We start from the raw sequence: 72,089 nt of genomic DNA on the forward strand, positions 1-72,089 counted from the left end.
TATATATATATATATATATATATATATATATACATATATATATATATATATGTATATATATATACATACATATATATATATATATATATATATATATATATATATATATATATATATATATATGTGTGTGTGTGTGACTTTGGCGAAAGCCCTGGCCAGCCGGGGATCCCATTTCCAACAATATATATATATATATGTATGTATGTATATATATATATATATATATATATATATATGTGTATCACCATCCGCCCTCCAAAGCCATGGAAGGAAGGAGCCACACGCCGGGATTTAACAGGTGAGGTTCTTTTTTAATGGAAACTAAGGCAGCTGGGCATTATGCATTTCGGTAATGACACCTTCTTCAGACACCCCTCGCTGCCGCTCCTCACGTCCGTAGTGCCCTGTTGCAATGTTCGTGACTTAATGACAAGTCCATTTGTAGACGCCACCCCAATCATGTGATCAACCGCCGAGTTGCAGCCAATGTCAAACTCCAACTCCCAGAAGGCTATATGTCTGGAATGCGTGTTGTGGGAAACCAAAGCCGTTTCTTTTCGTTTATTGGCGTTTACAAATCCGGGCACACTTGATGAAGTGCTCTTCTTAATGCCTTGACCCCTCGAGTCCCCGCCAAACGTTCCAACCTTCAAAACGCCGGACCTCTGGGTTGTGAGTTGGCGAGATTGCACCAAACTCTCCCGTGAAGTCACGGGCTGCCTTTTTAGCAGTGTCCCTTGGCTTCAGCGCTGAGTAGGTGAGCTGCTTGTAAGCCCATACCTGAGCCAACTCCGTATCTGCGAACACAGAAGTGTACCAGGAAAACAGGCAGCCTCTTGACGGAACGGTGGCTCCTTAACGTGTCTCTGGCCGGCACGTAATATCACCATCCGCCCTCCAAAGCCATGGAAGGAAGGAGCCACACGCCGGGATATGTGTATATATATATATATATATCAAAGCTCGAAGGTGTCCACCTTTGAGTAGCACGCGAACAGCAGCTTGGTTTATGTATAGGTGAGGACGGGGATCCACTCGTAGACGCCGCTCCGTACGGGATCTGCCCGACGCGTTTCGAAGCTCCATATGCTTCTCTTCAGGGGCTTTATATATCAAAACGCAAATGCCCTTAGCATTCACCAAAGCACTCAACAGTTCTCTTGCCATCCAGCCTTAGTTAAGATGCATGCCTTTCTGCTTCACAGTTAATAGGTTGCCTGACGCGTTTCGGGGTCGGAACCCCGTCTTCAGTGGCTGCACAAAATGACACACAGGGATCGTTTCAATTGGCATTTCCGGTTGTTTTTTAATTACCAAGCCCCACAGTGGGCGTATGCTGAGTGCATCGTCACGCTGAAACTTGCTGGGACTTGTAGTCTATGAAACGATAATTATTATTCCTTTGAGTAAGTCCGTGTGCTCATTTCTAAAATCATTCTTTTTATTAGAATTCCTCAGTGGATCGTGTCACATTCAAGCATGCTGCATTCCTTAAAGAGCGCTGTGCCCTCGAGTCATGAAGGGTAGCTGACTCGGGCCTCGTACTGCTGGATTTCACTTCTCTCCCAGCAGGCGATGGTGCTTTTGGTCACGGCCGGGCCGCTGTGTAAAGTATCAAAACGCAAATGCCCTTAGCATTCACCAAAGCACTCAACAGTTCTCTTGCCATCCAGCCTTAGTTAAGACGCATGCCTTTCTGCTTCACAGTTAATAGGTTGCCTGACGCGTTTCGGGGTCGGAACCCCGTCTTCAGAGGCTGCACAAAATGACACACAGGGATCGTTTCAATTGGCATTTCCGGTTGTTTTTTAATTACCAAGCCCCACAGTGGGCGTATGCTGAGTGCATCGTCACGCTGAAACTTGCTGGGACTTGTAGTCTATGAAACGATAATTATTATTCCTTTGAGTAAGTCCGTGTGCTCATTTCTAAAACCATGCTTTTTATTAGAATTCCTCAGTGGATCGTGTCACATTCAAGCATGCTGCATTCCTTAAAGAGCGCTGTGCCCTCGAGTCACGAAGGGTAGCTGACTCGGGCCTCGTACTGCTGGATTTCACTTCTCTCCCAGCAGACGATGGTGCTTTTGGTCACGACCGGGCCGCCGTGTAAAGTATCAAAACGCAAACGCCCTTAGCATTCACCAAAGCACTCAACAGTTCTCTTGCCATCCAGCCTTAGTTAAGATGCATGCCTGTCTGCTTCACAGTTAATAGGTTGCCTGACGCGTTTCGGGGTCGGAACCCCGTCTTCAAAGGCTGCACAAAATGACACACAGGGATCGTTTCAATTGGCATTTCCAGTTGTTTTTTAATTACCAAGCCCCACAGTGGGCGTATGCTGAGTGCATCGTCACGCTGAAACTTGCTGGGACTTGTAGTCTATGAAACAATAATTATTATTCCTTTGAGTAAGTCCGTGTGCTCATTTCTAAAATCATGCTTTTTAATAGAATTCCTCAGTGGATCGTGTCACATTCAAGCATGCTGCATTCCTTAAAGAGAGCTGTGCCCTTGAGTCACGAAGGGTAGCTGACTCGGGCCTCGTACTGCTGGATTTCACTTCTCTCGCAGCAGGCGATGGTGCTTTTGGTCACGGCCGGGCCGCCGTGTAAAGTATCAAAACGCAAATGCCCTTAGCATTCACCAAAGCACTCAACAGTTCTCTTGCCATCCAGCCTTAGTTAAGATGCATGCCTTTCTGCTTCACAGTTAATAGGTTGCCTGACGCGTTTCGGGGTCGGAACCCCGTATATATATATATATATATATATATATATATACTCCCAAATTGCCTAAGCTTGCGAGAGGCACACAACAGGATTCTTCCCTCCGGGCTGTTAGGCTTTGCGTGACTCGTTGCTTCACCTTTCATCAATGTGCCCGACGCGTTTAGGGGAACCACCCCCTTCCTCATGGGCTGCAACAAAAAGCACACGAGATTTGCATCAATTTCATCTGGACTTAATTTTATTCATGACAAGCCCCTCTGTTGAAAATTGAATTGCATCAACGGACTACAAGTCCCATAATACGCTGTAAGCAAAATGCACTTAGCATACGCCCACAGAGGGGCTTGTCATGAATAAAATTAAGTCCAGATGAAATTGATGCAAATCTCGTGTGCTTTTTGTTGCAGCCCATGAGGAAGGGGGTGGTTCCCCGAAACGCGTCGGGCACATTGATGAAAGGTGAAGCAACGAGTCACGCAAAGCCTAACAGCCCGGAGGGAAGAATCCTGTTGTGTGCCTCTCGCAAGCTTAGGCAATTTGGGAGTATATGTTTTCACGGCAGCCTAGCCATGGAGAGAGCACCAGCGCTGGCTGCTTGAGAAACGACCATAGCGGCAAGGCGCGGCTTGGAATCCTGAACTATTGGGACCTAAAGAAGCACAGGAAACTGCTTATGACACAGCGTGACAGGTTTGCAACGCAGCCTACTCAAGGCAGGATAAAGACATGCACTATTTTACAAATGGACACATGAACTTACTTAAAGATTTGAAAATTGAATTGCATCAACGGACTACAAGTCCCATAATACGCTGTAAGCAAAATGCACTTAGCATACGCCCACAGAGGGGCTTGTCATGAATAAAATTAAGTCCAGATGAAATTGATGCAAATCTCGTGTGCTTTTTGTTGCAGCCCATGAGGAAGGGGGTGGTTCCCCGGAACGCGTCGGGCACATTGATGAAAGGTGAAGCAACGAGTCACGCAAAGCCTAACAGCCCGGAGGGAAGAATCCTGTTGTGTGCCTCTCGCAAGCTTAGGCAATTTGGGAGTATATATATATATATATATATATATATATATATATATATATATATATATATATATACAGTCCAACAAATGCCACAATACCTGCTGAACTCTTGGATGACGGGTGCCCTCGTCGTGCATTTGGTCTGCACGCATTAATTTCCAGACAACGGTCCCTTCCTCTTGGAAAAACCGCAGCACTCACGGGGTTAAAAACAGCGTTTATTCCAATCTGTATGTTAAAACATGCCACTTTGGTCACTCAGCATGACGCGTTTCGGCTATTCCAGCCTTTTTCAAATGCCCATCGTGACGTCAATCACTTTCATGCCTGTATTTGATTTGGATTGTCCAGCCTCCTGCACAATGGCCATCAAGAAAGGACGATCAGTTGGATACAGTTTCCTCAGCTCGCAAGGTCGCCATCTTAACATGTGATTGGAGAGCCTTGATCACATAGTCTTGCGCCACCTGCATGATGATAACACATTTTAGTAAAAAGGAGGTAGCGTATTTCCACAGAGTTTTTTTTAAAGTCCGTGGAAATACGCATAGAGGCAGTACGCCTGCTACGACCAGGGTTAGAATAATGCTGTTTTTAACCCAGTGAGTGCTCCGGATGTTCCTGGAGGAAGGGACCGTTGTTTGGTAACATTATATAATATATTCCTTGTTGAGGTACTTCATTGTGGAACAGGTACATACCGGCCCTAGAGGCGGTAACAGAGTTCTCAGATTGCCTAAACGTGAATCCAAATGGATATAGGAACTCAAAACTAAGTACACGGGGGACACAATCTTGATGAGGAATTAAGTACACACTTACTTGAGGAATGACAATGTGATATCTGTATTATCTGTATAATCCCTTTCGGGTTTTAGATCCATCCATTGCTATGTTGTTATTCTTAACTTTCCTGATACTATGAATAGTGTGTCGTAATAGTATTTTGGATTAATTTTAACCTTGCTTTCTTTTTTCTCACAGGAGGAAAGGAAGGGAGTAAGGGACCTGCCGCCTTTGGATGGTCACATTCGGCACGGGTTCCCTACCCTTTTCTTCCCCGCCTTCGGGTCCACACTTCACAGAGATAAGATTTCTCTTTTCTTATTCTAATTTTTCACATTGTTCTTCGGGAGACTTACTTACCGCCTGGAATTTGGGGTCAATCTGTGCATGAGTTTGTATCATTTTGAGTTTGCAGCTGGTCGTTTACTTAGTCATTGCCATCCCTGATCTACCTTGAGCAAATACATTCTTGTGTAGTACACCAATTTGGGGATTGGACTTTGTACAATAGGTGGAGCTCACATATCTGTAGACATGACAAGACTGGATTGCCTTTGCATCACCATTATGGTAACTGCAAATATACCACTAGGGTGCGTGACATTTGCATATATAGAAGCACACAGAAAAAGGTCAAGGCACCCTAGACCTGCACTGGTATTTTAGTGTATCTAGATAATTTAAATCTTCAGTGGTAGTGCGCGAGCTGGGAGCCTGACCTTCCTAGCACCCTTGATATTTTGGAAAACCACAATAGATACTAAATTCAGAAAGAAGCTCAGCACATACCCATATATTCAGAGTATCAAGAATCGTATGGTACATTCCTTTTTTTACAAATTAGAAACAGTGTCAATTTACAAGCATAATAATTATACTCCCAAAGAAAATCAGTTGACTGGAGACTTTTGATTATGTGAAAATCTTTCTTCTTTCTTTATTTTGATAGACAATATTTAAATTTAATTAAAATACATAATATCTATACAAAAAGATGGATTGATAAAACATTGAATGGTTACATTGGTTCCAGCAACTTCACGGGGAATATTAATGATGTGACTTTGTGCAATTCACTAGATATTTTTATGAGTATAAAACTGTATATCCAGGTCTCCAAATATGTCCTAAATCTCTTAGCTTATAACAAATAGTTGTCATAAATGAAAATTTGTTTATAGAACAATCTCCCTGTATAATATATGCTATGAAGTTGCTGGAACCAATGTAACCATTCAATGTTTTATCTATCCACCTTTTTGTATAGATACTATATAACATTAGTTTGTATTATTGAATATTTTTAAAGCCTTGAAGAAGTCTCATGGAGACGAAACGCGCTGCGTCGGCTATGATCATGTATTATGTCTTTTAATTAAATGAAAATATCGTCTATCAAAAAAAAGAAAGAAGAAAGTTTTTCACATAATCAAAAGTCTCCAGTCAACTGATTTTATTTGGGAGTATAATTATTATGCTTGTAAATTGACACTGTTTCTAATTTGTAAAATAAGGAATGTACCATATGATTCTTGATACTCTGAATATATGGGTATGTGCTGAGCTTCTTTCTACATTTGCATATATGCGAAGCATCCATGTCCGATTTGGATTGCACCAGTATCATCGTCACTATGAGTCTATTAACTGTATTATTGTGATATTTGGAAACTGGTAAAGAGTGCGCATTGCATTGAATTGGACTACTGCCGCACCAATAGGGTGCATGAGATGTGCGTATATGCATAGCTTCCATGTCTAATTTGCATTGAACCAATATCATCAGCACTATATGCCTATTAACTGTATTATTATGATATTTGGAAACTTGTAAATCATGCGCATCATTTTGAATCAAACTACTGCCACATTACCACTATGGTGACTGCTACTGAACAATTGGTACGCACATTATGTAAACGCTGTTCGAAGCCTCTCACTTCATTGGGGCAGCTCTTGCCTTATAACTTAGATGATTGTTATCACAAGTCCATCATATGCATGGTTCGTGTATCACTATGATGAGTGCCATTAGGAGCTTTTAAAACACTTTAGTTAACATATTACCACTTTGATTTATAATTACATGCATTTTCGCACTGAATATAAATGGCTACAATTTGTATTGTATTATGGTAACACAGCGTGTCTATGAACACTTAACTATGCTTTACAACAATGTGTAGACTTTTGGGAGACTTTTCTATCATGCCAAAATGGCCCCGCATTTACTGCCGACTACCACAGATTGTAATGTGGAGTCCATCAATTGTATTTACTTGCGGCTATGTAATGCCTCCTAACTTTATTGCTCACTGTATGAACAATACAGCTTAACTGTCGAAACGCGTTACCGAAAATAAACTGCGTTTAGATTAACTCCTGAGTGTGCGTTATACCTGCAACAAGCTCGAGTGGATAATATTGCCGGGTGGCTTTACCGGTGTCACGCACCACCTGCCAATGGGCCAGGATTCCGGACGGAGCAACATTCGGATTTGTATATAAGATCAATAGGTGACATGCTGGTGAAGAGCAGTCCAGAGGTAGTGAGTAATACCTGGCTGCAGACCAGCAAAGGTTTCATAAAATGCGCAAGTTGCAAGGCGTGCAGAATGGAAGAAAACAAAACAGCATATATGACCCCATTCAGTGAAATACCAGTACCGATCACCAAGAAGATCACATGTAAGTCTGAATTCGTCGTGTATGTGCTGGAGTGTGCGTGTGGCCTGCAATATGTGGGCAGTACCAAGTTGCAGGTCCACAAACGCATACTCCAGCACATGCGGGCGGTCAGCAATTGTGATGAGTCTTACCCGGTGGCGAGACACATCAACTCATGTCACAAAGGGGATCTGGGCTGTCTAAGCTATTTTGCCATAGATATGGCCCCACTGCTACGCCGAGGGGGAAACAGGGAGGCCCGCCTGAGAGTTCTAGAAACCAAGTACATCATAGAGCTTAATTCAAAGACACCGAATGGGTTATACGCCTCTGAAGACCTTTACACGTGCCTGTAAAATATTGAGCCAAACTGAGCAAACGCACGAGGCTCAAGTAATAAGAGATACAATTCTGAGAAAGAGAGTCACCGCAACATAAGGTTGTCCTTTAGAAATGAGGAATAGGAAACACAATTAAGTATTGTTTTTAAGTTTATTTTCACAGGGTGAAGGAAAAGAACGAATTTGGGTGTTCCCCCCATTTTTGTTTTCTTATTCCTATAATAGTGTATTAAGGGCTGACCATAACACAAAGGGCAGTGTAGACGCAGTTGTCTCAGCACAATATTCTAAATAAGCTCACTTGGGCAGAAGTACAACTATCACCTATAAACCCCCAACCTCTTGAAAACATCTGTATTTATCCGAATGCGAATTTTGCACATATAGAGCTGATTTGCACAAATAATGAATTGAATTTAATATATCAAACCAAGATTTTAAATTATTAGGTATAATGAATTGGTTTTATTGATATTTACATGTATATATTTATTTATTTGCGGATATTTGCACACTGACTGTTTCTTTGTATAGAGGAATCCGGCAGGAAAACGTATAATTTGTTTTCATGTGCAGGGGGGAGATAGCGGGTGATGAATATTCAACAACACAGTGTGGGTACATTATTAATGTGTCACCCATAAAAGTCATCGGTATTGAGACAAGGCAGTAGTATGTTTTTTATGTCTACAGGCCCTATGGTCAGATGACCTGTCTTTACACTACAAATTATGGTGATAGGTTAACCATGTCATGTGATCAAGGGCTCAAGGGCCCGAAACGCGTCATGGCGGAAAGAGAAGCGCACAAATAAAATCTGCAAATTTACATGAATGGGTCCGGTTCGTTTTTTATCCTGGTGGCAGCGGATGAAATAACGGAGTTCCTGGAATATATATATATATATATATATATATATATATATATTCTCCATTGTGACTCAAATTTCTGACACAAACAGGCGCCCTACGGTGGTGCATAAAAGGTACGGCAGAGTCAAGCCGTTTCATTTTGCCGCAAAGTATCCAACAGGAAATTCCTTTCGCACTCACCGATGGTAGAACAAATTCACTCCAATTTCATTCTGTTTCAGTGATTTTATTAACACAGAGTAGCCAGTACACCCAACACATTTCAGTCTCTACTAAGAACTTGATCCCAGGGAAAATTCAAACAGCTGCATTATCTTCTCATTATTTAGAGGTTTTAAAGCATGTTACATCACATCCTACTAATGCTGCGCCACGAATTGTGGATGTTGTAGTATGCCAATTTAAATTATTCCTGATTTAATTGCTAAAGGGAATTTTTCAAACACAAATTTATCAATACAGTGCGAAAAAATTAAAATCAAATGGTGTAAAACTGAAAAAATTCAATTCTTATGACATCAACATATGCCTCCATCTCATGCATTGTATCATCAGGCAAACCAACTTTTTTTTACGTCTTGTCAGAGGTAAATCCCTGCTGTTTCTCAATCTTACTAGTGGCAGTCAATATTGTAGCTGACAAAGGATATTGGGATCTTGTTACACATGGTCATGCCCTCCAGTGGGCTAATGTTACTGTGCAAATCACAATTTGTGTTGCATGTCAATACATTAACAATGATATTGTTAGAATCATGCCCTCTAGTGGGCACACATTGTTACCTTGGTCAACATTACTGCCTCCCTTTCATACATTTCACAATTACGGCAGGGATATGATAACAGTTTCTTGGTGTTACCAATTCACATTTGTTGGCTTGTCCCCTTGGTTTCTGCCATCCAAGATGTCACTTGTGTCATATAATGTCAGAAACAATTATCTTGAAGTGTTAAACAAATTATAAAGTTATATTAGTGCAACACAAACTGTGTGTATAAAGTGTCAATTACTGTATTTACAAGGGAAGATATTCCAAGGTGTGATTAATGTCCCAGCAATTTTTTGGGATTAATCAGTATATATTTTACAAGTGTGAATGTAATTCTACATCCTGATTCAGACCCTTAGGGGTTAATTCACAAGTTACTACTTGTGTAACGATATATCTGTAAGAGACATTAGTTAGTGATAGATTCCTTACCTTAGAATATTCACAGGCGTCAGACTGGATCCGGAAAGCTTTGCTAGCAGTACCTCTGCGCGGCAGTATGTGGCATCATGTTGCTCCAGATCCGTTGCTGGAGTCGTATGCGCCGAGATAATGTCACAGACTACTTAGGCGCCACACAGGTGCGCTGACATCAGTTCTGCACACGACTTTCCGTGCCAGGAACGCAGAACCATGCCAAAAACTGACCACTGGTGCCAAGAAACTAGGGCCCTGAAAGGGATGTCCTTAACCCTAGAAATCAGGTCGCAGAACGGGGAGGATGGGTGGGGCAATATGGAATTTATCACTAACTAATGTCTCTTACAGATATATCGTTACACAAGTAGTAACTTGTGCATCTGAAAGAGACATGTTAGTGATAAATTCCTTACCTTAGAATAGAGGCGACCAAGATCACACCAGAAAGTCACGGAGCACAGAACGGCCAAAAAAGCCGTCTCTCCGGTCTTGACTGTCAAGGAAGTAATGCTTGGTAAACGTATGCGGCGAGGCCCACGTAGCTGCCTGACAAAGGTCCTGCAAAGGAAGGCTGTCGTTGCCCCGTTAGAATGAGCACGCAGCCCCACAGGAGGCTCCTTCTTAGCCAACGTGTAACAGGCTTTGATGCAGAGAATGACCAACCAAGAGATGGTCCGTTTGTGCACAGCCTGACCTTTTTTGGCGCCCACGTAGCCAACAAAGAGCTGGTCATCCACCCAGAACTGTTGTATGTGCTTCAGATAGAACGAGAGCGCACATTTTGGGTCCAGACGGTGGAGCCTCTCTTCCTCTTTTGAAGGATGCGGAGGCAGAAAGGAGGTGGGCAAAGTGATGGTCTGCCCGATGTGGAAGGGCGTGACAACCTTTGGCAAGAAAGAAGGACGGATCCGCAAAACCACCTTGTCCGGATGAACAGAAAGGAAAGGAGGTTTGGAAGAAAGAGCCTGGAGCTCACTCACTCTTCTGGCAGAGGGGATAACTACCAGGAAAGCTGTCTTGAGAAAAGGAAGACGCAAAGGACAGTTATGAAGGGGCTCAAAGGGAGCGCACATCAGAAATGTGAAGACAAGGTTTAAGTCCGATTGAGGCATGATGAACGGCACAGGGGGAAATATGTGCGTAATGCCTTTCAAAAAACGGTTAACAACCAAGGACTTACAAAGAGACAGTGGCGGCTGGTGACATTTGGTTGTGGTGGGGGTTTAAAATTTGTGCTGGAGCATACTGAGGCGAGCGAGCATAGCGAGCGAGCGCGAAACAACCTGAGGAGGGTTCGGGGGGATTTCTCCCCGAGAAAATTTTTAAAAATGTGTGGGCAAATGGTGCATTTTCAAGTAAATTTGAGAACACACACACTTTATTCTTCACAGTCAAAAACGAAGTGAGGGTTGGCCTAAACTAATTAATAATTAGTCTAAGCCAATGCTCACCTCCTTTTTGACTGTGAAAAGTAAAGTGTATGTGGTTATGTAGATAGTTAAATACATACATCCCATCCTAGTCAGCCTAGTCTGACCATTTACCTCTACCTGCCCAGCACTCTAAAGACACCTTCCCTTTCTTTACCTGTGCCTCCATTAAGCTTACCTAACCCTTAAATTCTCTTTTTTCAAATGGCATAATATATATGTCATTAAAAAATACTATACTGTGTGGTAAAATACTGCCAGGTAAAGTACCAAAATGGGTCTGGTGGTTCTTTCCTATGTGTTGCTTTCCTGTGTGGTAATGCCTTGTGGCATAAAGATTGCATAGCCTCCCTCCTCGTCTCCATCCTGTGAACTCCTCCCTCTGCCACCACCTTTGTGCAGAGCTCCTTGTCTTTAGCTAGACTCGCAAACATCAAATTCACCACTGATAGCTGTTGTGCACTTATTAGAAAAAAGCATAACTCTCTATAAAGGCATTAAGGCATACATCTTCCTCCACGTCATTGCTGGTCAACTCAGAACATGAATGGGATACCATAAGAAATATCCTGGAATCCAGCTGACCCCCACCCCCTCTGGTCTCGCGCTATGTTCCTGGACCTGACCATCTGTCGTCGAGTGACATTGATGTAAGATGCTTCCACTGGTGCATAAAACCCCTATTGCGCCTTGTCTATCGCTTCTGAGCCCACTCGATTATGTCTTCACTTATAAGGACCCATCACCATGGAAAAGCTGCTCTGGACATGAAATAACTGGCTGGAGCTATCATTCCACTGACATCAAATCAATACTTAAAGGCGTGTGAAGTTTTCTTCTGCTGGTCTGCTGATAACTAGGCATAGTTTGCAATGCAAACCTTTTGCCTCTCGAGATTCAAGTGAAAATACACAAATAAGTCATGTGTGCCAAAACGATAGCTAAAGAGGTTGGAAAGTTGCTGCAGTGATGCGCACCTAACTTAAAGGTCACAGGTTCCAGTGAGAGCGTGCGCTGTAACCTGAAGGATCCGTCCTGTTAGGTATTTGAGAAATCACAAAATGAACTCCTTGGTGGGGAAGAAAGCTTTACAAAACAAGTCTATTATCATCAGCAATCCTAACGTGCTAAATATGGCATGGTCCTGCATAATGCATATAACAAAAAAAACTGTGTACAGAAACAAAAAGAATGAGATGATTTGGCGGGGTCCACAAGCCACCACTCAAACACTAGAATAATGCAAAAACAGTATTCATTTATATATTCATCCCAATAGCTAATCATCATTCAAGAATAGAAACATTAACATACAATTTCATTAGTACTCCCCAGTGTTATTGTTCTATCTATCTGGTTGAGAGGCTGCCTGTACTTTGTTTGAATAAGCCAATTATGGCCGCTGCACACCCTCTAAAGGTATGACATGTTGCAGTAACAGATGGCAGTAAGACCCCTACAAAAAAAAAACATCACCAGACCCCACCACCCTCACTAATCTACGACCCATTTCCCTGCTTCCCACTTTTTTCAAACTTACAGAAAAGGTAGTAAACCAACAGCTTACCACCTTCTTAGAGGCCAACAACATCTGGCACCCCAACCAGGCTGGTTTCAGAGCAAATCACTCAACAGAATCAGCTCTAATATTCTCTTTGGAAACACTCAGAGCAGCGCTGGACCAGGGCAAAAAAGCAGTCCTGATACTCTTAGACCTGTCCGCGGCTTTTGATACGGTGTCACATTCCATCTTGACAGACCGACTAGCCGCGGCAGGGATAACTGGAAAGGTACTGAGCTGGCTAAAAAACTTTTTAACAAACAGACGTCATGTGGTCACCCTGGGCCTGTTTAGATCAGAAGAGATCCCAATAAATTCAGGTGTACCGCAAGGCTCCTGCTTGAGCCCGACACTTTTTAATGTTTACTTGGCCCCCCTGATTTCCCTCATATCATCCTTCGGCATAGCCACCATCTCATACGCAGATGATACACAACTCATCCTAGTGATGGAGGATGAAACCAGTGAAGCAGAAACAAGACTCAAAAACTGCTTAAAAGCCACCTTTCACTGGATGAGGAGGAATCATCTTAAATGTAACACTGGGAAGACTGAGATCCTACCATTTGGGAAGGAAAACACTTTCAACCCAGGACTATGGTGGCCAGAAGATGCAACCGTTTCCCCCTAAGACAGCCAATGCAGTCCGAAATCTAGGGATAAAATTTGATCCATCCCTGAGCTTCCAACAACAAGCAGTAGCCATGGCAGGGCCCTGCTTCGGCATAATAAAAGGGCTCAGGAAATTTTTCAATCTAATCCCTTTCGACGCAAGAAAGACGGTGGCAGTAGCCCTCATTACATCTCGTATAGACTACTGCAACAGTATATACGCAGGAACTAACAGGACAGTCTGGCATAAACTACAAATGGTGCAGCATGCAGCGGCCAGACTAGTGCTGGGTTGGAAAAGAAGAACCTCAGCCACAATCGCCCTGAACACCCTGCACTGGCTGCCTATCCATAAAAGGGTGCTCTTTAAAATCTTGCTAATCACTTTTAGGGCAGTAAACAAAACAGGACCCAAATACATCAAAAGCATGTTCCAACGCTACTTTCCCTCCAGATGTCTGAGGTCCCAAGATGACAATCTCCTGACTATCCCCAAGTTCAGACTTAAAACCAGAGGAGGTAAAGCCCTGGCTGTCTTGGGGTCCAGAGCATGGAACTCATTACCACCCCTTTTCCGACAAATCTCCACAGAAACAATTTGTAGAAAAATCCTTAAGATCTGGATCTACACCTTACCCGATACAAAATGCAAAAATATGATCTAGCATTCTAACCCAAGGGCTCCACCACAAGAACAATTAAACCACCATGTTCTCTTACACTCTGAAGCGCTAAGATGCTCCCTGGAGTGTAACCCGCGCTATACAAAACACCAATTACATTACATTACATTACAAAGCAGCCTGCTTTGAAATACAATTCCTAACCACCCAACTCTTTCTAAAACATTGATTTTTTTGACATTTCAAAGCCAAGCCTGCAATTCCAAGGTACTTTGCGTACCTCATTGTTAATCATTATTTTCTTCAGGAGGCTTCCCTGCAATGACGTTCCAGTGCTCTCCCAGAGAAGCAAAAGCTTTCCATGCACCTCAGATAAATCCAGGTACGCTGGAACGATATGACTGAAAGCACATTTAAATGTGTGAATGTCATTTTGTATTTACTGTTTAGTGCAGTTTCACTATGCAGTACTCTACGTGCTATGCACTGTGTATGGTTGTAGGTTTAAAGGCACTCTCGTTGGTGTCTGGAAACTTCTTGTTGAGGGGGGGGGGGGGGGTGGGCCCTGTGTCACCAATGATAGGATAAGACGTGTGTCAGTCGGAGATGCTTTGCTCTGACCTTTCTTGAAATCTGCCCTGCACCAGAAGCTCACGCTGAGCGCCGCACAGGCTTTTGGGCATGTTCCTATACATCAAATGTTTTAGTAAGCTCACTATTAAAACGATGCCACGAGCAGAGTCTGTAGGGACCTTGGAGGGCATGCTCACACTGTAGGAATGCCCATTTGTGGTAGAAAGATAGACACACGCCGCGTATTGCAGGTCTGTGCTGAGCACGTGTTGTTCAGCTACCGGAAAAGGGCAGTTGTGAATTTGTGTCTTAAAATTTCCGGTAGTTCTGTGTAGATGTGTCAGCAAAGCGGAATGTGCATTGGTAATGCAGCCAGAAGAATTTGCTTCATATTGAATTGTGTGTCGTTCTCTTCCCTGGCATTGTTCCTGTCTCCTCACTGCTATTTAGTGTCGTGCTATCCAGCACCTGTGAGAATACTAAGGAAATGCCGTTTACATGTGTACAATTTGGACGCACATGCGCTCTACAAAGCAATTAGCATACACTCATCTGTCTGCCCCATTGCATAATTGCAGTTCCTTACCTTTTAAACTGCCTGCCTAGTTGCGCTGCCGACTCCTTCCCATATGGGGTCTTGCTCACAAGCTGCCAGCGATGCAGTAAATCATTCTTGTTTCCGACTGTGTGAACACTACCGAAATAAACAAAAAACCCATTTAAGTCATCTGTTTCTGCTGTCCTCCTAGGCCTCCCAGATGCAGAGATGTACGAGGCGCCTTGACTTGATCAGATGCAGAATGAATGACTTCTAATCTAGGCCAAATCAAACGAAATGCACAGAACAGTTTTTTCTATGAAATGCTGGCTGGAGTGAGGAATGGCTCGCTTTCTCCTTGGCACTTTCTTTAGCGCCGATTGGACTCCAGCATTTTGCGCTTGTGTTATGTGCTCCTTTTTGCCGCGTGTTTAATGTGTTATGAAAAGAATAACTTTATTTTTACTGAAAGACAGACATCTTGTCATTCGCCCACTGAACTGGGCTGCCCGTGTGCGCATGTAAGAATTAATCTTATGTCCTTCTGTGCAACCATGAACGAGCTGCACGCCTCTGCCTAATTAATCATGCCAGGCCCCATTTGAGCAATTCATTGGGGGGCACTAAGGACACATGCTGGGGTGAGGTGTATTAATGCAGCCCTCCGTGATAGCGCAGTATATGGTGGTTGCTGTGACCTCAGTCCCGGCCCCCGGGGCACAATTTTAGACAGGAGGCAGCATTATCATGTAAGTGCCAGAGCGCGCGAGCGGTAGCAAGGAGGGGGGAGTTGTGTGTCTATGGGCACGCACGCGCAATATGCACTTGTAGGTTACAAGGCCCACGGTCTTAAGGAAAGTGGCTAATAGCGTTAGACAACATTAGACTACAATTACAAGTAAATTACCGCGCATTCCGACTCTTATTCTCTTCCAACGCCACAATAAACAAGCTCGTTGTTATATACCTATGATTACTTTGTTCCTCCTTGTCCTCTCGTGCTTGCAAGCACAAGAGATTTCCACTGTGGTTCTAGAATCTCCACGTTCAGTTCTGAGGATTCCTTGAACGTCACTTTGGACGTTGGCTTCCTCAAGACTGGACGGCTCTGGTTGTGGGTGCTTTACCTGGCAATTATTCCTAGAATAAATACAGAGGCTACTGCTCCCGCTCTTTCCCTTTCTCCTTCAGATTATCTTCCTTCCACCTCTACTTTACCACAGACCTCTGTTCCTGCAAAGTTACCTGTATCACACGATTCGATTTCACAGGAAACTTCTGAAGTGGCAACAAAAAGGGCTTTTCGTTTAAAACAGTTATCATGCAGATTGAGAGACTATGTTTTAGAATAATATTGCTTAACTTTGCAATTGCTTTTCGTTTAAAGCAGTTATCCTGCAGATTGAGAGACTATGTTTTAGAATAATATTGCTTAACTTTGTAATTGCTCATGTTTGCTCTTATGAGTTTTCTTTGTTTCCCTTCTTAGTGAGGAAGATGTTATATACCTATGATTACTTTGTTCCTCCTTGTCCTCTCGTGCTTGCAAGCACGAGAGATTTCCACTGTGGTTCTAGAATCTCCACGTTCAGTTCTGAGGATTCCTTGAACGTCACTTTGGACGTTGGCTTCCTCAAGACTGGACGGCTCTGGTTGTGGGTGCTTTACCTGGCAATTATTCCTAGAATAAATACAAGATTGGACCTACGCAAGTCTCCGACTTCATAATTTAACACTCGTGTAGGAAGCGAATCTGTCTCACTCTCAGTCACACAGCAAGTCGTGTCTGCGCAGACTCGATTCCTGGTCTGCCTCTTTCCAGCTGCCACACCTTTTCCAATTTGTCATAGAGTATGGTCCCACCCACACCCTGTAACGAATTAGGGGAGGGAGGGGTGACAATGCTCTCACTCCCTGATTGACGTGGAAGCTTGGCAAAACCGGGCTTGTTTTTAAAACGCCCGGGGCCAAGTTTACCCACACGTCATCAGGGGGTGGAGACTGGGCCGGAATGCTAGGTCTTTGCCGAGCTGATGACCTCACAGGCCTCAGGGCGGAGAGGTCGTCAGCCGGCAAATACCCACCTGCCCAGGGCCAGGGGAGCAAGCCGTTAAAAGGCTGTCACGTGTCCGCATTGTGGAGCACAGCAACAACGCCGATGTCTGTGAGTAGGGCAGACAGTGTGCCCTCATTCTAGGAACTTCAAGGGGAAAATAGTTTTTAATGACAAAACATATTTTAACCATTGCTATGATTGCTTCATTTGTCTGTGAAAGTAAGGGGGGCGGAGCCCCGACGCCCGTGCACAGAAACCGCCACTGCAAAGAGAAGGCTGAGAGGAATCTGTAGTAAGGCAGAGATTGCAGAAAGATAACCTTTGATAGTGCCCAAAGCAGAGCCCTGCTGGGCCAAGGAAAGAAGGAACAGAAGAACTTCGGAAAGGGGGCAGAAAGGGAATCCACAAACTTAGCTGTGCACCATGCCACAAACTTGTTCCACCTGCAGGCGTATACCGTTTTCGTGGAGGGACACCTGGCTGCCAGAATGACATCACAGATTTCGGGAGGAAGATCGAAAGCTGTCAACTGTCGCCGCTCAATCTCCACACATGGAGGTGGAGGCTGGACAGGTTCGGGTGGAGGACCATCCCCTGCTGCTGCGACAGAAAATCCTCCCGAAGAGGCAGTCGGATCAGGGGATCGATCGCCATGTTGAGTAGCTAGGGATACCAGTATCTTCGTGCCCAATCCGGAGCCACAAGAATGACTTGGGCCCGGTTACGCCGAATCTTCTTCAGCACTCTGGGCAGAAGTGGTATAGGCGGAAAGGCATACAATAGACTGCAACTCCACTTGGGACGAAAAGCGTCGCCGAGCGAGTGCCGCCTTGGAAATTCCAACGTACAGAACTGATGACATTGCTCGTTCTCATCGGTGGCGAATAGATCTAACCAAGGCTCTCCCCACTGCTGAAAGAGACCTTGGGCGACGTCCGAGTTAAGACGCCAATCGTGATCCATCAAGCACCGGTGGCTGAGTTCGCCCGCCCTCGCGTTCGGAGAACCTGCCAGGTGTTGAACCACCAGTGTAATGTCTTGATGTTCCAGCCATGTCCAGAGGTGCAGAGCCTCCTGACATAGGGTCCAGGACCCCACTCCACCCTGTTTGTTGCTATACCACATGGCGGTGCTGTTGTCCGTGAACACCTGCACTACACTTCCCCAGACAGAGGGAAGGAATGCCTTCAGTGCAAGTCGGATCGCCCGAAGCTCCAAAAGATTGATGTGGAGCCGGGACTCCGCTGGAGACCAGAGGCCTCTGATCTCCGCCTCTCCTAGGTGGCCTCCCCATCCCAGGAGGGACTCGTCTGTTACCACTGTGTACTCCGGTTGGGGAAGGGAGAGGGATCTGCCATGGACCCAATCGCAATTCGTGAGCCACTACTGCAATTGTCATGCAGTGCCCTCCGAGATCATGTTATGTTATGTTACATGGGTATTTGTATAGCGCACGTACACCAACAGGTTTCTTGGCGCTGTGGAGTCTCAGGTGTGAACAATTAGGAAGTAAGCAGCTAGTTGTAGGCCAAGGTGAATAGCCAGGTCTTAAGTTGTTTTCTGAACCTAAGATAGTCACCCTCAAGCCTGAGGAAGGCAGGGAATGCGTTCCAGATCTTAGGACCTAAAAAAGAGAACCGAGTCCCGCCCATGCGGATTCTAGGCACAGTCAGAAGATTCTGATGCATAGATCTCAGAGTGCGCTTCGGTAGGTGTTTACTGATGAGCGAGACAATAAATCTGGGGCCTGTGTATCATGACGTGATCGGACAGGTTGCCCTGATGCTGCACCCACTGGAACTTCAGGTCCCACTGCAGAGCCCGCATATGCCATTTGGCATGTTGCACTAGCAGGATGCAGGAGGCCATCAGGCCCAGAAGCCAGAGGGTCATCCTGACTGAAACCCGGGATAGAGGCTGAAAGATCGGAATCATAGCCTGAATATGCTCGATGCTCGGGAGGAGGAACCCAAAACCAAGTCAAATCCGGATCGCTCCGATGAAGGGGAGCTTCTGAGAGGGACTCAGGTGCGACTTCAGCATGTTGTTGGAAAACCCCAGCTAATGCAGGAGGTCGGCCATAGTCTGAAGGTGGATGACAACTGCTTGGGGCAAGCCCGCCTTCAACAACCAGTCGTCGAGGTAGGGGAAGACTGACACCCCTGACCTGCGCAGGTGAGCTGCGACCACCGCCATCATTTTCATGAACACCCGAGGGGCACTGGAAAGGCCGAAAGGGAGCACAGAAAACTGAAAATGCTCCTGGCCTACCGTGAACCGCAGGCAACGCCGGTGGGCCGGCAGGACGGGGATGTGAGTCCAACACTACCATCCAGTCTCCAGGGTCGAGGGAAGCTAAGACCTGAGCCAGAGTCAACATCTTGAACTTCTCCTTCCGGAGGAAGATGGGGCACAAGCCCCCTTTGTCCTTCTTGGGGACCAGCAAGTAGTGGGAATAACAATCACTTCCTACTTCTGGCCCAGGAATGTGCTTGATGGCCCCTTTGGCCAAGAGGGCCATAACTTTCTGATGGAGAAGTGCAAAGTGATCCCCCGACATGCGGTGGAACTGAGGTGGCATGGCCGGGGGTAGACTCGAAGGGGAGGGAGTAGCCCCTCCGGACGAGTTGCAGCACCCACTTGTCGGAAGTGACAGAACACCAATGGGGGAGGTGATGCCGAATCCTGCCACCCACTGGCGTGGGGTGCGACCCAAAGCTCAGACTAGGAAGGCTTCGAGGTGGAAGTCGCGGGGGCGGAGGTGGACTGACCCTCACGCCAGCCTCGGGAGCCGCCACAGCGGCCTCCACGCCCATGGCCACGCTGAGTTTGGTTCTGCGCTGTCTTTTGACTGAACGAGCGGGCAGGGGCGCCCCTTCGATGGTCACGAAAAGAATGAAAAGTAGACGTGGCCGGGCGCGTGGTAGAAAGGCCCAAGGACTTGGTCGTAGCTCAAGAGTACTTAAAACGCTCCCGCGCACTGTCAGCCTTATCACCAAACAGGCGAGTGCCATCCAAGGGCATGTCCATGAGCGAGCCCTGGACGTCCGGGGAGAACCCGGTAGATCTCAACCAGACGTGGAGACGAAGCACCACAGTTGTGGTAATTGCCCTACGAGGGAGTCCGCGGTGTCCAAGCCACAACGAATGGCAAATTTAGCCGCGTCCTTACCCTCGACCACAGCCTAAGACAGCACAGCCTTGACCTCTTCCATGCACTGAGGTAACACCTGAGCAACGGTATCCCACACTGCATGGGAGTAGCGGCCCAACAGACATGCAGTGTTCACCGACCGCAGCCCTAAGCTGGCCGAAGAGAACAAACGCTTGCCGGTGGAGCCATGGGATAGGCACTCTGGGACGTCAAAGCTTGAATGACCAGACTCTTGGGCGTAGGGTGAGTGGTCAGAAAGACAGGGTCACCTGGCGACGTTCTTATCCACAGGTGCCCCTATGGCCGGCCGCGACCAAGTGCCCAACAAGACGTCAGTGAGAGCGTCATTAAAGGGCAGCAGTGGCTCCAATGAAGTGGACGCCGACTGAAGCGGACGCCGACAGAAGCACCTCAGTGAGGAGATTAGTCTTCAGGGCCACCGTGGGGAGATCAAGGTTAAGGACCTCAGCTGCCCGACGGAGCACCACCGTGTCCGAGGCACCTTTCTCCATAGTGAGCGGGGAGAGGCAAACCCCGGATCAGAAGAGACGTCAAGGCTGCCGGCCTCCTCCAAGTCGTCTGCCCAATCCTGCTCAGAGTCACACTGATGAGCAAGAGGGTCCTAAGACCCCTCCCAGTCATCCTCTACCTCCGCCGCATGTGACGCAGACCGCGGCGGCAGGGCAGGGACCGGGGGAGGAACAAACGGTGCCGGGAGGGATCGGCGCCCGCAGGGGCCGAACTGGCGCTGTGTCCTAATTCGGATCCCAGGTGGGGACAAAAATGTCCGGGAACCGGGACAGAGGCGGAACCAACGGCATCCACTGTGGTGTCACAGGTGGAGCCGAGGGTGGAGCTGGGCCTGAGCCGGCAGCGTGGGACCTCTTGGTGCCGTGGCCGGAGCCAACGGTGCAGGATCCTGTGGCGCCGTGGCCAGCGCCGCTGGCGGCGCCGGGGCTGGAGCCGCCGGTGGAGTCGACGGTCCAGCAAGATCCTGACACGGGACCGCGGGGCCCAAAGGCACACCGGCCGGAGCCCAAGGCCTAAACAGACGGTCCATAGCAGCAAGAAACTCTTGCACCTGAGTCGCCAACGGACCCGGGTAAGGTGGGTAGACGCTTCTTCGACTTCTTTTTGTGTCATCTCTTACCCGAATCCGAGGGTGAAGACTTGGAGCTCGAGGAGCGTGGTGGTGGCCCTGCGAGCGTTCCTGAGAACGGCCCCTGGACCACGAACGGCGCTGGGTCGAGTGCCGAATCTCAAGCAACTTCCGGCACCGCTCCCTCAAGGCCTTCAGGGCCATGGCCCGACAGTCCAGACAGGACCGGGAGTCGTGGTCGCGCTCCAGGCAGTAGAGACAGATGTCATGGGGGTCCGCCACGGACATATTGAGCCGGCAGGCCACACAGGACTTAAAACCAGGCATCCCTACGTGCACCAGAGAAGACCAACACGAGACAAAAGTCCCAAAAAGATAGTCAAAAAGTGGCTAAAGTACGTGTTCTAACCGGATCTGCGCTTACTGGCGTGGAAAAAGAAAGAACTGACGTCAACGCCCATGGGTGGTGCCTAAGTAGTCTTCATGATGTCATCTCGGCGCATACAACGCCAGCAATGGACGCTGAGCCGCACGACCCCACCTACTGCCGCGCAGAGGTACTGCTAGCAAAGCTTTCCGGATCCAGTCTGATGCCTGGGGATATTCTAAGGTAAGGAATCCATCACTAACGTGTCTCTTTCAGATGTCTGAAAATGTAAAATGTGTTGTGATTCCTTTTGTTTGAGGATCTTTTCTCTGTCTCCACCCTGTATATTTCTTTCCAGTGCTTCCACTGCATAGAATCTTAGTTAATTCCAATTGCCGCTGTGTTCTTTCTCCATATGTCTTGCACCTGCGTTACTTCTGTCTGTGTTTATTGTAGCTCTTACATGTTCGAGAATTCGCTTTTTAAGTTCACGTATTGTGCTGCCCACTTATTTTAGATGGCACGGGCACTCAATGATGTAAATAACGAATTGGCTCTTGCAAGTTATTAGTTGTTGTATTTTTCAGATCTTTTTGTTGGCCTTTGTAATTTCCTTTGTGTTTTTAACAATAACCCTTTAGGTTTTAACCAAGATTCTTGTTATTTTTTGTTCATGAAGTGGCTATGAACTAAATGATCTTTCAGATTTTTTGCTCTGCGGAAAGTTATACTGGGAAAGTCTCCCACTATTTTCGACACAGTGGGGTCCAAGTGTAATATATGCCAATTTTGTCGCAATATTTTTAGAATTAATTTGTTTTCCGTTGAGTATGTTGTGATTAGACAAATTTGATCATTAGTCTCATCCTTTGTATTAGCAGTTCTTTCTTTTATCAATGCATCTCTTTGAAGTTTATCTGTTTTTAGTTGGCAAGAAGTAACAACTTTTGCATTGTAATTACGTTTCTTAAATCTTGCAGTGGTTAGGAGGCTGTTTTTATGCCATTCATTTTCTTGAGTGCAAATTCTTCGAATTCTCAAAAATTCTCCATACGGAATGTTGTTAATTAAGCTTGGTTGATGAAAGCTACCCGCATGGAGCGTGGCATTTGTTGCCGTTTTATTGTGGTGCAGTGTTGTGTGTACTTCATTATTTTGGATATAAACTTCCGTATCCAGAAAGATTACTATGTCTTCACTGATGGCATATGTGAATTTCAAATTTGAATCTGTATTGTTGAGGATCTCAAAATATTGCGCAAATTCCTCATTGGAACCATCCCAGATTATAAGTAAATCATCAATGTATCTGAGCCACATCAATTTTGTTTAAATGGACATCATTTTTAGGGTTCCAAGCCAAATTGTTTTCCCACCATCCCATAGTCAGGCAGGCATAGCTAGGGCTAAATGAAAAACCCATCACGGTTCCTTTTACTTGGTGGTATATTTCTTCACCAAACATGAATACATTTTGTGTTAGGCACAATGTTATCACCTCACTGTCACGTCACTGGGTTGTCTACCATGAGAAACTGGTACTCTTCTTGCAATATCATACCTAACCCTCTCCATCTGGCCAGCTTCCTTTGGTCTATGTCTCTACCAAATTGCTGTTGGGTACTTTTTGATAGCATCTAGTATCCCTTAACTGTAGTCTGGCTTCCTCGTTGTACATATCAAGCTTCCACAGTACCACATTGCCCCCCCTTATCAGATTGACAGACTACTATATCCTTTCGTTTTTTTATCTTTTACATAGCCATAGCATAGCTTTTGTCATTCTGGCTGTTCCCTAGCAGGAATGCTTCACTTGCTCCAATAGACAATGTTTCAAATCTTTTACCACTAGGTCCGTAAACACATCTATTGAGTCTTTAGGTATACTGGGGACAAAGGTTGATTTGGGTTTGAATGGAGTTTTAGTGCTATTATAAATGTCTAGGCTCAACATTTCAGCAGTTTCTCTTACAGAGTCAGGTAGTCCCATTTTTTCAGATTCCCTCTCTAATTGATGTAGTTCATGTAAGAGGTTTAGATCTTCAGCTTCAAGGGAACTGGCTTCTCGCCGGTCTGGTTCTTTTTCTATTCGATTCTCTGTCCGGTTGTGGAAAAGGTTCCTCAATTTCAAATTCCTCATAAATTTGTAGAAATATGTCTGGGTGTAATTGAAATTAGTTCTTGTGCAGAAAGACAGTCCTAATGATAGTATGTTCTTTTCATCACCCGTGAGATCTAGATTTGACAAATTGATTACAGTTGCTGGATCATTTTCTACTTCCATTGGTATGAGTCCTTGACCTTCTCACCTGAGCGTAGTAACATGACCCCCCTTCGTTTCTTGCCTTTCCTTGTCGCTTTTTTCCTTTCCACTGAGGCCTCTGCTGAGTATTAAGAGTCCTGTTCAATCGTGAAAATGCAGTTCCCCGAAAACTGAGTGGGGGGTCTTGTGGTTCCATATTGTTGCCTGTGCTCCCAGCTCCATTCTCTTGTTCTGTATCAGGCTTTGAACTTACATTGGAGACGGCTTCCGAGCATTATTCCATAGTTGAATATATATAACACACAAAACGTGACCACATTGGGAAAGTGTTGTACTTTGGTGGAATTAAATTTACTTTTTCCTCTCCAAACTTTACCTTATTGGGGAAACTGTTGGATTTAAAGGGGGTTCAGATTTACTATTCCCACTTCAAACTTAACGACATTAGGGAGAGTGTTGGACTGTGCGGGGTTTGAGGGAGGTTCAGATGTACAATTCCACTCCAAACTCAACAACATTAGGGCTAGTGTTGGACTTTGGGAATTCAGATTTACACTCCAAATGTAACCGCACTGAGGAAAGTGTTGGACTTTGGGGGGAGCAATTTACTATTCCTATTTCAAAGTTAATCACACTGGGGAAAGCGTTTGACTTTGAAGAGTTCACATTTACTATCACCAGTCCAAATGTAACCACATTGGGGAAAATGTTGGACTGTGAAGGAATCAGATTTAATCTTCCCACTACCAACTTAACCACATTGTGAAAAGTGTTGAATTTTGAGGAGTTCAGATTCACTATTTCCATTCCAAACTTAAACAAACTTGGGAAACTGTTGGATTTTGGTGGGGAAGGGTACAATTTACTATTCTATTCCCACTGCAAACCTAGCTACAGTGGAGAAAGTGTTGGACTTTGGTGGGTTAAAAACCTACTAATCCCACTCCAATGTAACCACACTGGTGAAAGAGTTGGACTTTGAGAGTTCAGATTTACTATTACCCCTCCAAACATAACCATACTGAGAATAGTATTGGAATTAGAATGGTTTAGATTTACTATTCCACCCCAAAGCTAACTACACCGGGGAAAGCATTAGACTTTGGGGGAGAGAGGTGCATATTTACTATTTGAATCCAAACGTAATCACATTGGGAAAAGTGTTTGACTTTTGGAGGCTCAGATTTACTATTCCCACTCCAAACACTTAAACACATTGGTAAAATGATGGACTTTGGAGGTGGTGGGACCACCATTGACTATAACCACATGACTCTTAATCAAATTGGGGAAAGTGTTGACATTTGGGCAGGTGCAGGGCAAAGGTACAGTTTACTGTCCATTCCCACTCCAAACTTGGCTACACTGGGAAAGATGTTAGACTTTGGGGTGTTCAGATTTCCTACACTCACTCCAAACTTAACCATATAACCATATTGAGGAACGTCCTAGACTTTGGCTGGGGAACAGTGTACTTTCCCCACTCTAAACTTAAAAAAACAAACATATTTTATTGCCTTTTGTAGCCAACATTGTGCCTGTGGTTTCAAGAATACATGTAGATATTTCATATCATTTGTTTCCCACTCTAAACTTATCCACATTAGGGAAAGTGTTTGAGGTGGGTGAAGTTTACTATTCCCACTCCAACCTCAAAGACATTAAGGAAAATATTATACTTTTACAGGGCCTGATATAAAGTGTGAATTACAGTATTTAGTTGTTAGGCGATGGAGTAAAATCTCTGTTGCCCCAATGGAGGACCCGTACTCCACATTTAGAACATTGGCAGGACCCGCCATCATGGAAGTTCTTGTCAATGTGTTGAAAGTTTGCCAGATGGCTCCAAAAAAAGCTTTATAGCTGCCTATCAAACTTTTAAAACATTTGTGCTCTTTTCAAAATAAAGTTGGATTTTGCTTTTAAAAAATGAGAAAAATCGACTTTCCCCCCCTCCCCACAGACACACCATTGGATTTGTCTCATATGATGTGGGGGACATTTATTTGTTACTGTCCTTCACCGATGAACAGCGTAAAAAAACATATAACACCTTCCAATATAAATCGGGTGAACTGTGTTATATTTGAACCTCTAACAAGCTGTACTCTGTCAGGATAGGCTCTGTCACTGACATACTTAAAGTCTGCCCACCTGTAAATCTGGCGGGCTGATGAAGGTTTTGGCGGAGAGAGTACTCTGTCACACTTGTGACAGAATACCCTCTCTCCACCAAACTCTTAATTAGGCCCTTAATATTGGTGTGGCTTGTATATTCTCTGGACAGATGGAAGCGTGTGTCTTTGCCTCATCAGCTGCTTTCATTGTAGCCAAGAGACTGATCTGAGGGTTTGTCTCGAGATTTAGAAACAAACTCAAGAATGGAAGAGACAACAGAATTCCTTTTGTGTCTTTTGCAGTTCCGAAACTTTGAAGAGCTGTAGAGATCTGACAACATTTCCATTGTAAACCAAGTCTTCATGAAATATTCAGTGTTTAAATATAACACTGACACAATTGTAAAAGTCTCAAATATGTGAGTAAACAGGAGCTAGATGGCCAGATTCGCTACCATTAGCACAGTCACTGAGAAACAATCTAAACCATAAAACTAGATTGAGCCTATTCAAATATTTAGGGTATCATTCTCCCCTTCACCCTATCAATGTCTCCAGTTGTACTTGATTTGCACCTGTCTATTGATGTGACTCTAGAGTATTACAAACAACTAATTTGCTGTCTCAAAAGCTTTTGTTCTCAGATTTAAGCTCCAGTATTCGCTAGCCCTATCAACATCTGTCCTGATCCTCCGCCTGGCGAATGGATTTACATTAAGATCCACCAGCAAAAGATGACCATTCAAGTCCTGCTCATCACAGACACCAACATCAAGTCCTGAGGACTGCCAGCTTGGATCAATGCATCACATTGCAAGAAGAATACTCAGCCAAGAAGCAATGTACCTGCTGACAGAGGAACTTCTGCCTCCACAGGTGCACTAAAAGTCACAACAAGGTTACAGCTCCTTCTCCTGCCCATAGCTAATGCCTTGATCCCTTGGTTGGTCTGGCAGGTCATCTTCACAGCAAGTTTGTTTGCTTGGTTTTTTTGTGGCTGTATCAAGAGGGGGGACACAGTGAGCTGGGGAAATTCAACCACAGACAGCCTACTGCCTTCTTTAGACATAAGAAATTACTCTACAAATAGAAAATGTTCTTGCAGGTCCCTGACTAACATAAGCAGGACCTGAATCTTTGGTCATGGTGATGGTAATTAATGTTCCTACTGACTCCAATGAGAGTGTACCTATTATTCCAATTCCTTTGAATGGGAGGAATAATGTGGTGATCTGCACCTCCATGGGCACTTTATTCTTAAATAACAAATCACTTATCTTTGGTAACACCTTATCTGGTAGAGACTCTATCTGGCTGTAGATTCCTTAACTTAGGATATTCCCCAAGCATCAGACTGGATCCAGGATCCTTCGAGCAGTATCACTGTGTGCCAGTAGGTGGCATCTGTAAATAATAGAGTCTTTACCAGATAAGATGATTCCAAAGGTAAGTAACTTGTTCATCTGATAGAGACTTCTAGCTTCAGATTCCTAACTTTGGAAAAGATACCCAAGCAATACCTCCTTGGAGTTGGGCCGGTGAGTTGGGACTGAAAAGTCCTAAAGGACCGAGCAAGCAAAATGACTGCCACGATGGACCTGTTTGTCCAGGCAATTGAGCTTAGTAAATGTGTGTAGAGAGGCCCATATTACAGCCTGGCAGATGTCCAGGACAAAGACTCCATGAGCTAATGCAGTGGTAGCATCTTTTGCTCTGGTAGAATGAGCACGCAAGCCCTAAGAGGGTTCCTTTTGGGACAATGCGTAGCAGATTTTAGTGCAGAGCACAATCAATCATGGGATGGCCTGTTTCTGCATGACCTTTCCTTTCTTTGGTACAAAATACACCCTGAACTCTCTGGTACGATAAATGTAGAACAATCTTTTTGAATCCAGGCAAAGTAGTCTCTCATCTTCTTTGGAAGGAGGAGATGGAGCAAAGTCACCACCTTTGGAGGAAGGAGACACAAGTTCTCAACGCCAGTTTTTCTGGGTAGAACGCTGTATAAGGAGGGTGAGTGCTTGCAGTTCACTAACACCCCTGGTCAATGTAATGGGCACCAGAAAAGTTATTTTGATGGTTAATAAACATAGAGGGAAATTATGTAAGAACTCAAAGGGCACACACATCAGGAAAGTTAGAACCAAGTTCGGGTCCCATTGGGGCATGATGACAGATCTTGGAGGAAGCATGTTTTGGAGTCCCTTCGAAAAGCGAGTCACAACAGGTGACTTGAACAAGCATTTACAATGCAACGGTCTCACCTATGCAAAAGTTTGAGCTATTGGCGTTGTAAATGATAAAATTTTTATTTATGTGTTGGTTTTGAAAACAGATAAATAAATGGCTTTGTCATTTACAATGCCAATACTTAATCTCTCGCAAATGCGAGACCTATTGCATTTGCACACACACACAGAGCCACACACACACACACAGAGCCACACAAACACACAGAGCCACACACACACACACAGAGCCACACACACACACACACAGGGGCGTAAAGTAGCATTGTAAAAATGTTTAAACTGGCGTAATTTTAATTGCTGCTGTTATTAATGGTAACTTATTATGAATGTTAGAGCTTGTGTGTTGGTGTCTTTTTGTATTTCATTTGGAGGGAAACACTATGGAAATGTTACACACACAACATTTATTATTAAGCCAAACTAGCTTGACAAGTTATTTCAAGTGTAAATATATTTCATACCCCATATCTTTCTGCTGGGTTTTTGTATGAATTATACAAAAATACATCAGAAACAAATTCACACCAAGAACAACATTGAGCAAAATGTATGAGTCTAACATGCACTGGATACAATGAAGCACTCATTATTTATGTATAAAATCTTACCCTCAGATCTCCAAGTGACAAACTCTTAAAATGTCATGCATCGCAAAACCAGCTCCTGATAAAATACTGACACTATCATGCTTCGCAGTCAACTCTAGCAATCACACATTCTGCCAACCAAAAGTACAGATCATCATGTAATCCTTGCAGACAGTTTGAGCAGTAGGATGCCAAACTAGTGGCCATTGGGCTATGTAACTAAAATATCCAAAATACACAGGCCAAAAATGGGATGAAAATCATTCTTCCACATCAGTCCTAATGCAGGGACAGATCTACCAATACAGGTTAGGGGAAATGGAAATCCTATTAGGTTTTAAAAAAAGAGCAAGCTACGAATCGTTAAATTAACACCACCTATGCCCGTCACCAATATAGTAAAAAAAGTACTGAAAGACCCTGGCTCAGATATATTTACCACTTCCTAATGTAAACAAACAGTGCAAGCCCGTCCAAAAAGAGGCATCAAGAATCATGCTTGGTACAGTACATACAAGGAGATGAGCGCTGGTGGCTAATTTGTCCACTGATAAAGCAAGAAATGATAGTACTAATCAGAGCCTTCCTTTTTTGTCAAAATGTTGTAATCCTATTCAAATCACTTTCTCTTTTTTGGCCTCCATTAGCTACTAAATCTAGTAAGTTTTAGGGACAGGCTAAATCCGCAAATGAGCGAACAAAAAGTACCTCGAGCATTATTTTCCCAGGGAAACATCTACAGGCCGATCAAACCCAAAGTTGCACAGCATAGTTCTTCTCAAGCACTCCTGTGGTTCTAATGCACACCATCTTCTCCTGCAATTTTGCTCATGACGATCATCCATTCAACAAAGTCTAAAAATACCTTTTTAGTAGACTGTCCTATATTTGAGCAAATAATGACTACCACTTGGGAGTTTATTCCCTAGTGGTGATTTCAGTTTATACAATGTTTTCTACAGGATCTGTTTGTAGCGCATTGTTCACAGAACTAGAGGGTCATCTCTACAAACAGGTAAACGTCTACTGGTCAAATTAAAATACCACCAGAAACCAATATACACTGATAAAATAAGCGTATGTTTGTTGTTTCTGAACGCAACTGAAAACAAACTGGGAGTTACCACCAGACGAGTGATATACAAGGCCTTGTCTGCCCCACTTGGGCTTACCGTTACTGATTAACAGTTTGTCAATTTAAAAGTATCGGCAGCAACACAAAATAAGAGGGCTCAAATTAGGCGAAAATCTGTTGGCACATCTTGCAGGACCACCGCACTATGAATTCATTTTGTGCATTTGCAGCATTTGTGTGAGCTCTAGCGCCTGTTTATAAAAGTCACTTTCACTTGGCATCAAGGCATGGAAGCCAGACGGGCACGGGGAGTAGCGGCTGTTGGCTGGACGGATAGTCACTGATCTGATCCGCCGTCTGGCTAATCACCAAAAGGGGCTGGGGTGGGCTGCGCTGGCGGCTGGTCTCTGTCTAGCCTTGCAAGTTTAGAGAAGCACCCGAGAGATGCCCCCAGGGCATCAGGCTCTAAAACTCACTGAGATCAGCTTGTTTAAAGAGCGGATGGGACTGGGAAACACACACTCACTCTCTCTTACTCCTAGTATTATGCATTTGCACGTGGGGTCTATCAGCCAGATTCATCAAGCAAAATTGCGATCGCAATAGCTGCGAATTAGCTATTGCGATCGCAATTTAATGAAAAGCAATTCATGAAAGGAAAATGTAAAAAATTGCGAAATCGCAAAAAAATAATTGCGAATTCGCAAAATAATTAGCAGAATCTAGGAGGAACCCCTATAGCGAATTGGATTTAGTGAGAATGCATGGATTCTGCGAAATATTTTGCGAACTCGCAATATAATCGCAAACGCAATTCATGAAAACTCGCAAATTGCGAAAAATCAGAAAATCGCTTTTTGCGAGGCGCAATTTAAGGAGAACCCAAACCAGGTGGTAACCATGAAGAAACATTTTTTTTTTTTAAAAATCAACGAGCCACAGGTGCAGGCCTCATCAAACACACTTAAGGAGACACAGTAGGAGCATGAGGACTCTCATAATGCCTGGACTCTACTTGGTGGTCAGACGGCGAAGGCTCCAGGCTGCTGCAAGGAACAGACGCAGGATCCAGGTGCGAATATTCCGCCAGCGGATCACCCTTCTGGGCCAAACTGCGGAGCAAATCTACTCCAACTACCCCCTGAATGGGGCAATGATCACTAAGCTGATCCGGGACCTAGACCCCCTGCAGCACCCAACAAGGAGGACCAATGCCGTGCCCACCCATGTCCAGGTCTTGAGCAGCCTGCACCTCCTGACCTCCGGAAGCTTCCAGGGGATAGTCGCTGTTGCAGGGGGGATCTCCCAGAGCACCATGTCAAGCTGCCTAAGGAGTTTCCTGGAGGCTATGCTGACCCGGCTACACCATTACATCACATTCCCAACCACCCAACAGGACTTGAATGAAACCAAGCTTCATTTCTACAACATTGCGCAATTCCCACATGTAATAGGATGCATTGACAGTACCCACATCCACATCTGCCCACCTGCACAAACCGAATACATGTACCGGAACCGCAAGTCCTACCACTCCCTGAATCTCCAGATGGTGTGCAACGCTAAGACAATCATCACGGACATAGTGGCACAATACCCGGGGAGCACACATGACTCCTTCATATTCCGGCACAGCGGCATGCACACACGACTGGCCAGAGGAGACTTCGGCGAAGGAAACCTACTTGGTAAGTACATATGCCACCAAAATCTACACTGTGACCATGTAGCTGTGCATAACAGGCACTCACACTCTGCTCCTTACATGCAGGTGACAGCGCCTACGGTCTCCGCAAGTGACAGTACCCACATCCACATCTGCCCACCTGCACAAACCGAATACATGTACCGGAACCGCAAGTCCTACCACTCCCTGAATCTCCAGATGGTGTGCAACGCTAAGACAATCATCACGGACATAGTGGCACAATACCCGGGGAGCACACATGACTCCTTCATATTCCGGCACAGCGGCATGCACACACGACTGGCCAGGGGAGACTTCGGCGAAGGACACCTACTTGGTAAGTACATATGCCACCAAAATCTACACTGTGACCATGTAGCTGTGCATAACAGGCACTCACCCTCTGCTCCTTACATGCAGGTGACAGCGCCTACGGTCTCCGCGAGTACCTCCTCACCCCATACCTCAACCCTGCAACACCACAGCAACGGCGTTACAATGCTGCACACATACGCACAAGAAATTGCATTGAGGGGACATTTGGCCTTTTGAAGAGCCGATTCCGCATACTTCACAAGACTGGTGGGGCCCTCAAATACGAGCCTGAGGTCTGCTGCCGCATCGTGGCCGTGTGTGCAATACTCCACAACATTGCTACCAAGCGCAGGATACCTGTAGATATCTCTGGCAGTGAGTCGGAAGGGGACAACCGCCAACCTGCACATGTGCATCATGCACGCGGGGAGAATCCTGCAGAAGGACACAGGCGCCGCAACCAAATCACTATTAACTGTTTCTAGTGCACCCACTCCCCTCACCCAACACTTCACTCATGCATGACAATTTAAATAATGACATGAGTCAGATTAACTGGTACTGAATATTTGTTATTGTTTTGTTCACAATAAAGTGGGAATTCCTCACACAGTACAATGAGAGCTATATTGAGTCATATGTTCCCATGTATTTGAGGAGGGCATGCTTGTCTCAGCAGCATGGCCCATCATGGAACTAAAGAAATGGTCAATGGCGTCTCCGGGCGGACGCTCCCAGTCGTCTTTCCAGCTCTTCCTCAGGAATTGCCCGTGAGGCAGCAGTGGGCCTGGTGCTGCGACGGGGTACTATCACCAGTGGCACCGATTGGCTGCTGTGGCTTGAATTTGCCTCACTAGTGTCATCCCCCCACCCGCCTGGCCATGGCCAGTTGCCTGCAGACCCTGCACTGCAGTGGTAACTTGCTCCAGTGCCCTTGCGACATCCTGGCAGCACTGGACCATTTGCACTTGCATGGCCAACGAGCGTCGTGAGAGTTGGGAGGTGGAATTCCCTATGATGTAGTTTGACCGCGTGTATGCAGACAGGCGGGTCAGCAGCTGGCCGTGGCGGCGCCGGTTGACGTCCCGCTGGGTCAACATGGCCTGGGTGTTGGCCTCCACTGCAGCGGTCATCCTCTCCATCCTGTCTGACAGCTGTCCAACATTACTAGCGGTCTTGTGCAGCTGTAGGTGAATTGCTGCGAGATGACAGACTTGTTTCTGATGTATGCGGAGCATACGGCGCTCAATAGAGAGCCCAGGTGCCCGCACATTCACCCCCCTGCCAGCGCGTGGTGTTGTGTTGCGCGGCTTCCTCACCAGTCCGCTGGACTGGGTTCTCACAGCGGCAGTGCGCCGGGTTTGTTTACGTGCTGCAGCTGTTGTAAGTCCCACTGGCATGTGTGTCACACGCTGCGGTTATGGCGCGCCTGTTGGCGCTGAGGTGGCACTGTCCACAGGGGCAGGTGGTGGTACTACTGCTGGTGCTACAGCTTGTCCTGATGGTCCTGGTTGAGGGGATGGATGGACGTCTCCCTCGGTGTCCTCAGGATCATCAACTATTTGCAGTGCCTCGCTGTCAGTGCTGGGTTCTGCAGCGCCACCTGTGATGTAAAGTGGACGATGATTAATGACATGTATCTTGCACATAGAAGGTTGCTACATGCATGCAGGCTAACATTCCCTGACTGGCTGTAGGATTGACTCTCACTGGACAGGACTGGCTGTATGGAGCTAGATGGAAAATGTGGTCAGACTACATGTCCCACAATGCAATAGGGCTTTTCTGGTGTGCATGGTCTGCATGACTGGGGTTGCTGATGGGTTGCTCTGGGGTCATGGCCATTGTCAGGGAACTGGGTCGCAGTCGCATGGCACTTACCTTGTGAATCTTGGGTGGATCGGGAGGAGTCCAGCTGGGTTACCCCCACGCATGCCTGGGGGTTAAGGGTGTCTTCCACGAGATCCTCAAGTGGGGTGTTGGGTGGGACAGTGGCCTCTCCTCCACCTGTTGCGACATGCTCCCCCAGCCTCTCTGCGATCCTCTCCTTGGCACGCTCTCTGAGGTCGTACCACCTCTTCTTTAAATCTTCTATGGAGCGCGGGGTCACTCCCACGGAATTTACTTTGGCGCGGATGCGCATCCATACCCTTCTTTTGTCCGCCTCAGGCACCCTCCTTGAGTCCTTCCCAAAGAGACGGTTGTGGTCTTTACTCACTCCCTCTATGAGGTATTCCAATTCTTGTTCGGAAAACTTTATTTTCCGTTTCCTTTCTGAGGTACTGCCCCCTGCTGCTTCCTGGGATATTTTCTGCACTGGGGTGTCTCCTGATTTTGAGCTGGGGGTGGTCTGGAGTGGAGCTCTGGACAGTGCTGCTTCCACTTCAGGCTCAGTATGCAGAATGAGGGTGGGAACTGCCTGCTTCCTGGTTGTGATGTCATCACTGTGCTCGAAATGCGACTTCCCGTTTTTGCGATCTCGCAATTAGCGAGATCGCAATTTGCGATTTCGGTAATTGCGAGATCGCAATTTCTACAGGGAAAACGGCCGATTCTGCGATTTTTATGCGATATTGGGAAAATCGTAATCGGCAATTGCGGCCGATTGCGATTCACTTTTTTTCTCGCAAATTTTCATGCATCCCATTCTGCGATTGCGATTCGGTATTTCTCGCAATTTAGAAATCGCAGAATTCGGGTTTGATGAATCTGGGGGTAAATCTGCAAATGGTAGTATGACAGTTATAAGGTGTATCTCTATATTTTCCTGAAAAGATACATATGAAAGATACGCGTTTTTCCTGACAATGGCTCTCATGGACACCATTAATCATACCAAAGTAAGTTATACCGCATCGAACCGAGAGTACGTGGGGAGAGGCGAGTAAAATGCTGGCTGATGAGACATTCGGCGCAAACAGAATCAATGCATGCAGTGATGTCAGGGCCTAGGGGGACGTGCAGCAGAGTGTCTATGGTAGAGCCCAAGATGCCGCCGCGCACTGCCACGAGCAGTGCACGAAGGAGGAAGGGTCTATGTGACACGGGCAGCGACGGGCAGGTCTATGTGACACGGGCAGGTGACCGCTCAGCCCTCCACAGGGCTTGGTCGCCCCACTCACTGCTGCCGCTCCTGCCTGCCTTTGCCGCCTCCTACCTGCAGATTCCTTCGCTCGCTGCCTGCTGCTCCTGGGAATTTCCCGCTGCTCCTGGGAATTTCCCGCTGCCCGCTGCTTCTTGGAATTTCCTGCCGCTGCCTCCCTGCGGCCCCGCCCCCCTGTGATTCCATTCGCCGCCCCGCTCCCGCCACCCAGCTGCTCCTCCCTCCCGGCTCCTTACTTATGACGCCCCCAGAGCGACCGTGCAGCGGACGCGTGCAGCGGGAGCGCCGATTGAGTGCCGAAGGTGCGCCAAAGGTAAGCCCGTCTGCGCCCGTCCGCGCCTGGCCCGTGCCCGGCGTCAGGACCCCTGGCCCTCCCCGCCGAGGCAAGACGACCCGACTGACCTACGATGCCGCCACTCTCAACGCACTCAATGCCGGCCAGACCCACGCCTGCTGCCGAGCCACCCCGAGACGCACCCACGGACCCTTCACCTGCTGCACCTGCAAGTTCACCTGCCTCCGAACCTGCCCCGAACCCGCCAAGACAAACACCAGCAGCAACCACCTCAAGTGCATCCTGATCAACACCCGCTCCGTCCACAGACACGCCGTGGAACTCTGGAACCTCCTCGACGCTACATCACCGGATGTCGCCTTCCTCAGGGAAACCTGGATGAACGCCTCCTCTGCACGCGACATCGCCATCGCCATCCCGGACGGGTACAAGATCATCAGGAGGGACCGCATCAACCAGACCGGAGGTGGCATCGCCATCGTCCACAGGAACACCATCCGCATCACGACCGACGCCAACGACTCCTTCGCCGCAGCCGAACATCTCCACTTCCAGATTCACACCGACCCTAAGATGACCCTCAGAGGCACCCTCGTCTACAGACCCCCGGGACCACGCACACAATTCAGCGAAGACATCACAGACTTCATCAGCCCGCACGCCCTCCCCTCCACCGACTACATCCTCCTCGGGGACCTCAACTTCCACCTGGAGAACAACAAGGACCGCAACACCACCGCCCTGCTGGAAAACCTCGCCAACCTCGGACTCAAGCAACTGGTCAACACCCCCACCCACTACGCCGGCCACACGCTTGATCCCGTCTTCTCTTCCAGCAAGTACATCACCTTCAGCCACGCCACCGGACTCCACTGGACCGACCACAGCTGCGTCCACTTCAGCTTCAAAAGATCCACGACCCACCACCACCACCCGCAACAGGTACCTCACAGGAATTGGAGCAAGATCACCGCAGACCAGCTCACCACCTCCCTCAGCCAGAGCCCACCCGCCAACACAACGGACCCCAACGAAGCAGCCCGCAACTTCACACAGTGGCTGACCGCCTGCGCCGACGACCTCGTGCCACTAAAGAACCCTCCCAGCAGACCCAGAAGCAAGAAGGCATCCTGGTTCACCGACGACCTCAAGGACTCCAAGAAGACCTGCCGCACCCTCGAGAAAGCCTGGCTCCTCGACCGGACCACCGACAACATGACCGCCCTCAAACACGCTACCCGCAAGCACCACCAGCTCATCCGCACCACCAAGAAGAAATCCCTGAAGGAATGACTGGACAACAACGCCCACGACAGCAAAGAGCTCTTCACTATCATCAAGGAGTTCTCCAACCCCAGCACCAGCACCAACGACATCACTCCGTCACAAGACCTCTGCGACTCCCTCGCCTCGTTCTTCCACCGCAAGATCGCCGACATCCACAACAGCTTCAGCGCCCCACCCACGCACCCAAGCGTCGAACCAATGTCCACCCCCGCCACCCTTCGCACCTGGACCACGGTGACCACCGAAGACACAGCCCGCACGATGAACACCATCCACTCCGGATCACCGACCGACCCCTGCCCACACCACGTCTTCAACAAGGCCGACTCCACCATCGCACCCCAACTCCGGAACATCATCAACGCCTCCTTCAACACCGCCACCTTCCCGGAGAGCTGGAAGCACGCCGAGATCAGCGCCCTCCTGAAGAAACCTACAGCGGACCCCACCGATCTCAAAAACTTCCGCCCCATCTCGCTCCTCCCTTTTCCTGCTAAAGTCATCGAGAAGATCGTCAACAGACAGCTGACTGCCTTCCTTGAGACGAACGGATCCCTCGACCCCTCGCAGTCCGGCTTCAGAGACAACCACAGCACCGAGACCGCCCTCATCGCAGCCACCGACGACATCCGGACCCTGCTCGACAAGGGGGAAACAGTGGCCCTCATCCTCCTGGACCTCTCCGCTGCGTTCGACACAGTCTGCCACCGCACCCTAGTCCAGCGCCTCAGCAACATCGGTATCCAAGAGAAGGCACTGGAGTGGATCATCTCGTTCTTCGCCGGAAGAACACAAAGAGTCCGCCTCCCCCCGTTTCGCTCCGAGGCCACCGAAGTCATCTGCGGCGTCCCGCAAGGATCTTCACTCAGCCCCACCCTCTTCAACATCTACATGAAACCTCTCCCAGCCATCGCACGCCAGCACAACCTCAACATCATCTCTTACGCCGACGACACCCAGCTGATCCTCTCCCTCACCAGAGACCCCGACACCGCCAGAACCTGCCTACACGAAGGGATGAAAGACGTCGCCGAGTGGATGAAGGACAGCCGCCTGAAACTGAACTCGGACAAGACGGAAGTCCTCATCCTGGGATCTTCGCCCTCCGCCTGGGACGACTCCTGGTGGCCCCCAGCCCTGGGCACCGCACCCAAGCCAACCGACCACGCACGCAACCTGGGCTTCATCCTGGACCCCTCCCTCTCGATGACCAGACAAGTCAACGCCGTCTCCTCATCGTGCTTCAACACCCTGCGTATGCTTCGCAAGATCTTTCGCTGGATCCAGACCGAGACCAGGAAGACTGTCACCCAGGCACTCGTCACCAGCCGACTGGACTACGGAAACACCCTCTATGCCGGAACGACAGCCAAGCTACAGAAAAGACTCCAGCGCATCCAGAACGCCTCCGCCCGACTCATCCTGGATGTCCCCCGACGCAGCCACATCTCCAGCCACCTGAGGAACCTGCACTGGCTCCCCGTCGACAAGAGGATCACGTTCCGGCTCCTCACCCATGCACACAAGTCTCTCCACGACCTGGGCCCCAAGTACCTCAACGACCGCCTGACCTTCTACACGCCCACCCGCCAGCTACGGTCCACCAGCCTCGCCCTCGCAGCCGTACCACGCATCCGAAGAGCCACCGCCGGAGGAAGATCCTTCTCTTACCTGACTGCCAAGACTTGGAACTCCCTCCCCATCCACCTTCGGCTGACCCAGGACCATCTCGCCTTCAGGAAACAACTCAAGGCCTGGCTGTTCGAGCAGTAGCATACCCCTCCCCCAAGCGCCTTGAGACCCTCCCGGGTGAGTAGTGCGCTATACAAATGGCATGATTGATTGATTGATTGATTGATTGACGGCGCGTGTGTGAGCCCAACTATCTATTACGAGCTGGCAGGTGCTCTGGCGCCTGGCACAGAGGCGCTATGCAAACACCCCGAGGCCATGCAGAGATCACGGTGCCACAGTGCTAGCTTGCAAAGACTTGCTACCTCCCCACAGAAGCGTAATAACTCGCAATGTGTAATACATGCAACGGTGTGACATTTTACTCACAATGTATGCCTTGAACCGTCAGATGAAACATCCCCAAAATAATATATTCTAGAACCGTTAGAAAATGACAAGTGCAGCACTTGTGCGGCTACTACTGGTGATAGCCACGAGACTCCGAAGGCACTGACTTAGGCACACATGACATGCACGGTCGCCCACCCCTCCAATGAAATCATTCGTAGGAGGTACGTCTTATGGGCATTGCATGCTTTTAAAGGCTAACCCTCAACTTTGCGAGACATTACCCCTTTCTCTAACCTATTTGGGTTCCTTTGCTACATATCAGACGCCCCTATGGTCGGCCCTTGGGAAGGGTGCATTGGCAGCTGAAGGTAGGTCATGCCCTGATGTGTGTGACATGACCTAGTAATGAGTTACACCCATATTTTGTTTTATGACTGTAAGGATACCTGCCCCCCCCAGGCCAGAAGGGGCAGGTTTGAATATTACATCTGATGATCTATCTACCCCAGGGAATATGGTAAAGATATGACCACACAACTTCTTCAAGAGCCCTGCTGACCTCTTCGCGGCTTCATACTACACAACTTCTTCAAGAGCCCTGCTGACTTCGTCGCGGCTCCAGACCACACAATTTCTTCAAGAGTCCTGCTGACCTCGTCACGGCTCCAGACCTCGCCACTTCAAGAGCCCTGCTGACTTTTTCGCGGCTCAAGCCCGTCTTCCTCATCGAATCGCAAGTATCAGCATAGAGTACGCCTCGTACTCCCTGCACGCACCCGCCGGTGCGCTTCGCATTTCCAGCCTTGTGATAAATGCATATAAAGAATCAGATATTTTTACATGACCTCTGTGTAGCGTCAGTCTGTAGTGGGTCCCTCTATCACTGTACATGGTCATAAATGCTTGTCACGCTATCTAGGAGGTAAGCCTGCCTGCCCTGGCTACAGTACTACAAGGGGGAGCAGGCGTTATTTCGGGGAGGGTCCCTCTCCTCTTTTACGTGGGAGTGGGGTTCCTACTTGGCTTTGGAGCAACCCTCAGCCAACGGGGATGTTGTGGTTCCGCCCACTCAGCCCGTGCACTGCAGGAACGAAGTGAAGAATGCACCAATCCCCTCTACCTGCCCATGTGCCACTTCACAGACAAACAACTGTGAGTGCGCCAATGGACCTGAAAAGAGGGCGGTATTGTAGTGACACTCAGTCTTCCACCCTATAGTAGGTAAAAGGACACTGCTCCCGTCTCCTCGCCTCTGCACCTATGTACAATACAGGCTTTGCCACGAGGAGTACACTGGGCAGTAGTTGGGATGGAGTCTGTATCAATCCACAGAGACCCAAGAAGAGATGTATTTATATGGTGTCACCCTTGTTTCAAATGAAGACTGGATCTTTAGGGGAAAAAAGGCAAGAAGTGTTCATAGAACTTAAGAGCACACCAAAAAAAAACGTATCCTAATTGCCATATGGAAGGCAATAGACTACAAACAGACCAGGGAAAAATAAATCAATCGACTTCCTCTGCACTCGCGGAATGACCCGAAAAACGGGTCACTTCCGCATAACGATGTGGACCGACTACAAAAGCAAGGGCGCGTCACGAAGGCAAACAAGCCCCGCAATACAGCGTCACCTTGCTACTAATGTAAACTGGCCAGACCACCAAAAACAAGCGGAGGCGGATAGGAGCCCCTATCACTTTAACTAACCTCCAAATGAGTGCAAATAAAGGGAAAGCAAAAACGAAGGGGCAGGGGCAAGACTAACTAACAAGGAGGGAAAAGAAGGACAACAGGCCAAATGACAAAAAGGCAAAATACTCCAGGGGAGAGTACTAGATCTACCCCTCACGAGCCCGTGAGGGATATCCAATGAGAGCAAGGAATACTCCAACAACAACCAGGAACCAGGAACCTCACAGGAAGCAATAACTAGCAGGGAAATGAAGGTAGGACAGACTTATATCCAGTTCCTGTTTGATCATGTGATGGCAGTCCATGAACACTAAAAAAGGACTATCCCTGCCCTTGCATCGCATCCAAACGGTACCCCCCCCCCCAATGACCCTCCCTACAGGGCGGGGTTTAGCAGGATGCCTCTTGTGGAACATACGAACCAAGCGTGGTGCATGCACCCCCCCGGCAGGCTCCCAGGTCCTATCCTCCGGGGCATATCCAATCAACCAGATAGTACAGGCGGCCCCTCCTACGCCTAGAGTCCAAGATAGCCTGAACCTCAAACTCAACCTCCCCATCAATAACCAAAGGCGGGGCGGGGGCAACACCTGAGCAGAGGGTACATATGGCTTCAGCAACGAAGTATGAAATACAGGATGTATCTTATAATCCTGAGGTAACTGAAGCTTCATGGCCACTGAATTAACCACCTGTACTACCGGGAAAGGGCCCACGAATCTGGGTTGCAATTTACGGGATCCCTGCTTCCTCAAATTACGGGAGGCCAACCAAACCATATCGCCCACCTTATACAAAGGGGCCGGGGCCCGATGTCTATCTGCCTGCCTCTTCATCTCAGCCTTAGCCTCCAACAACCTCACTCGAGCCAAACCCCAGATATCACTCAGCTTCTTGCACACTTCATCAATGGCCGGCACATGCCCAGTGGGTTGGATAGCGATGGCCCTAGGATGGTACCCCAAGGAGCAATAAAAGGGTGTCATGCCCAATGCGGAGTGCAGGCTGTTATTATATGCAAACTCCACAATGGGCAAAGCAGTCAACCAATCGCAAGACAAAGATGAAACCAGACACCTCAAATAATGCTCCATGGTCTGATTGGTGCGCTCGGTCTGTCCATCCGACTGAGGATGATACGCTGACGATAATCGTATCTCAGTCTTCAGCACCAAACAAAGCGCAGTCCAATAGTGAGACACAAAATGAACCCACATATCGGAAATAATCGCCGACGGCATGCCATGTAGCCTCACAATCTCGGACATAAACACCACTGCCATCTCCCTAGCCGTAGGGATCTTGGGCAATGGAACAAAATGCGCCACTTTAGTGAATAGATCCACCACCACCAGAATGGCGGTGAATCCGTTCACTGATGGTGGATCGGTCACAAAGTCCATGCTGATGGTATGCCAAGGGGAAGGAGGGACAGCTAAGGGCTGCAGAAGGCCAGAGGGTCTGCAATGTGATGGTTTGTTGATGGCACATATAGGACAAGCTGTCACATGGTTCTGAATATCCTTTGCCATTGACTCCCACCAAAACCACCTCATGCATAATTCCTTTGTGTTCCCTATCCCAGGATGTGCCACCAATGCTGAGGAATGACACCATTCCAACACCTCCTCCCTCAAGACAGGCGGGATAAACAACCTCTCCTCATGATATAACAATCCATCCCGCTTGATGACCTGGGGCACCATATCCATCTGACCTAATCGCTCCTTCACCAAATCCACCAAATTAGGAAAATCGCTAGCTGTGACGGCCCCAATGATCCTTTGACCATTAATCATTGGTCTGACGTCACTCAAGGAACTCATATCACCGGGACCGACATGAATCCGGGATAGGCCGTCAGACTTAATCTGCTGTACTGCGGGTCTATAAGTAATGACAAAGTCATATTCATTAAAAAATAGAACCCACCGCATCTGACGAGGTGTTAACGACCTAGCAGATCTGAAGAACTCCAGATTTTTATGGTCGGTATAGATAGTAATAACATGTCGTGCACCCCATAAATAGTGACGCCACTCCTCAAAAGCCAACTTCACAGCCAGCAATTCCCTCTCCGCCACGGTAACAATGTCTTGGAAAAGAAAGCGATGGGATGCATATGGCCAGTGTCTTCATCCCGTTGGGACAACACCCCACCCACCGCACACATGGAAGCGTCGGTTTCAACAAAGAACGGCAGGGCAGGATCAGGGTGCACCAACACAGGTGCTGTTGTAAAATGTTCGAGCAAAAGTCGGAAAGCCTCCTGTGCCTCAGTAGACCATACAAAGGGAACCCCTTTCCGCAACAAACGGGTCATTGGAGCCACTACATCAGAAAAGTGGGAGATAAACCGCCGATAAAAATTGGCGAAACCCAAGAGCACCTGGATTTGCTTTACAGTAGACGGTATGGGCCAGGATACATTTGCCTGGATCTTTTTAGAGTCCATCCGAACTCCAGCTGCCGAGATAATAAACCCCAAGAACTCCACTTCAGGGGAGCTGAACTGACACTTCTCCAATTTTGCATACAGATGGTGTTCCTGCAACTTCCTTAACACTTGTGTCACGTGATCTTGATGTTCAGCACCCGTTTCTGAGTAAATGAGTATGTCGTCCAGATAGACGATGACAGTTCTATCCAGATATTCCCTAAGGACCTCATTAATAAAGAACTGGAACGCTGCCGGCGCATTGCATAAGCCAAACGGCATTACGCAATATTCGAACAGTCCCTGTTTGGTCTTAAAAGCCGTCTTCCACTCATCCCCGGGCCGAACTCGTATCAGGTGGTAAGCGCCCCGCAAATCCAGTTTAGTAAATACTGTGGCTTTGCGCAGCTGGTCCAATAACACGGGGATGAGGGCAAGAGGGTACTTGTTCTTTACTGTTGCTTTATTCAAGGCCCTATAATCTACACAGGCTCTCAAGGACCCCTCCTTCTTTGGAATAAAGAAGATCGCCGATGACACAGGCGAAGAGGAGGAACGGATGTAGTCCAAATGCAACATCTCCTCGATGTATTCCTTGAGATGCACCTCCTCAGGTTCCGACAAGGCATAAATACGGTTATAAGGTAGGGGAACACCCGGCACCAGATCGATCTTACAGTCAAATGACCGATGCGGGGGAAGACCCTGAGCACAACCTTTGTCAAAGACCCCCTTAAACTCCGAATACTGTAAAGGAACGGAGCTCACATCAGTCACCGCACACGACAAAGGATGAATCCGCTCCCTAGCTTCAAGATAGCAATGTCTCAGGCAATGAGCGGAATCCAACGTCACCAACCGCTGCACCCAGTCGATCTTTGGGTTGTGTTCCTGCAGCCAAGGAACCCCTAACACCAAACCAAAAGAAGGAGCATCGATCAAATCAAAAACCACAGCTTCCGAATGCCCGGTCTCGCACAACAACTGTAAAGGAACGGTTTGGCGGGTAATGCAACCAGACGTCAATTCAGTCCCATCTATGGCTCTCACCGGTTCTGGCTGTTCCTTCTGATGACAGGAGATCCGTAGTTTCTCAGCCAACGATATGTCAATAAAATTACCGGTTGCACCCGAGTCCAACAAGACTGACACAGGGACCCGTTCGGACACAGAAAGCAAAAGATGGGCATTGATGATAAAATGCCTGGGCGCCTGATCTACTGCTCCCAACACGTCATACTGTCTCATTCGTTCCCTCTGTTGGCTATTGTGTCCCTCTACGTGCACAAAAGCTACCTTCTTGCCATACCCCATACCCGATGGTTTCACAGGACATTCCCTGGCGAAATGGCCTCCCTGTCCACAATACAGACACAGATTTAACTCCCTTCTCCTCTTTTTCTCTTCAGGAGTCAAAGGCCCACGCATCCCTCCTATCTCCATAGGTTCAGGCGCTATTTTGCTATCCCCTATTGATTTCACCTCTGGCTTAACGTAACCTCCTCGTGAGACTTGAAAACGACTACGTTCCCCACGTCTCTCCGCCAATCGATGGTTCAGTTTGACCACCAGATCAATGAACGCTGCACAATCCCCTGGTGGATCTACCACCTGAGACACCACATCCTTGAGTTCCTCACAAAGGCCTTGGTAAAACAGGGAAGTTCTTTTCTCTGTTGGCCAATGGGTTTCAGACACCAACCGATTGAACGAGGCTATATAGGACAATAGATCCTGCCTGCCCTGCCCTAACTTTAGGAGTTCCGCGTCACTCGCCTGCATGAATGCATGTTTCGCAAACAAGCCCCGCATCAACTCCTTGAATGCCGCATAGTCATACAACACACGATCATCACTGTCAATCAGGGGAATGGACCACTGAGCAGCCGTGCCGGCCAAATATGAAATGGTAAAGGCAACCTTAGCCGAATCATCCGGAAAGGCACCAGGCTTGCACATAAAATGCAACTGGCACTGGTTCATAAAAGTGGCATACTTCTCACTATCCCCAGAAAACCTCTCAGGGGGAGCCAAGGGCACTACAACCTGGGTATTTACTGTAACAGCGAGAGGAACACCTCCTCCCGCCCCACTGGAACCTGACCCACCACTGTACTGGAAAGTCGCTGGCTGAATGACTGTTGCCTGCCCCCTCTGTTGTAACTGTTCCCTGGCTCTCACTGCTACTAGCTCCTGCTTCAGGCCCATGTTCTCCTGTCGCAAATCCTGCACCTGAGCCTGTAACGCTGTCAAAGCCCCCATAACGTCCTGCATAGTGGGCACACCCATACCTCCACCCGAGGGATTCCCTGAATCCTCATTCATCTTCGTCCAGGCAGTGCTATAACACGTGGGCTAGTTATTCTGTTGTGGTTCCGCCCACTCAGCCCGTGCACTGCAGGAACGAAGTGAAGAATGCACCAATCCCCTCTACCTGCCCATGTGCCACTTCACAGACAAACAACTGTGAGTGCGCCAATGGACCTGAAAAGAGGGTGGTATTGTAGTGACACTCAGTCTTCCACCCTATAGTAGGTAAAAGGACACTGCTCCCGTCTCCTTGCCTCTGCACCTATGTACAATACAGGCTTTGCCACGAGGAGTACACTGGGCAGTAGTTGGGATGGAGTCTGTATCAATCCACAGAGACCCAAGAAAAGATGTATTTATATGGTGTCACCCTTGTTTCAAATGAAGACTGGATCTTTAGGGGAAAAAAGGCAAGAAGTGCTCATAGAACTTAAGAGCACACCAAAAAAAACCCTATCCTAATTGCCATATCGAAGGCAATAGACTACAAACAGACCAGGGAAAAAGAAATCAATCGACTTCCTCTGCACTCGCGGAATGACCCGAAAAACGGGTCACTTCCGCATAACGATGTGGACCGACTACAAAAGCAAGGGCGCGTCACGAAGGCAAACAAGCCCCGCAATACAGCGTCACCTTGCTACTAATGTAAACTGGCCAGAACACCAAAAACAAGCGGAGGCGGATAGGAGCCCCTATCACTTTAACTAACCTCCAAAATGAGTGCAAATAAAGGGAAAGCAAAAACGAAGGGGCAGGGGCAAGACTAACTAGCTAGGAGGGGTGGGATAACAAGGAGGGAAAAGAAGGACAACAGGCCAAATGACAAAAAGGCAAAATACTCCAGGGGAGAGTACTAGATCTACCCCTCACGAGCCCGTGAGGGATATCCAATGAGAGCAAGGAATACTCCAACAACAACCAGGAACCAGGAACCTCACAGGAAGCAATAACTAGCAGGGAAATGAAGGTAGGACAGACTTATATCCAGTTCCTGTTTGATCATGTGATGGCAGTCCATGAACACTAAAAAAGGACTATCCCTACCCTTGCATCGCATTTTAAGAGGGGAGTCCCATTTCCAACACCCCCGATCTGGTGGGGTATCTATAGCATCATGATATTCAAAGAGGCATGAGCTCAAAGAACGTGATGAAACGCATACAAAAACAATACAACCCACCTGAGACATATGTACATCGACCAATCTTACCTCGGAACAGAATATCCGGAAATACAAACTTCTTTAAACGATCTGAGAATGAAACAAACAGCTACTTCCCCATAGATACAAGATTCGTGGTAGTAGGCGTTCTAATGAAATACGCAGCGTGATGACGTTAGAAAGTAGCTGCCCTTGCAAGACTTTCTAAGGGATGTTCACAATTGTGTGGATAACAAGTGCCTGACTTCCTGCTGGCGTAAAAGCTTTCTTATCTTCTTTATGGGCCATCCGTTGGCCCCATAAAGAAGACAAGAAAGCTTTTATGCCAGCTGGAAGTCGGGGAAGTCAATCTGAAAAGGACGGGGCTTAGCGAGAAAGGAGAACGTCACTAGGACCTCTTCGCCAATGACTGGCCACCGTTTAGGAGGCCAGCCAATTGAGAAGAGGGGCGGGGCTTAACCCTCGCTAGTGAAGTTCTCCTAAAAACATAAAATCTTGCGAGCTCGACTGCACATATGCGCAGTACGCCACGCGAGACCTAAAAAGGGATGATTCAGCAACTGCAAGAAACATATCCCTTAACAGTGCCCAGAGTACAGCCTTGCTGAGCAAATGAGAGCACTAAGAACAAAACATGGGACAGGGGTTTCAGAAAGGGGATGAACATCTTTGGAAACACACCAAGTCACAAATGTGTTCTAACGTCAGGCGTATACTGTCTTGGTTGAGGGACACCTGACTATCAGAATGACATCACAGACTTCAGGAGGATGGTCAAAAACAGTCAAGTGGGGGCATGGCCAACCCGAGTAGGATGTGAAACTCAGCCTAATCTTCCTGGAGCCGCCCAGCTTCCTCACTGGCATCGATTGAGGTGGCGGAGTTATAGTGCGGAGAGACTGAGATGGCCAGGAGTCAACGTAGCTCCCTCCCAGACCTGAGCTGTGCAGGGTAAACAGTTTACTCTCACAGATAAGAAATGGAAGCAGGCCTGAAGAGGTGGACCTAGTGAAGCAGACATGGGAGCAGAGTCCTGCGGCCTGCCTGGGGGGGGCGGTGCGTCTCCCCTATGCAACTCACAGCTACAGTCCGCTGGAGAAGAGAGGCGCGGGCCCCTGCGCGACGAGGAAGCAAAGAAGAGGCAGGCAACAGACGTGACATCCAGGACGGCCGCAGAGAGAGGGTGAGGAGCCGCCGCCAAACCCTGACAAGGTTGAGGGCAACATGATGAGCTGAAGGGGAGAGCAGTGGCAGATCGGCGACCCGGGCCCTGAGATGCTCAGGAGCAGGGAGGGGACAAGGAGCCCCAAAGCGAGACGGAGTTTCATCCCAAGGAGCCCCTCGATGGTACCGGGAACCGGGGGTTTGGAAGCTGTACATGGAGCCCAGAGGAATGAATGGTGTCAGCAACTGGGACCCAGGGTGATGAGGCAACGGAGCATCTGAGGAGGGAGGTGAGACAGAGCTGATGGCATCAGAGGGAGCAGTGCCCAGGATTCGAAAGACACTCGAAAGAGGTGCAAACTTGGTGGAGGGACGACGGACCAGGCAGCGGCTGTAGCGATGAGTGGGAGAGCGAGTGAAGCATGAGGCCGGATGGGAAGGCCCGAGCAATGTTGCGCTGAGGCAGAAAAGCAGAAGTCCACATGGGGAGAGAGTAGGCCTCCAGGCCAAGAGATCGAGACAAGGCCCTTTGGCCAATGAATGGACAACAGGAAGATCTGGGGCCACACATTAGAGCAGAGAGACACCTGAGTGGGAATCAGGACACTAGTGGGAGTTGTGGTTGGGGCTGAAGGCAATTCACAAATCCCAAGACAGAAATATAGCAAGCAGCCCTGGGGCAATTCGAGGAACTCAGAACTGGCCTAAGAGCGGAAGGGCCAACGTCGCAAGAGGCTGAAGGTCAGCTTTAAGAAAGAGTGAATCCTCACTGGGGACTGCAAACGATAGGGGAGGCAAAGGGATCAAAAGCCTATGAGAGAGAGGAGATATAGCCCTGATGGCGTCGGGTTGCACCAAAAAAGGGGGCACACTGAAGAGATGTTCTCAATGCAGGCAACATTTCAGTATGGTGACACACAGAAAATGGCAAGTGGAGCATCCTTGGCCTGGGGGGAGGATGCGGAGGCACCGGTCACCGAACCCTACTAGGAATCACTGTTCTTCTCACTAAGAGATGCCTTGCAACATGTCAAAAGAGACCTCACATGTGAGCTGCTGTCCATCAGTAAGTAGGTGAACAAGATCAGGGATCAAGTGGACACCCTTGAAACAAAGGGGACTACCCAAGGCAAAGAGATTGTACAATTACAGCAGGGAATAATTCGGCTCACTGAGCAACAGCTAGACCTACAGGCCCACACAGAGGATCTTGAAAAAGGCTCGCAAAGAAATAACATTCGGATCAGATGAGTCCCATGTGAAGCGGAAAAAGGAGACGTGGGAAAATATGTTACTGAACTTTTTGCTCAGATATTTGGGGACATTCCAGAAAATGAGATCCGCCTGGACAGGACACAGAGTGGGCTCTGGTGGCCAGGGCAAGCACAGCCAGCAGATATTTTAATGTGTGTGCATAGCTTTCCTCTAAAAGAAAGGATTGTGTGAGAAGCCAGAGCATCGTCCCAAATAACCTGCTCAGGTAAGCCGGTACAGCTGTTCCTGGACTCAGCGTCTTCCACACTTCAAAAGCAAAGGGAATTTCGGCCAGTCCCATCTTTTCTGTGAAATCAAAAGATCACATACTCCTGGGGCCACCCCTTCTGGGATGTATGTCAGTACAACGCGATCTAAAAGATCGCAGTACTTGACAACACGGGCATTACAACGCAAGTCGTTAAAACGACTTGCGTTGGAGGGCGCGGATTTTGGAACATTATAATTTTATATTCCAACACCAGTCCACGTAACAGTAGGGAAGGTGTTAGAATATAAAATTACAACAATCCTTGCCCAACAGTGCCATCCAGCGCAAGTCGTAGTAACGACTTGCGTTGTAATGGCATCGTTGTAAAGGCACTGCGGTGTAAACACCGCGTTGTAAACAATGTTTACCCCCCTTCTGGCTTACCTTTTGCTGGCAGGACTGTCTTCCTCATCTAAGATCCCTGAAGGAGGAGTGCGCAATGCTGCAGATCGACTTCCAGAACAAAGTGAAAGCAGGGAGAGAGAGGCGAAAGGGACGAGCGGATGCACAGTTGCGGTGGAGACAAGTGGCTCCTGAATGGGGAGTCTCCAGGCCAGACTCAATGAGCATCGCATCGGAGAGGAGAGTGCTGCTGGAAACACTCTCAGAAGACTCAGGTTCACAGTGTCCCGCCTGAGGTCAATGTGGGATCCGGGTGGCTTGGAGTGGAGGTGCTGAGGACAGAGTCTGGTGGTCACGTCTCCTAGCTATATTTTTCCACTGGACCGGGGTCGGAGAAGTTGGCCCGTCCTGCATTCCATGGACATTTGTTGTTCTTTGTTCTCTTTTGGGGATGGTTTCCAGATACTTAGCTTGTCATTATCTCTCAATAACAACACATGTAGGGTCCAGGGGAACTTGCACTGTGATGAGACAGATAAGAATGAGATCTGCAGGAGGGGGGGAAGGGATGAAACGGAAAGTTCATTTAAAATCTCTCATGGCAGGAGGACTAAAAGTGTTAACTCTCAATGTTAAGGGGCTCAACAACCCAGTGAAGAGAAGGGCCATTATCTCCTACCTAGAACAGTCACAGGCAGACATCTGCCTACTTCAGGAAGCACACTTTCTCTCCAGAGACTGGCAAAGGTTGTGAACGAGGGCCTTTCCCCAACAATTCTTCTCCTCCTTGCCACATAAAGCAGCAGGGGTACCACTACTCTTTGCACGTACATTTAAAGGAAAAATGGGGTGAAAATCACAGAAATAAAGGGCCGTCTCCTAGGGTGTCGGGTGTATATGGGTACACAGGAGCAAGTGGTGGGCTCCATCTATGCCCCAAATGAGGGACAGGAAAAATTCTTGCAAGGTGCAGTGGCGGACATCATGTCCACAAAAGATCTGAGAGTGATTCTTGGGAGAGATCTCAATCTAGTGCTTCATAGCGATTTAGATCATTCGGTGCAGAGACAGGGGCCACAAGGGCATTATCACACGTAGGGACCCAAGGGTTGCAGGAACTAGGGCTGAATGATTTATGGATGGTTAAATACCCTGACACAAGGGACTATACCTTCTTCTCCCACGTGCAAAAATCCCATGCCATACTTGATTATCTCTTGAGGCCTCAGTCAGTACTGGATGCCCTAGAGACGATAGAGATAGAACCTCGTGTCTTGTCAGATCACTCTGCTGTTCTTATGGAATTATCCCTCCCTTGGGCAGGAGACAGGTCATGCTCGTGGAGATTACGGGAGTTTCTGCTTAGTAGAAAGGAAGTAGTGGAGCAGATTAAGGTGGCAATGAAAAATGACATGCAAATCAATGATACCCCTGAGGTGAAACCCGCAACGGTATGGGAGGCAATGAAGGCAGTGTTAAAGGGAAAGTTTATTGCGATTTTGGCAGGGGACAACAAGATAAGAAGGGACAAATGCTCCCAGCTTCAATAACAAATGAGAGAGTTGGACTGGGGCACCTAGAATCTGGCGGCAGTTAGTGGCAGTCAGAAAACAACTAGCAGGAACCGACTTGGATCACGTAGAATACGCTAACCTTTGCCTTAAGCACTCTTTTTATGTAGGGGCAATAAGTGTGGCAGGTTATTGGCAAAGAAGCTCAAGGGCCAGAGGCAATCCGCTGCGGTAAACTCCCTGAGGGCAGATGATGGAGCCCTAGTAACTGGCGACGATCAGATAGCAGAGAGGTTTAGAGCCTACTATGCAGCCCTGTGCGATTCTCAAGAGTGTCCCGCTTCAAATATTCAGCGCTACATGGGGGAGCTAAGGTCACGCGCCTAACAGCGCACCAAGCGAAGCAGACATTTTAGACACACCCATTGGGGTAGAAGAGATCATTTCAGCGATCTCTCAAAGCTGCGTAAGTCACCGGGTCCAGACTGTTTCCGGCGGCCTTTTATAAGACCTTCTGCTGGGAACTAGCCTTGATCCTTACTTAAAGTGTTAAACTCAATCGAGGGACCTGGCACCCTTGCATTATCAATGGCAAAGGCATCAATCACGGTTATAGCTAAGCCAGGGGCAAGCACCAATGCAGGTCTTACAGACCAATCTCTCTTTTAAACCTTGATTGGAAAATATTGACGGGGATTTTGGCAGCTCGTTTAGCTGCATTGATGCCAGGCTTAGTTGACCCAGACCAGGTGTGCTTTATCCCAACCAGGCAGTGTGCGGATAACACACAAATAGAGTTTTACATCTGATCAACAAGGTCTCTTGCACGCGGGGTGAGGCTATGTTATTCTCTATAGATGCTGAGAAGGCCTTTGACTGGGTCCACTGCACACACCTTATGGAGACGCTTCCTCACTTTGGCTTGGGTGAGAGGTTCCGTGCTTGGGTACTGAGCGGTTATGATTCTCCAGTGGCCTCGGTCAAGGTGAATGGTTACAGGTCGAAACACTTTCCGATTAGAAGGGGCACTCACCAGGGATGCCCCTTGTCTCCCCTTTTCTTTGCGCTCTATTTGGTGCCAATTGCTCAGAGGATGCAGGAAATCCCAGTGGTGAGGGGAGTTACTTCGGTGGAGGGGAACATCCAATCACTCTACGCAGATGACGTTCTGGTCGCCCTGGAGGACCTGGGAATGTAACTCCTGACCTTTTTTGAGGAAACACATCAATTCGCGGAGGTCTCAGGTTTCCACATTAACATCTCTAAATCTCGGGCATTGAAAATCTCACAGTCGCCCTGGAAACTTGGAGGAACATATCTGGGGCATTCTCCATTAAATGGACCTCACGATCCATTTCATATCTGGGCCTACAGATTGCCGCGACCATAGAGGAGGTGTTGGGGTTGAATTACCAAGCCCTCCTGCGGAGGGTAAAAGTAGACTTAGCGCACTGGAGACTGTACCCACTATCCTGGCTGGGACGGATAGCGGCTTTAAAAATGGCAATACTACCCAAAATCATATACCTGTTATAGACCCTCTCACTTCAGCCCCCAAAAGGAATAATAGGTTGATTTGAAGGGGAGTTGCAACAATTTGTTTGGGCAGGCAGTGCCCCAGAATGAGCACAGACCGCAGTTGGGATACTCCGGTGAGTGGTGGTTTGGGTATCCCGAGCTTGCTCCCTTATTACCACGCAGCTCAGCTTTGGTTTTTGGTGGATTTGTCGAGACTGGAGTCTGAGAAACAGTGGCTCTTTATGGACAAGGCCTTAGCTGGCACCGATCTATAGAAGGTTCCTTTCCTGACACGTACTCACTGTCCGATCAACCTCTATCTGTCTTTAATCACATCATCCACACTGCGGGCTGGGGATGCATTGGCCACTCCAAAAGAGATGAAATCCTTCCCTTCCTCCCTCACTCCGGTGATAGGAAATGGGAACTTTCTCACAGGACTAGATGCCAGTAGGTTCAGGGCTTAGCAGGGGACAGAATGCCGTTCACTAGGCCATTTTTTCGATGAGGACAGTCTCATACCCCTTGATGAAATGAGGAGGGATTTGGCTGTTCCTGAAATGGAGAGATATAGGTACACACAGCTAAGGCACTGGTTAACGCAATCCTCTGTGAGGGAAGCGGCACAACACCCACTAACACTTTTCGAGAAATGGTTGATACGCAAGGACACAGACCGTGGTCTGATCAAAGAATTATATCAGCATCTTAGAGGGGGATGGGTGGACTCAAAATCACCCTCGCAGCTTAGGTGTAAGGAGCTGGAGGTGGGTAGACAGCTCTCCTCGAGGGAATGGCTAGATGTTTTCTACCGGCACAACACACTGCTTCAAATACTGCTAGTACTGAGACAGCGACAAAAATCATCTCATACTGGTACCTAACGCAAGAGAGACTACACCAGAATGAAATGACAGATGCTGGAGGGGAAGTGACACACAGGGAACATTGATACACATACTCTGGAAGTGTCCTAAGCTGACGCAATTTTGGGAAGAGGTATTACATGATATAGATACACACTTCGACACTCAATTGCCCAGGTTTCCCACCTTCACAGTACTAGGCATCCTTAACCCACTCACTTTTCGGTTACGCTCTAGATGGGGTAGGCACTTAACGTTGGCATTGGGTGCAGCACACCAATCTATATTCGGGGAACAGAGCGGATCCCAACTAGATTAAATTGGCTGCACAAGCTCTGGCATATCTTGGGTATGGAGAGACTCATTGACATTGACACAACAAGATGACGCATATCAAGAGCTATGGAAGCCATTCCTCTGACTCCTATAACAAGAATTTACTGAACTCAGCTGTCCTAAATACTTGCAGCTGCTTCAGCTTACGGCACTTACAGAGAGCTCCTGAGACGGAGCAGAAAGTTAAGTGCAAGGTTGTCCCAGACTTTTCTCCTTATTGTAGTAGATACTGGATTGTTGTTTATGTACCTGGAACGGAGGAGGATGAAGGGGTGGGGAGTTAATCTAAACACTGATCGAGAGGTCTGGTATATCGGCATAAAGAATTCTTATTTTGAATGTAATGTCAGATGCTTGGTTTCAATAAAACAGATTTAAACCTAAAAACAGTCAAGTGCCGCTACTCAATCGCCAAGCATGAAGACGGAGCGTGCACAGGTTTGGATGCAAGACCCTGTGCTGCTGCAAGAGAAGATCTTCCTGAAGAGGCAGCTTGATCAGAGGGCCCGATGTTCATGCTCAGACGTTCGGCATACCTAATCCGGAGCCACAAGAATGACTCGAGCCCAGTCATTTTTGGTCATTTTTAGAACTCTGGCCAAGATTGGTATCAGAGGAAAGGCATACAGCAGGCCTGAGCTCCACTCGAAACTCCAGCACACAGAAGTGCTGACATTCCGCATTCTCAATGGTGGAGAATATATCCACGTTTCTCCCCAGTCCAGATGAAAACTCCATTTGTGATCTGCTAGGCATCGATGGCTGAGTGTGTCTGCTCTGGCGTTCAGAGAGTCCTCCAAATGTTGAACCCCCAGGGAAATGCTCGACCTGCTAGTCTTGTCCAGAGGTGCAGGGCCTCTTCACCCTGGGACCACAACCCCACCCCACCCTGTTTGTTTCAAAACTATATGGCAGAGGTGTTGTCCGTGAACACCTGAATGAGCTTTCCCTTGATAGGAAGGAAGAAAGGCTAGTCAGATTTTTCACAGCTCCAGCTTGTTGATGTGGATCTGAGACTCCACCGGAGACCAGAGTCCTCTGATCACTGCCTGTTTCAGATGACCGTCCCAACCCAAGGGTGACGCCTCTGTCACTACAGTCAGCTCTGGTTGGGGAAGGGAGAGGGGCGGCCTCTGACCCAACTGTGGTTCAACAGCTACCAGTGCAGGTCTTTTGCAGTTCCCTCCGAGACTCTGACCAGGTCGGAGGGATTCCCCTGATGCTGTACCCACTGGGACTTCAGGACCCATTGCAGAGCCCATATATGCCGATGGCATGTGTCACCAGCAGGATACAGAATCCTAAACTGTGGAAAAGTAAATTTTGCCATGTTCTGTGTCCCTACGTGTCATCCATCATATGTTATCTGTGCATGATTAATATGCATATGTTATTCCCCATGTTCGATTAAAGACGCAATTACAGTTGTGTCCACCTCTAGTATGTCAGTTCCCAGTTCTCGTGAATACTACGAATATCAGGCCTATGTAAAGCTACGTTGCCACGTTTCTCAGTGTGCACGTTATTCCATTGTAAAGTCCCCGTTTCTAGGCCTCAAAAGGGCCTGGACATCAGATTCAGCTCCTGTCTCCTGAAGCCCTCGCTGAGGAGCGATACAGCCCCCACCTGTATCCTCGACCCTTCACTTACTTCCTGCCTCGCAGTGCCCGGTTCAGCCTGGCTTTGTTTCTGAGTCTGCCAAGAGTATGTTATGATTCTAGCTATCAGTCCAGTCCTCCTTCTCTGCATTCCTAAAGCTACTGAATCGCATCAATAGTTTCCGTCATAGTCTAGCCTTCACGTCTCCACGTTAGAGAAATACTGTATTAATGGTCATTTAATATTCTTCATCACGCACTACATGTAGAATAATGCATACACCATTCTTAGAGTCTGTTCGCCTTTACCCCGATAACATTTGGATTCTATCAACATGTTCTCTAAACATCAGATACTAGATACTGCTTAGGTACATGTCGCCCTGACTCTCCAGACTTCAGTCTCTGCTCCTAGCACAGAGTTCGAAGCCCCCAGCTTCTCCTAGTAACACGTCATTGCCAGTTTGCGCGCACCATCAGGTCAGAGGTCCCGGCTCCTTAGGTAGCCCCCTCCATGTTTCCGCCCCATTCATGACATATTCTGTTACGTTTGCATCACATGTCTATGTATACGCCTCTGTTACACCTACTTTCACCCTTATCTTTCGCGACTGCTACGCGTCACGCCTATTGCTCCACCCACTGCTACGCCTATCGTATGTATTGTAATGCAACTGTTTTAGTATATATGATCGTGTATTGTTATTAAATGTTAGCGCGCTCATCCCAGATCCAGCCCCAGCAGCTGCTGGGCCCTGCCATCCTATTCCTATGCAGGTTGTCCTGTTCCTGTCCTTTATGCTGTAATAAACCTGCAAAACTCCTACTACCTCGAATCTTGACTCTTATTTATTGAGCTATCTGTTATTCATTTATTCATCCAAAAATAGAGGTATTATTTATTTATTTACCACATAATGGCGCCCGAACAGGGACTTGCCCTTTCCCCACGCGTCGGTGAAGCCACGCCGACCCCCTGACCCTCTGCAGTCGTGACGGAACTCTTCTGCGCACCGGCAGATATTTCTGCTTCAAGTATCCCTCAGGCCCACGGAGGAGACGGAGGAGGCGGTCCAGCATCCAGACGAGGCGGTGGAGGAACGCGGCGAGTCCCGACCAGAGCCCAAGCCGAGAGTCCAAGGTCCGAGGTATCCGGAGGCCCACCCGTAACAGAAGTCCGAAGTTCGTCCGTCCGGCGTCCAAGCAGTCCCGTCCAGTCCGAGGCCTTCCGTTCTTGCTGCCCGGTGAGTACCGTTGCTGGGGTAGTATCTAGACAGGGTCAATCTATGTTGACTCTGGTCCGTGGGTTGGTGGTACACAGTCCCACAAACGAAGTGTCCACTTCGGTGGATGCGGGTCCTGACGTGTCTCTGTATGAGACCGGTAAGTTTCGTACTGTTTCAGCAGTGCATCTAGTTCCTGTTCTAGTCAGTTCTGTTCTCGAGAAAATTCATGTATTCTGTTTTCCGTATTCCAGGTAGTATTCTGTTCGAACTGTTATTCTGAATGTTCTTCATGTATTTTAATGTCGTGGTATGAGTGCGAAGTGATTCTCGTGTTTATTGTGTATCGTATTGTGTCCAGATTATAGTTCAGTCATGCCGCTCTTTTCAAAACTGCGTCAGTTGAGAACTAGAAAAAGTCTGCTAGAAGCAGCAGTTCCTGTCCCGCCTAGGGACAGTCCAGGTCATTTCATGTACCAGAAGCATGGCATAAGTGCCATATTGTATCTAGATTTATGGGTAGAGTATACCAAACAGTTAGAGGAAAAGTATAGATGGCCTGTATCAGGCACATGGGATGCCGAGTGCATCATGAGAGTAGAAGAAGCATTATGGAAAAAGAAAGCCAGACAGTCACAGAAAGATGCCATCGAGTTATGGCGCAAAGAATCTCATAAAAGAACCGAAAAAGAAATCAGAAAGTCAGAATTAAGTAGAGAATCCTTGGAACGAGCCCAAGAAAGGGAATTAATCGAGATTGGTGAACGAGTTAAAACCGAACAGTCAGACAGACAGAGGCATGCTCTTATTAAGGGTATGTATCCTCTTCTTGCCGAGGGCTTGCCAAAAGCGACCCCGGAGGCATCCAGTAATTTCCCGCCACCATTAGTTCCGACCAAGCTACGTCACAAACCGACCGCAGCTGATATTTTTATCTCGTCCTACTTGGACGACACAGTCCCAGAATATGCAAATCCCGCTCCGCCAGTCCCTGTAAATCAGGCACTTCCCGCTCCTCCAGACACCGGAGTACCTGTTACGGTACCCCCGGTCCAGCCCGCCATACAAGTCCAGCCTGCATTTCCATTTCCCACTCTGCCAGGACGAAGAGCATCAGTAGACGACTCTAGTTTAGGGGCCGCAGGAGGAGGTCCTCCTCAGACCCCGCCGCCACATAAGCGTTTAACGTCAGCCGAATTACATGCACAAGCGTCACAGCGTACGCCCAGACATCAGTCTGTAGCAGAAATAAGAAAAGCCCTTAATGAATGCGGCTATGATCCAGTCCCAGGCGAGGATAATATGGTTTTATATTCATTACGTGTAAGAAAGGTGGCCGAGTATCTAGTCACCCTACCGAATATGAAAGAAGATCTAGACAGAATATATCGTTTCATCCGTACAGGGGATGATCCAGAAAGCATTGGCGAAGTCATGTCTCAAAGGAAAGCCGAGATCCAGCTCATGATACTAAAGTTTTTGATTAATTGTTTAATAAGAGAACAAGATTACCAGTCCAAAGATCAAGCCGAAATGAGAACCCTGACAAAGTGGAGTGATAATATAGCCGAGGGTAAGCACAGGACCATCCGTGCTATGGAAAGTATGTACAAGAAAATCCGTAAAGAAATAATAAAGTTACACGAACAGCGTAAAGCAGCACAAGTAAGCGAGAAAGAAAGTAACTCTGATACTGAAGAGGTAGACGACGAGAATCCCGCCAGAATAGCGTATGTAGGAAAATCTAGATTTCCAGATCGCCATTTACGCCTAGAACACAAGTCAACTTTCCATCATCCAGCACCAGAACAAGGTTCTCTAGAACAAGTGTTTCAAGCTACCGATCACATTCTGAAATCACGAATCGGTTATAGTGAGTTAAGTACCATGCATGAACAAGAACAAGTCCGATCAGCAGTCCGATGGACTACTGATTCTACCACTTTTCCAGACGAAATAGTGGCACAAATGTTTCTGAAATTGCCCCCAGCCGAGCAACGACTGGCGGGTATGTATATGATTCAGCACCTCATTACATTGTATGAGGGTCAACATTCTGATCCAGGTCCGTTACACGATGTCCTGAACGAGTTACTCCAGTATAGATGGAAAGGTTTAGGTACCGATTTAATTAGTGTCATTCTAGAACAGCGTCACAAATATAGAACGTTTTTGAACCCGCATTTTGTTCATGTCTCACCCCCAGAAAATAAACCATTTTACATAGAGAGACAGAATCCGTTACGAGAAGTCCACCCAGTTAGAGGAACGGGTGGCGAACTAGAACGAGTGTTTGTTTACACCCCGATCACAAAGATGGAACTCTTAGAGATGAAAAAATTAATTCCCTGTCATGATAAAGATCCAGCAGGGTTCCATCGAGAATTAAAAGACATGCTCCGTATGGGAGAATACACGTATCCAGATATAATTAAAATGTTAAAGGTTCTGTTGCCCGCAGGGGTGTATGAAAAGCTCAAAGAAAAAGAATGGGAGGTGGGAGAGAAAAAGATCGATTGGGCAGTCCTAGAAGCTGAAGATAAGGCACGAGTACCAGGTACCGGTCTTGGAGCGAAATGTAAAGAATTACCTGAATTATTGATTCAAGTTTTACCCAGATTGTTAACAACGAAAAAGGAAGACTGGGATGCAATCTCAGCCTGTAAACAGAAACAAGACGAAGACATTAGTGATTTTTATTCTAGATTTGAGAAATGTTTTAGCATCAACAGTGGCCTCAAGACAAGTAGTGAGTCATACCCTCACCTTTTTGTTACTAAATTAGTCGAGAATTCAAGTCCACCAATTAAAAATCGAGTTTTGCAAGTCGAAAGTACCTGGCAAGCTAATACCCCGTCCCAGATGTTACAGATGCTCCAATACCACCAGAATAGAATTAGAGAAGAGCAAGAACACGAGAGAAAACGTATGAAAGACACGAAAATGAAAGTACTAGTTGCACAATCTGTTCCTCAAGACAGTCAGAAGAGGGGTCCGAATCAAGTCAGTCATCCTGCAGCTCCCGTTAAAGGGAACTGCAATTATTGTAAACAGCCAGGTCATTTTATAAACGAGTGTGCAGTTCTGAAACACAACATAGCTACTGGTAAGACTAAAGAAAGACCACGTCCGCCTAGACAAGAACAAGTTTCACAGATTCCTCAGTCACAGAATGCACCACAGACAGTTACAGCTCCGCAGCCCATCGCTGCAACACAGCACGTTACACAGCAGATGTACCAGTATGCACAGTCTGAGTATCCAGAGTATCAGCCATATTCATGAAACAGCCTAGAGAGGGAGGTAGGCTTGCCTCTCATCGAGATACCTGTAGATCAAGAAGGTCCCTATGTTCACAGTCAAGTATTAGGGAAAGACAGAAAGTTTTTGATTGATACAGGGGCAAGTAGGACCACAATTAGCCACGCCGAAGTTCCAGGGGCTCCGCTCTCAGGCTCAAGAAATGTTTCCCTTGGATTTTCAGGAAAACCCATTGTAAATGAAATATCAAAGCCAGTTACTCTAGAAGTAGGTCCATTGTCCCGCACTACTGACCTGTTACTTACTAAGTCATGTCCAGAGAATCTATTAGGTATTAAAACACTGAAAGAGTTAGGTGCAGTTATATGCTGTTCCCCAGAGGGAATACGATTGTTCCTACGTGACTTCAAGGGTCACTATGTATTACGAGATTTTGATCCAAGATTGTCCAATGTCCCGCAGCATCTATGGGCGCAAGGTCCAACTGATGTTGGTTATATGCAAATCACACCCCATCGTGTGACTCTCAAGCCAGGTGTAGTGTTACCACGAATCAGACAGTACAGATTGCCACCTGAGGCTGTAGCAGCCTTATCCAAAATTATTGACGAGCTCATGGCTCAAGGAGTGGTTGTAGAAACTGACTCCAATGTATGCAATTCTCCGATCATTCCTGTTATGAAACGTACTGATCCAAATGCACCCCCAGTATATCGATTAGTGATTGACCTACGAGAGCTTAATAAATGTATTATTCCCCAGTATCCAGTTGTCCCAGATATCTCTTCCTTATTGACAGCCATTGATTCAGAAGCCTCATTTTTTACAGTCATAGACCTCAAGAATGCATTTTTTAGTGTCCCCATTCATCCAGACAGCCAGTTCCTTTTCGGATTTTGTTTAAATGGAAGGAGCTATATGTTCACACGAGCTCCTCAAGGTTTCACAGAAAGTCCTAGTATTTACAGTCAAGCACTTAAGAGACAACTAGACAACATTCACATGCCAACTGACACTGCCCTGCTCCAGTATGTCGATGACCTCCTGATCACAGCCCGTTCTGAACGTGCTTGCGAGCGAGCATCACTTACAGTATTGTATTTTCTTGCCGAGATGGGACACAAGGTGTCCCCTTCTAAGCTTCAATTCTGTGTCCAGCAAGTGGTCTACTTAGGACACTTACTGTCCAAGAGGGGTAGGCAGTTGACACCTGACCGTATCCAGTTAATAGCGAGTCTTCCTCAGCCCAAGACCCAGAAGGAGGTACGTGCTTTTATCGGCCTTACTTCTTACTGCCGACAATGGATTCCTCAGTATGCATTTCTAGCCAAGCCACTGATACAGTTAACGACACAGGAGACAGCCGTATCGACTGTCCTCCCTTGGACATCTGAACATACACTTAGTTTCAATGAGTTAAAGAAAGCCCTATGTCAAGCTCCAGTTCTAGCTACACCAAACTACAGTAAGCCTTTTACACTTTTCGTCACAGAACGCGAAGGTACCGCATTATCTGTCCTCACACAAGACCAAGCAGGACAATACAAGCCCTGTGCTTATTTTTCGAGCACATTAGATCCTGTAGCCCAGGCTCTGCCTGCGTGCCTCAAGTCAGTTGCAGCCACAGCACTAGCTATCAGACAAAGTGATTCCATAGTATTAGGACACTCCCTGACAGTACAAGTTCCACACTCCGTGGAAGTTCTTTTAAACCGAACACAAACTCAGCACTTGACAATTGCACGTTTAACAGGTTATGAATTGACACTGTTCCAGCCACACATATAAATCAGACGCTGCAACATCCTGAACCCTGCTACACTGTTACCATCAGTTACTTTAAGTCCGGACACACACGACTGTGTGGAAGTAGTTAATATTACGACAAAGCCAAGACAAGATCTGACAGATATTCCATTACCAGATCCCGACCTGACACTTTATGTGGATGGTTCATGTATGAGAACAAGTACAGGAGAACTAGTCGCCGCGTATGCAGTGACTACCGACACCGAAGTTATTAAGACACACCGTATTGACACCCTGTCCGCTCAAGCAGCAGAGCTAGTTGCTCTGACACAAGCCTGCATACACGCCAAGAACCTGAAAGTTAATGTTTACACAGATTCACGCTACGCATTTGGAGTCGTACACGACTTTTGAGTGCTCTGGCAAGAGAGAGGTTTCATGACTTCTCATGGAACCAAGATTCAGCATGGTCTCCTTATTCAAGCTCTGTTAGATGCCATACATTTACCGACATCCATTGCTATCATGAAATGCAAAGCACACACGAAAGTTACTGACATTATTTCCCAGGGTAACGATCTAGCAGATCGCACAGCCAAGCTTACAGCACAGACTCCAGACATTCCAGTTAACATGACACACACTCCAGATCCGACTACATGTATGACAGTTAAGGACCCTACTCAAGATGTCATAGATATCCAGTTACATGCTACTCCCGATGAAATCAAGAAATGGTCCGAACAAGGAGGGGTCCAGACAGATCAAGGATGGTTAACGAAAGGAAAAGCCACTTGGTTTCTCCCCGACTCTATGGTTCAAGTCATTATCAATACCGCACATAGTCCAGCACATTTAGGAGAAAAAGCTATGTTAGACAGTATCCAGAACATTTGGTTCAACAAGCATCTACGAGCTGCAGCCAAGCAGAAAGTCCGTACCTGTATGATATGTTGTCAGTTTAATCCAGGTAAAAGTGTCCCGGTGGAACAAGGTGGATTCCAGCCCCCTGACCACCCTTTTGAAGTCCTCCAGATGGATTATATTCAGATGGAGCGATGTCGAGGTTTCAAGTATGTCCTTGTAGTTGTATGCGCTTTGTCCAGGTGGACAGAAGCATATCCAGTCCCAGATTACACAGCCGCGACCACTGCCAAGCAGTTGGTTCGTGAGTTCTTCCCCCGTTATGGACTCCCTAGAGTCGTATATTCTGATAACGGCCAGCCATTCTCATCTGAACTCATGAAGCATGTTTCCCTTTTGTTAGGATACCAGTGGAAGTTCCATTGTGTACGCCACCCTGAAGCAGCAGGTCTCGTAGAGAGACATAACCAGACCCTGAAAATTCGCATCGCCAAAGTATGTAAAGAGAAAGGTGTGGACTGGCTAGTAGCTCTGCCAGTCGCTTTGTTCTATATGCGCATGGTCGCACATTCCAGATCAGGTCTGTCCCCGTATGAGGTCGTTTTCGGCCGCCCCCCTAACATGTGGGGTACTCCTAGACCCCGAAGTATTACCGATGTTTCAAGTAATATGCTGACAGATTACCTAGCTTCCTTGATGTCTGCCCTCAACTCTTGTCGTTCACAGGTTGCCGCCGCATTTCCAGACAATACCGAGGTGGCACTGCATGAAATCGTTCCAGGATCCATGGTCCTGGTGCGAAATTTTGACCGCTCAAGTCCGCTGGAGCCTCGCTGGAAGGAGCCCCGACAGGTCCTCCTGGCCACCCGTACAGCCGTGAAGTTGGAGGGACGCAAAGGCTGGGTGCATCTTTCGCATATAAAGAAGTTTTATGGACTGAAACCGGTCTCAAAGGACATTTCCCAGGATTTGAAGGATTACCAAAGTACTATTCTCAAGGACTGTCCCGCAAAGAACAATGATACTGCACCCTCCCCGTTAGAGAAAACTCCGCAGCAGGAGTATAGGTTGAAACTCCGGTCTAGTAAAATAAGTCAGCCAGTTTGATTGTCTAAGTCCTCCCCTAGGTGAAACGGTTAGACTGTTTCTGACATGTATAAAATAGACCCCCATAGTGAGAGAGTTAGTCAAAACTCAATCCGATGTATCGTTTTTCTAAGTTTCATATTATTTCTCAGCATTATGATTTCCTGCACCAGTTATGCATTTTACCTGTATTTTCCAGTTTCTCATGTAAATAAGTCTTCTAATGTTACAGTAGAACACACGTTTAGTGATCTGCCTCCTCATGAACTCTCTTACCGCCTCGCTATGCGAAATAATTCTTTCATCCGCATGTTACATTATTCACACCAGACCAGCAATGCCACTAATTGTTGGGTGTGTGGTCGACTCCCCCCTTTCCAGACACCGAAGGGAGTTCTGCCACTCTTTCCTTATCCATTTTCACATAATGGTTCGTGTGGAGCATGGTCCACGTTAACGTCATCCTCAACAGATATGTCTTTTCTTAACAGTACATGTTTTCCAGACAAGCAAGGTCTCCCCCACAGAACCGGGTTAGATCTAGAAAATGAAGTGTATAATTTAGGTAATTATTCTTCTAATTTCATGGTCCTGAATGTTCAGTCTGATACTACTCCAGACTTACCTGCAATTTCAGTACTACCAGTCAAAGGCGAATTATGTGTCCGAAATAATGGTTCTACACACGTAGGACATAGTGATTGTACTACTATAGTCAAATATAGTGACAGTAGGAAATCTATTTTCAAAGCTTCACGTCATTCTTATTTTATTTGTGGTCAGACCGCATATGTTCGTCTGCCCCTCGATTGGGAGGGAACCTGTTACATTGCTTTCCTACTGCCACCTGTTTTCCTAGCCCCACCTGATTATCATAGAAACACACATCTAGTACACATTAGACATAGAAGGGAGATCGAGTCCCCAATTGTCGATTATACTGAAACTGCTCTAGAACAGTATACAGATTTCAATAGAGGTTTCTTCTTCTTTATAGGACCTATCCAGAATAGTAAGCTAATCCGTAGGTTAACAAGAACCCTTGAAGTAGTAGTCAATGAGACTGCCTCTGCTCTAGGTAACTTAACCGAAGAGCAATCTGCTATGAGATTTGTTGTGCTCCAGAATCGTCTCGTCCTTGACGTCATATTGGCCGATAGGGGCGGGGCCTGTAGAGTCATCGGATCTAGTTGCTGCATTTTCATTCCAAATAACGCGCCGTCTGTTTATTCAGCTATAACCAGACTTCATAAAATTGCCCATCTGTTACACCAAAATCCAGGCACCTGGACATGGTCCGGTTGGTTCTGGAATATAATTTCCGCTTGGGGATGGAAAGTCTTGTCCTTTCTAGGTATTGCAGTAGCGATCATATTCAGCTGCTGCCTCTGTATACAATGTGGCCCTGCGATTTGCGGCATTTGTGCTACCTCTTGTATTCCTAGTCCCAAGCCCCGTTCTAAATCCCGTTCCCAGAAAATTCGAGACGAACAAATGATACTGTATGAAATGATAGATGGTATCATGAATATTGATGTTTCCTGATGGAAACGTAGTGACAAGGAGGGAATGTGGAAAAGTAAATTTTGCCATGTTCTGTGTCCCTACGTGTCATCCATCATATGTTATCTGTGCATGATTAATATGCATATGTTATTCCCCATGTTCGATTAAAGACGCAATTACAGTTGTGTCCACCTCTAGTATGTCAGTTCCCAGTTCTCGTGAATACTACGAATATCAGGCCTATGTAAAGCTACGTTGCCACGTTTCTCAGTGTGCACGTTATTCCATTGTAAAGTCCCCGTTTCTAGGCCTCAAAAGGGCCTGGACATCAGATTCAGCTCCTGTCTCCTGAAGCCCTCGCTGAGGAGCGATACAGCCCCCACCTGTATCCTCGACCCTTCACTTACTTCCTGCCTCGCAGTGCCCGGTTCAGCCTGGCTCTGTTTCTGAGTCTGCCAAGAGTATGTTATGATTCTAGCTATCAGTCCAGTCCTCCTTCTCTGCATTCCTAAAGCTACTGAATCGCATCAATAGTTTCCGTCATAGTCTAGCCTTCACGTCTCCACGTTAGAGAAATACTATATTAATGGTCATTTAATATTCTTCATCACGCACTACATGTAGAATAATGCATACACCATTCTTAGAGTCTGTTCGCCTTTACCCCGATAACATTTGGATTCTATCAACATGTTCTCTAAACATCAGATACTAGATACTGCTTAGGTACATGTCGCCCTGACTCTCCAGACTTCAGTCTCTGCTCCTAGCACAGAGTTCGAAGCCCCCAGCTTCTCCTAGTAACACGTCATTGCCAGTTTGTGCGCACCATCAGGTCAGAGGTCCCGGCTCCTTAGGTAGCCCCCTCCATGTTTCCGCCCCATTCATGACATATTCTGTTACGTTTGCATCACATGTCTATGTATACGCCTCTGTTACACCTACTTTCACCCTTATCTTTCGCGACTGCTACGCGTCACGCCTATTGCTCCACCCACTGCTACGCCTATCGTATGTATTGTAATGCAACTGTTTTAGTATATATGATCGTGTATTGTTATTAAATGTTAGCGCGCTCATCCCAGATCCAGCCCCAGCAGCTGCTGGGCCCTGCCATCCTATTCCTATGCAGGTTGTCCTGTTCCTGTCCTTTATGCTGTAATAAACCTGCAAAACTCCTACTACCTCGAATCTTGACTCTTATTTATTGAGCTATCTGTTATTCATTTATTCATCCAAAAATAGAGGTATTATTTATTTATTTACCACAAAACGGTGTGGCTGTATCAGCCCAAAAGGCACACAATGTTCACTGACAGCAGTGTTAGGCTTGTAGAAGAGAACTTCCTTTTGTCAAAGGTGTCCAGCCTTTTGGATTCCAAATCTGGAAGTGTAGTAGCTAAAATGCCAGGGTTAACCTTGGAGGTGGAGGCCCGGAAACCAGGCTCTCTGGGGTGGGCTGCTGGGTGAGGAAAACTGGGTCCCTGGGAGCGAGCGATGGTGGCAGGCATTGGTCCTTTGCACAGGCACCCCAGTCCAGGGCATGGCCCAGGCCCCAAGCAGGACATCAGTGAGGGCTTCATTAAAAGGGAGCTTGGGTTCTCCGGGAGTGACTCCTGACTAAAGCACCTCTGTCAAAATATTTGTTATGATTGCCCCTAAGGCCAGCTGAAGGCCAAGGACCTCAGCTGACCTGCACACCACCATAGTAAATGAGCTCCCTCCCTCCTTAACCATACTAGGAGGAGAGACCACACCAGTGTCTGGGGAGGTGTCCACACCACTAGCATCTTCCAGTTCCTCATACCATTTGCCATCGGCCTCCTCAAGGGGATTGTAGTGCTAGGGATCCTCAGATCCCCCCAATTATACTCCTCTCCAGGCCTCTCAAAGAAGGGAGGCAATGGATCCGACTCGGATGGTCTGATTATGGCTGGTGCTGTAATCGGCGTCGGGTGACGTTGATCCGGCTTCGTATCGGAGTCCAGTATGATAATGGGTTTGGTGCCACAGTGAGACATCCAACAGCGATGCCAGGAACAATGTTTCTGGAACAGGCTCTGTGGAAGGTCACGGTCTCACAGGTGGAGCCTTTCCAGATCTAACACTGTATCCAAGGGGCCCGACTGGCACTGAAGGGGAGCCTGCTGACAAAAATCCAGTGAGGCACCCGCCAAACCCATGGGGCATAAAAGGTGCTCCCAGGGGTCGGTCCACCCAAAACCTCACCGGTTTCTTAGGGCACATCCCTAGCACACTGAGCGACAAGGTCTAAAAAAAAAAGATTCTGCAAAATGTTGAAAAAAGGTCAGTCAAAAATTGGCTGTCTCCGGATCTGCGCTGACTGATACGGAAAGCAAAGAACTGGTGTCAGCACACTGGTGTGCCACCTATATACACACTGTGCACATCACTTCCGGGATGGATGATGCCAATGTGGAGCCAAACGATGCCACCTACTGCTCGAAAAGTTTCCAAATTCAGTCTGGTGCCAGGGGAATATTCTACGGTAAGGAATCTGTGGGGCATGGACAGCCAAGATGGCCAACAGGACGTGCCCTTAGGGAGCTCTGTCTCACCACTGCACCATCCTGCATAATCCTGTCACATCATGCTTTATTTGAGCCTCCCCATGCTAGCTGAACCTCACACTGATCTGGCAGATGCCCTTGGGTGCCCCTGCCACAGCCCCAGGACTGGAGCTGTGCACTGACTGGCCCAACACAACTGTGGCCTACGTGACTCTTGGCCCAGCTGGTGGGGCCTGGCATCGGTGTGTGGGGACCTGCCCAGAGTCTGGGCGCCCCTGCCTGGAGAACCCGTGGCTGCCACCTCCTGAATTAATGAGCCTGTGATGCCCAGCTGCCTGACATACTAATGGGCCTGGGGGGCCTGGTCTAGGGTGTCGTCTGATTCCCCTGGCGCACCTCTTGCCAGTCTAGCTTTCTCCCTTTCCTGGTTATGGTGCCAGAGGGGTGTCCTCACCCGCCGGAGTACCATCGCTGTGGAGGTCCGCAGTGGCCATGGGGAGCAGTCCGCAGTGAGGAGGACGGGCCTTCGCTGAGGTTCTTCTTCAAATTGTTTTTATTACACCAGACCAGCATTTAAAGTACAGACAGCACGCAGTAATCAAATATATTACATACAAACGTTCTGCAAAAAAACAGTTTTTCACAGTAAATTCCGGATTTGATCATGCAACATCACGCCACTGCGTTAATTTTTGGGCAGTATTGACATTTTCATCATTGACAAAGAACATCTGATTTACCTTCCCAATATGTAGTACAGAAGAACAGTGGAACCAGTACATGAGGGATCACTGAACCATATCTACCCTCAGGCACGTGTCTCCCAGTGTCGCTAAACACCCAGCCCCTGTGCCTCTCCATTCTCATCTTGTTGTTCCAGCAGGTAGTCAACTAGCGGTTGCCAATAGTCTTTCTGTCTGGAGGTCTGCGGTAGTTCCTCCTCATACGTCCCCATTGTTTCCTTGCAATATAACATATCTTGGATCCAATCCTTAAATCTGGGTGGCCTTTTGCTACCCCACTTTATTGCTATACGTCTTTTTGCCAGTAATAGCGCTACAGCTAACAGTTTCCTTCTTCTAATCTGTTTGATCCTGAACGTGCCTAGCAGGCATACCAATGGGGAGTTTGGAATATGTTCCTTTAACATGTGTGTAAGCTCGGTCGTCACCTCTTGCCAGTACGCGGTGAGGACAGGGCAGGCCCATGACAGATGCAGGAAATCGGCTTGGGGCGCCTGGCACCCCTGACATTTATCGTCTACTCTAAGGCCGAACTTATGCAACTTGACCGGTGTGTAGTACGTTTGGTGCATGAATTTAAAATGTATAATGCGCAGATTGCATTTGTATGTGAGTAGGCCTATTTGCGCACAACGATAATTCCATTCATCTTCCGAGATAGTCATGCCCGTTTGCTCTTCCTATCTTAGTAGCGATCTATTGGTATCCCATGTCTGTTCGTGCTGGGATGCTGTGTACAGTCTAGTGACCAATTTTGCTTGTGTTGGTGCTGTTAGTAAGATTTGTAAGGCCTGTAGTGTTGGCGGTTCGTCCGGGAACATTTCATACAGGTCTTTAACTGCGGCTTTTAGTCTGTGATAGGAAAACAATTTTAGTGGTTCTTGGTGGGCACACAGCGTAGGACTTTGTAAGGATATAAACATATTGTGAGGAAACACCGAGCCTATTGTCCGGAGGCCCATGTCCCCAAGTTCTCTACTCATCCGCTGTTCGCATGTGACCGACAGTTTGGGGTGGTTCGCCAGTGGGAGCGCCGGAGCATACAATGGGAGTTTTTTTGGCTCGTGTTGCCAGTGTGTGCCATGCCCTGTCGTTGGTGTAGTGGCTCACCGTATCTGCAATGTACTGCGTCAGCTTTTCCGGATATACGCTATCCGTTTCCACCGCTATGTGTGGTATAAGCACATGTGGTTGTAGCCAGTAGTGTGCATGTTGTGCCTGTGCGCAGTAATAGTATAGTTGGAGGTCAGGAGCTGCGAATCCTCCCAGGTGGTAAGGTTTTGTGAGTGTCTTTCCAGCTTACCCTGTCGTTTCCCCGCCCATGTGAGTCGCTGTAGCGCCGAGCGCAACCTGTTGAAAAACGCATTTGTAAGCCACACTGGGATATTCCAGAATAAATACAAAAATCTGGGTAAGACTACCATTCTCTGCAATGCTATTCTGTCAGCTATCGACAGTGGGAGTTTAATCCATTTTTCTACTGTGTCCTCCAATTTGGACATGGCTACTCCATAATTTTCTTTGAGCACTACCTCTGGATCCCGGTGTACCCATATTCTCAGATATTTCACCGGACCTGTTTCCCATTTTCATGGGTAGTCTATTGTGGGTTGCGGGGTCTCTGTCGTCAACGGTATCACTACCGATTTATCCCAATTTATACTTAGGCCAGCGTATTGTTCATATTTGATGTATTCTCTAATCAATGGGTTCAAGTTTGTCTCCGGGTATCTGGTGTACAGTACCATGTCATCCGCATAAAGCGAAATCCCAATATGCCGCAGAGAGACCTGCAGCGCCGACTCTGGGTGTTTTTGTCTGATTTTCCACGCCAGTGGTTCTACAATGAGTGTGAACAATATAGGGGACAGTGGACAGCCCTGTCTGGTCCCGCGACTTATGCCCATGCTATTTGAGGTGCTTCCGTTAATTCGAACTCTCGCCCTAGGTTCATTGTATAGTAAGGCTATCCATTTGAGAAACGAGGATGGGAAACCCATTCTTGTCATGACAGTAAACATGAACTCCCATTCCACCGAGTCAAACGCTTTCGCTGCATCTAAGAGTGCAGCTGAAGCTGGCAGATCCGGGTCCAGGCTTTGGTACATTGTAAATATGGTTTGTAAGTTTTGTGTTGTGGATCTGGAGGGGATGAAACATGCCTGATCCGGGAGCACCAGGAACCCTAGCCGCAATTGTATTCTAGTAGCTAGTATTTTCGCTAAGATTTTGACATCGATATTAATGAGGGAGAGAGGACGGTAGGATTCGCAATTCGTAAGGTCCTTTCCAGGCTTAGGGAGTGCTATCAGTAACGCTTCTCTTAATGTCTCCGGGAGGAGCCCCTCCTTGTATGATTCCTCGTACATTTGGCCTAAATGTGGTAATAATAGGTCCCTGTACTCCTTATAAAATTCGCCCGGCAGTCCATCTATTCCCGGGGCCTTGTTATTTGGGAGCGAGTTAATAGCGTCCTTAAACTCATCCTCTGTTAGATGGTTTCCTAGAAAAGCTCTGTGCGTGTCTGATAGCCAGGCTAGTCCTATGTCATCTAGGTAATCATGTATTTCCTGTCTAGATTTGGTGATCCGCGTGGTGTAGAGCGTGGGGTAAAACTTCTGGAAACTGTCTAAAATGGCTGGTGTGTCGTAAACCGTTTCGCCTTGACCATTATTTATGTGTGTTATCTGAGTGTTGTTTTGTATGGATTTGATCTTGTGCGATAGCACCCTTCCCGGTCTGCCTCCCTCACCATATGCCCTGGCCTTGTAGTGTTTCGAGAGGTATTTTATTTCTGTGTCCGAGTATTCATGATATGTATCAACTTTGCGTCTTATGTCAGCCTGAATGGATTCTCGCGGTGTGTCTGCGTACTCAGCTTCCAGCGTTCGGATGTCTGACTCCACCATGACTAATTGCTGTCTAATGTCTTTAAGTATCCCGGCGTGTTTTCCGATGCAGTGCCCTCTTATGGTTACCTTAAAGGCCTACCACAGTGTCCGTGCACTATCCACCGACCCCTCATTTGTCTGGAAAAAGTTTGCAATAGCCTGGTGTAGTTCGCTTCTGAAAACTTGATCTTTCAGTGCAGATTGGTGGAGGCGCCATGTAAATTGCCTTGGTGTGTGTGTGGGTATGTCTAGGACCATCCGCACCGGGAATGATCTGACAATGTTTTGGGTAGGTGTTCCACTGTTGTTACCCATGTGCTGACGTCTCGTGTAGTGAGGCAGTAATCAAGCCTCGACCAAGTGTTGTGGGTCAGCGAGGTGCATGTGCCTTCTCTAGTGCATGGGTGATGCATCCGCCACACATCCACCAGCCCCCACTCGTCCATTCCATCTAGTAAGGCTTTGGCTGATCGTCTACCATGTCTATCGGTACCTGCTGATCTGTCTAAGGGTGGGTCTAAGCATGTGTTAAAGTCGCCCCCCCCATATTATATTTGTTGGTTGTATGACTCTTAGTTTGGAGCAAATGGTCCCGTAGAATGTAGGGTCGTCTGTATTGGGACCGTATACAAAGACTATCGTGACATCTGTGCCACCAAAGTTACCACTTAAAATAGCAAACCGACCCTGGTCATCTATTACCGTGTCTATGAGAGTGAAAGGAATAGTACGTCTAATCATGAGTAGCACCCCTCTAGTATTATTGGAATATGATGACATTATCCATGTCTGTGCCCATTTGTATCCGATCCCACATTCTCTTACGGGGGTTATGTGTGTCTCCTGTAGGCAGGTCACATCTACCTTATGTCTGTCTAAATATGCTTTTTTTTTCAACAACGAGGGGAACAGGAAGGACGATGTTTAATGGGGTCCAGTGTACATGTCCTCAACTAAATCAAATATTAGAGTACAAAGTTCCCCAGGGAAGGTGTGACAACAATGAGGGAGGAGTAGGTATCAAAAGTAAGGTGACTGGAAGGGGTCCCTTGTCGGAACTTAGAGAGCCTCACACACCCAGAGTATTCGGTGTGAAACACACCTTGACTGGAGGGTGTCCAGTGTCATCAT

Source organism: Lissotriton helveticus, chromosome 5_1 (assembly GCF_964261635.1).
Source record: "Lissotriton helveticus chromosome 5_1, aLisHel1.1, whole genome shotgun sequence".
Taxonomy (NCBI): Eukaryota; Metazoa; Chordata; class Amphibia; order Caudata; family Salamandridae; genus Lissotriton; species Lissotriton helveticus.